At 41.5% G+C, this 65857-nt stretch overlaps 1 protein-coding gene across 1 annotated transcript; it reads right to left on the bottom strand.

Annotated features, from left to right (window-relative positions):
• Positions 1-11391: 11391 nt before the first annotated feature.
• On the bottom strand, positions 11392-18180 carry lrrc4.2 (leucine rich repeat containing 4.2). The gene is made up of 2 exons (XM_069711094.1): positions 17041-18180; positions 11392-16887 (listed from the first exon to the last, which is right to left on the bottom strand). Exon 2 carries the CDS (start codon positions 16764-16766, stop codon positions 14766-14768), a length of 2001 nt encoding a protein of 666 aa, XP_069567195.1. The 5' UTR covers positions 16767-16887; positions 17041-18180; the 3' UTR covers positions 11392-14765.
• Positions 18181-65857: the final 47677 nt, after the last annotated feature.

Below are 65857 nucleotides of genomic sequence, written 5' to 3'. Positions count from 1 at the left end.
AGAGTTGGCCTCTGTGGCATACTCTTGTGATTCACGGCTAAAGAATCCAGCTTTGCTCATGCACAGTATCTTGTGTATATATTTACACTTGACATGTTTTCAGCTTTATTACAAATTTCCATTTAGCAGTGAGGGGAAGACGAGTGCTTCGGTGAATCGGGGGTCTTAAAATATTGACAACGATTTTTAGAACATTAAAAAACATGTTTTGGGGGGTAAATTTGACACAGTGAACAGCTTTTCAAAAAAAATCCAGGCAGATTTTCAAAACACTGATTTATTGAAACAGCTTTTTAGACAAAAAATATTACAAGGGATTTGAAAAAAATCCCACAAAAAAATGACATTTTGAAAAACCGAAAGTGTTTTTAAGAATATTGACACTATTTTAACAAATTTACTATATTACACATCATATATTAGTTCTGCAGTACAGTGTTTTTTTTCCCCTCAATCTGTTTGTTTGTTGTAAACTACATCAATATTGTAATATCATATCAATAATTAGGTCTCTCTTGGATTACCGTGCTGAAAAATACATGGCGCTAATGAAATAGTTATGCTGTGTGGCAGAAAAAAAAAATGCTGTACTACTCTTACTGAGTTGTAACATTGTAGGACTTACACCAACCCTAGGGGTATTCAGCTGTTGAGTTATGTTGTAACTTCTGCCGTGTCTCCAGTCTTACCTTTTGAAACCCAGCTTCCAGTTGATTGGCTATTACTCATGAGGTGTAGCCAGTCAGATAAAGTTGTGGGCGGGACATTGCCCAACACCACTGAGTGGTGATGACAGATTGAGAGATGTTACATCAGAGCCAAAACAGCGTATTTTTTTTTATAAAACAATTCATTCAAAATATACCCATAATCGGAAAAACGTGCTAAATATCGGCTCCGATAATCAGCCAGGCCGATAATCGGTCGACCCCTAGTCCCTGTAATAAATGTAGTTTGTTTTTGTTTTTTGCTGTGCTAAAGGTGAGGCTCAGCACCATGAAAACCAAATCCTTCGCTGCTGTAGTTAACCAGGCCTTAGAAGCCGGTGCAGGCCGACCCTTCGTAGGTACTACTCTCCCTTCGGCTGCTCCTGAGCAGCAGAGAAGCCCGGGTGGCCCGGGTGGCCCGGGTGACTGTCTGAAGGACGCATAGCCCCAAGCAGACGCCCACAGTTCACCGCTAAACAGTCGATGTGTAACAGGTTCTCCCCACTCAGAGATACACCCGCTGAGAAACTCACTCTGAGTCATACCTTAAAAGGATTCCCAGATGCTCAGACCCGGCAGGTCACCGGGCTGGTAATACACTGGTAGAAACAAACTGACGGTTCATAACACGCCTCTGGAAGTTATATTTGACATTTTGATAACATTCGCCAAGCGGTTGCTTACCTGTGCAATAGAACACATGCAGAATCCGTGTTCTCTTTGCAGACCAAGCTTGTCACGAAGTTCTCTCCATCTTGGAAATGCCATACCAATATTTTCCCCGATTTAGATTTCTTCTTGTCCATTAATCTTCTTGAGTTGTTTGGTTCACCCGTATGTTTGTGCTCTGCAGTGACAGCTCCGGTGACAGAATGCACGGGACATGACAATGAGTCGTGCTCCGTCACAAGGGGGCAACACAAACAATAGCACCGTATAATAGTTTAATTAGCCACCGTTAGCTAGTGGCTAACCCGCTTATGTATCATCATGTTTAGTTAGTAGTCATAGCAAGTGGAGCAGGAGAAGTGGATATGACACGTTAAGGTTTGACGGGCAAAATTATGGCTTTCTCTGGGATTAAAAATTGTAGGAAACCTTCTAAATATGTACACAGCTCAACAAAATATATATCAAAGGTCTAGTCTTTTTTTTATTTTTATTTTTTAGACATTGTACTGTGTAGAAGTTATATATCGTACCTTTTAATATACAGGTGACATAGTATGGAAAAGTCCAAGAAGTGACAATTTTTGCAAAGTTTCCTAATTGGACCGTCAAAGAAAGTCCAGGATACTGAGACTGTTCTGTCAATGAAGCCCAGCCATCCTCCCACACATACACATATACACACTCACACATATACACACTCACACACACACTGCTATATATATATATATACACACACACACACACACACACACACACACACACACACACACACACACACACACACACACACACACACACACACACACACACACACACACACACACACACTTAATTCTCACTCTCTCCCTGCTCCGTGTTAGACAGATGCGTCAGTGGGACAATAATGGAGCGCAGAGGCATATGAGTGAGTCCTGAGATGACAGAGAGCCTGGCGTCCCCAAATCCCCCTCTACTGCACCATGGCTCTTTGTCACGGTATAATCCTTCCTCACTCGCTGAGAGGCCAAGATGGAAATTCAGAGAGAGTGAGAGGCAAGAAAAAGACAAGGCATATGAAAACATATTCAACAGATCTGTGGCTATACCTGATCAACAAATGGCAAAGTTAGCAAAACAGGAATAGATTTTAAAAGAGGTGAGCTATGCTGAGAGGGGAGCTTCTTAAAGAGAACAGCTTGAAGGGAGGACTATGACTCAGCTGCATCGGCAATTAGGACAAGGTGCAATTCTTAGACAGAAACCAAATTAAAAGAGAGGCATTTAGAGACTGTGCAAGAGAGCGAGAGCGAGGGACAATGAGAACAGAGAGAGAGAGAGAGAGAGTCAGTGGCCGTGGTGCGTGGGCAGAAGAGTGAAAGAAAGAGAGGGAGGGAGCCAAAATGAAAATAAGTAAGAGTGGAAGGCTAAAGCAATTAGCTCATTTGAGTTGACAGAGCACAGCCAGAGTGTTTGGAAGTGATAAGCTAGAGAATGTGCAGCACAGGCAGAAGGCGAGACAACTGCATCTTCTCATCCTCCTATTAATACCACTGACACATCGTTGAACACTTGTTTCCAACATAGTAATTTCTAAACAAACACACACGCACACGCACGCACACACACACACGCACACACAGACAGGCCTGGAGCACATTTGCTGGTGCTAATGGTCTGCGTAATTCAAACACAACAGAATTAGTGTTGAAATAAAAAAAAAAAAACATAAACATTTATGCCCCCCACCACCCCCATGTTTGTCAGCAGGTTATTTCCAAGCTGATAGTTTAAATTTGTGAGAGTTATTTGGAGGGTAATCTTCTGCGTATTAAGATAAATGCTTCTCTTAAGAACACATAATTATCCCCCATACAGTATGCAACCTGTGCTCGTAACCGCTCATTCATATTTTGTCTGTGCCGTGAACAAATTGGACCTCGATGTGTAGTCAGTTATGCAACGTGCGTAATTGCCGTTTATCGTGCTTTCAGTTCATTAAACGACTGTGTGATTGGGTTCACTGTGGGGAAACAGGCCACCGCATACAAAACAAACACATGTAGCGCCCAATGCCGCCGCCGGACATTCATTCCGCTGCCACGCACGAAGACGTTTTAGTGTCGGTGTTGCGAGTCACGTCGTCGGCGTGAAGAACACGTCACTGTGATCGAAAACGGATGACACTGTACCTGTGCTGCCCTGTGCTTCGTCCACGTACTGCACATTGCATCATATTTAGAGCGTCAAGCCTCTCGGAGAACTATTCAGCACAATAGACCCAATGCCGTCACAGTAACACGTTTTCTGTAACACGGCGGTTGAGATATCAGCTAGTTTATTGAAATGGGTTAGTAGAAGGTTAGAGACGCACAATGCTTCGCTGCTGCACTCAACAGCGCTGCTGAAAGTAACAAAATACAGCCATAACAAAGCCAAGAATTATCAGCTGTTATTTTTTTTCCTTTGAAAAAACTTTCGGCAGCTTTATCTCGCTGATGGAAAAAAAAAATATGAAGGAATGCAGGTCGTACAGTTAGTTTGCGTCCTGTGATTCATGTTTTAATAGACTTTAATAGAATAGAGGTAGAAAAGAGCCTCAGAACTTTAGGACAGGCATGTCTATCAACAGCTTGTCTTGGCAGACAACAAAAGTTGTGGGTTTGACAGCTCAACAATGAGAAACTCGCAGTTAAGGTCCCTAAAGCTTTTGATGAAAACAAAATCTGTAGGTTTATTATGATGAGCAATCACTTTCACGTTGCACTTCAATTGTTATTATTATAGAGATATCAACAAAAACATATGTGCTCATATAAAATGTTTTTTTTTTTCTTCTTTTCTGTCCCAGCATTATTTTCAGCTACAGCAAACTTAAACAGTTCCGTAACCAGCTGGTGAACATAGTGGAGCATTTAGCAGCTCAGCAGCCAGGTATCATAAGAACTGGTACAGACCAAAAGCAGAGCAGGGAAGTGAATATTGAACTTGCATTTGCCCGGTGGCCAGAAACACAACTCCAAACAAATGTTAATGTTGCGCTTTAAGTGCTGGATGTGTTTGCCAGGTTGTTTAGTGGTGTTCAACGTGTTTCTGCTGACTCCAGTCATAATTCGACTTAGCCTATCAAATGTTACCATGGCCATTAATTATGAGTGCTTTCAATAGTATAATGACAAAACACCTGAACCAACTTAATAAGAGTGCTAATTCTGTTAAAGAGGATTCTTATCTTTATTGTTACCCAAGTTGAAACTGAAAAATTATTATTGTGATGTGAAAACAGAGACGCCTCCCTGTATTCCTGTCTGAGGTGTAATGGTCTACAGTTCACATGATCAGCTTGTGTTTGCATTACACAATTGTGTCTGCGTAATAAGCGCTATTGCTGCAAGTCAGTTGCATTATACAAGTCCAGCAAACAACCTTCTGATGCTGAATCCTGAATGCTTCCTTTCATGACTTCACAGATGTTTCGGGCTCGTGGCGTTCAGCATGGCTTGATAGTAGGTGTGCGTAGACCTCGGCTTAATTTTGAAACTACTAGAGGAGCCTGTAACCAATCGACATTGACTAACCCTAACCTCTACCACCGCCGCTATTGTTGGAACTACATCATTGCATTTAGCCAACCCGACTGGTCTCTAATCAGTCTACGCTTCAGTGTGCTTGAGCAAATCTTAATGAGAACAGGATCGCAGACTACACTGTGTGCACAATTATTTATTTTCCAACTTTTGGGTGTGGCTTAAGGAGATCAACACCCTATATCAAGGTGTGCATAATTATTAGGCAGCCCCTTTTCCTCCAAAAAAGAGATTTAACTGATTTGAGAAGAATCAAAAGTGAAGCCGTTATCTTCCAGTGCTGTCATATTCCAGAACTGGAACCTACCTGGAGTGCCCAGAAGTACAAGGTGTTCAGTACTCAGAGACATGGCCATGGTAAGGAAGGCTGAAACTCGACCACCACTGAACAAGACACATAAGTTAAAATGTCAAGACTGGGTAAAGAAATATCTGAAGACAGATTTTTCAAAGGTTTTATGGACTGATGAGATGAGAGTGACTCTTGACAGACCAGATGGACGGGCCCGTGGCCGGATCAGTAACGGGCACACAGCTCCACTTCGACTCAGACGCCAGCAAGGTGGAGGTGGGGTACTGGTATGGGCTGGTGTTATGAGATGAGCTAGTTGGACCTTAAAGATAAAAGAATAATGACATGGCCTCCTTCCTCATCTGACCTAAACCCTATTGAGAACTTGTGGGGCCTTCTTAAACGGGAGATTTACGACGAAGGAAAACAGTCCACCTCTCTGAACAGTGTCTGGGAGGCTGTGGTTGCTGCTGCACAAAAAGTTGATCGTCAACAGATCAAGAAACTGACAAAATCCATAAATGGAAGGCTTATTACTGTTATTGAAAAGAAGGGTGGCAATATTGGTCCCTGTTTTGTTTTTTTTTTTTTAAATGTCAGAAATGTTTATTTGTAAATTTTGAGTTGTTTGTTAATTATTCTCACTTTAACAGATGGAAATAAACAAGTGAGATGGGAAAATTTTCTTTTTTCATTTAGTTGCATAATAATTCTGCACACTAATACTTGCCCAATAATTGTGCACACATTGATATTCTCCTGAGAAAGCCAAAACCTCACTTTTACTTTCTTAAATATTCAGGTTTGAGGTTTATTAACATTTTGGATTGACCAAGAGCACTGTAGTTGTTCAATAATAAAGTGAATCCTCAAAAATACAACTTGCCTAATAATTGTGCACACAGTGTATAATCACAGCAAAGAGTGATAGTCAGGAGGAGCCAGGCTACAAATATATACTACTGATATCGGTATTATTCAGACTGACATTTGACAGCTTTGACAAAAAAACATGGTACAGTTTGTTGTTGCATTCAATTAATGATTGTGTTGTTTTCTTCTTTAACCTACAGTTTACCAAGAAATACTCATGAACTGAGACAGAAAAATCTCATGTTTGCTGCTAAATGTTAGAATTTATTCATGCGACAGCTGTGGCTGGAGGCATTATTTCTTATGGTTGCGTGTCTTTCTGTCTGTTCCATTCTCATGAACACAAGATCTGGGTAATGAAAAGAGCTTTTGCAGAAATGTTCACTTGCACTAAACTATGACTTGATTAGAATTTGCTGTTTGAAGGTCAAAGGTCACCTTGACAGCCTTGTGGCTACACCTCAAGAATTGATACGCTTATTATGAAAAAATACGCACCAATGTCTAATAGGACAAAATGAAGTGCTGACATTTTGTATCTGAGAGGTCAAAGGTCAACTACATTGTGACATCATAATGTTCTGCAAGAGCACGTCTCCAGGGGAGATTGTGACCATATTTCACATTCGGTCAGATACTGAATTGGTGAAACTAATCTTGGGTGTCCACCTGGAAACTGTGGTGAGTGTATAGATCTTCTGTGCTGTTTGTTTGAAGATATGAGTGTGTGAAGCATCCCAGTTAAAGAATTTGTAGCTTCTTTGGAGCAACATCCATATTTGAAGTATTGTCTACTGTCATGTCCACGACTTTGAATACGAATCGACTACAAATCGGCTTTGATGGCCATATTTCTTCACAGTCCTCATATAAATCTGGACAGATATGGCTGCAGCTTGACTGGTTGCAGGGCCAGCAAATTATACCACGGCGATTGGAGGTTGTTTCGTGTTTTGTTTGGTTCAGATAGAACAAAATAAAAACAGACATGGAATAGTTATTGTTACATTTGTACCATATTGTACGTTTTTATAATGGATTTCTATTCCAAGTGATATTACCTCATGAAACTCTGAAACATGAAAAACTTGGTAAATTGCTTCAAATTATCACGTAACAATAAATTGTCATTAGAGCTCTGCTTTGTGTTATTTGTGAAGCAGCACAAATGATGACTTTGTTCCTATTTCACATCACTCTCTTCTATCTGCCACAGCATGAACTCAACACATACCAGTCAGTGAATAGGCCCATTGAGCTTTATTTGGAGTGGCTGTCGAACCAAGGTCCTCAAAGTAAATATGAATACAGTACATTCTGTCAGGGTCACAGTAAGCTCCCTATTCACACAGTTCCATGTCTACCACAATTTCCTCCACAGCCAATCACCATTGCACTGGAATCCAGGGAAACCATAGCAACCCTGAGGCCTTGGATGTTATTGGCAGGGTCGATGGAACTAAAGAGAAAAGAGACGGAAGTCAAGTTTAAAGAAAAATAACTGAATCTATGCAACTGCCAGAACTGTCGCTGAGCGGTGGAGATTTGACAGTGAGTCTCTTGATGAAACCTATGAGCTCAAATTGATGCTGTGTCAGTGGCACGTTGGCTTGATGCAGCTCACAAAATATCTTTGTACCATTTGAAATTTCACCCAACTCTCTTTTTCTTTTTCTCTCACTCGCTTCCTCGCACACCACCTCAATATGTCTGGGTTAGTTCGTGGCGAATAACTCATCTTGCTCTATGTGAGAGAAGGAGAAAGGTGGCAGGTATGAGTGTGAGATGTGCTTGTGATACTTGAAGATCTACAGTATTCGTAGTCACTATAGTTTTGTTTCTTTGTGTAATATAGTCTGTGATAAACTTATGTAAAGTACAAGTTCATCGTTTGAACTGTAGACCATGTAGTTTTCAGGGGCTAGAGGCAAAACACTCAGCAAATCCATTTTGATCAAGACTGTAGGGGAGGAGTTTGATCATGTTTGATTGACACAACAGTCAACATCAGGTAACTCACCTCCCACCCCCACACCCCCCCAAAAAAAAAAAAAACTACAACAACAAACAAAAAACAGACCCCCACCCAATAAGTAGAATATATTAAAAAAAAAAATCTGATTCATTGATCACCGTTTTTCCAACAAACACTATCCACAATACATAGGGCCTTGAAAAGATCCATATATAAAAAAACAGTTGTGTTCCTGGCATGTGCACTACTTCCTGGTAACAATGCCACAATGCAGTGCCACATAGTTTTATAGACATGAAAACTCTCCCAAATGAAATAAGCAGAATGGTTGCGACTTAGGCAGATAATGATTTGGTCATCGAGGACAACACCACTTCTATTCAAAGGGTGTTTAAGCAGGAGAATTTTTCAGGGCTTTTAAAAACTAAACGTGAAAATCTATGGAACTAGATTAAAAAGATGCTGCTGTTCCTGTGTGAACCCCTACACAGGGGCATGTTCATCACTATACATAAAGAAGTACATCCACTAACAGTTTAACTAAAGCCACGTTACCTCTCGTCTGCCTCCTCATTGTAGCAAACAGAATGTGCCATCCAGTGTCGTCCGTCCATAACGTGCATTCGTGTTTCTTTTTGGCTTATTCCTTCCGTTTTGTTTATTTGTTTCCTGGTCAATATTTGGTCATGCATGCATTTTGACATTACACACACACACGCACACACGCACACACACACACACACACACACACACACACACACACACACACACACACACACACACACACACACACACACGCGTGTTCACACACATACACACGTGTTCACACACATACACAATTAAAGATAAGAGAAGATGAAAGAGTAAGAGTAACTGACTGTCAGAGTAAGAAACCTCCAGGAACAAAGATGCCGCTCCTCATCCTGAGCTGCAGTGATTCACAGAGAGCACAGTGGCCTACATTGCAATGACACTGACACACACTGTATGTACAGTTTCATCTACACTGTGCGCCTGCTTTAAAGCAACATAATTGTGGTGATATATTTTCACAACCTAAGACAAAGGATTTTACACAATGCTTCTAATTTTTTTAATGTGCAATATGTTATGCGGGCATGCATTCTGTACGTGTGGGGGCTTCGTATGTTAACGTTTTAACCTTCAGTGAATCAGGACAGGGGGAAGTAAACATCCCTCCCTATTTCAGTTAAGTGAGGTCTGTCTTATACCTTCTCCAGTATTTGACAGAAAGCTGTCAAAGAAAGAATGTCTTGTCAGTATTTTGAGAAGAAGGCAACTCACCTGGTGCACAGCCATGTTGAGGAATTAGAAACGTATAAAGTCCTATCATGTAGCTCTGTGTATGTGTTTGTGTGAGACTGTGTGTGTGTGTGTGTAGCCTTTTTCTCTTTCCTTCCATATTTTGCTACGGAATTAATTTCTTGGCAGTGTAATCACACAAACTTTCTCTGTTTTCTAGCTTAATGTGCATGCAATATTCAGCTAATTATGAAAAAGAAGTCTTGGGGAAATTGCATCTACAGAAAAAAAGTACAAAACTATGAACACTGAAGACTGAAAATCAAAGTTGTTTGGACTGGCAGTTGTTCTTAAAAAAAGATTTGTAGATTTTATGGTGGTTTATGTTGTATTTTGATGTAGATGAGACTAGCTGTTACCTTCTTTTCACCCGTTTTTTCACCCGTTTTCTTTGTTTTGTTTTGCCTTGACCCAAAACCAATAGCCAGTGCAATTGGAAAATGCCACACACATTTTATTTTTATTTTCTTTGATTCAAGCTTATTAATGTCTTCAAAATTGTTTTTCTCTTCAATGTTGTCACATCCCATTGTTTCTGTTGTTTAAAATTTTACATTGTAGTTGTTGTAGACATTTAAATAGCTGTGACGGCAGACTTGGGTCCTGACAAGGTAGAGCAGAATGGTAAAACAGTGCTGTCAGGTGTAGCTTGACTAATCAAGTGTTGAGAGAGGGATGTGAATTGAGTCTAGGTCATTTCTCACTTCTAAGAGTACCATGAATCATTTCTTGCAATCCCTTTGTGGGCTTAAAAAGGCATCAGTCAGTGGAGAAACTGTGACAGAATTTCTGCCACCTGACCAACACCTCTTACTGCGAGAGACTTCATTAACAGATATGGATCTAGAGGCTCAAGGACTTGTTCCCAACAAACCCTTAACCTCGTAGAACGGCAGCCGTAGAGCCTTATCCCAGTCCTTTTCCTGTTGTTTCTCTGCAGATCTTATCAAGCTGAAGTGAGACAAACTATATGGTGGCAGCTTAGCCATTCTTTTCACCTCTTCCATCCCCTGCCAATAGGGATACCGTGAGCCTCTGACACACTGCTTACTTCAGAAAGATGAATCACGTCTTTGGCTGAAGCTTTATCAGTAACCCATTGGCTGAAAATCAATAGGAGGGGGAAAAACAGGTGGGCATTAGCGAGCGTGCTCCAAAGGGCCATGCAAAGCTGTGTGTCAAACAGATAACAAGAGAAATAGAGGTGGGGGAAGACGCCGCCTTAAAACACAACCTGTCCGTGCTGTAATGAGGGGGTTTCAGTGAGTGGTTTCAAGTCAATTAGCGTGCGGTAGAGGGTGAGGACGAAGAAAGGGAGACGGCAGCAGTTATGATAAGACATCTTCACAGCTCATCTGCAGCAAGGCAACATACAGCCAAAGCATACGACTGACTCAGCTGCAAGAGATAAGAATGCAGCCACCCCAGAGAAAAGATTCATATTAACCCGACTGATGTTGTCAGGGCCGGTCTATTGTCTGGGTCCTTGTTTTCAGCGGTTAACACATTGGACGGTCCACCCCTCGGCCTCTCACCCTCGACACTGGTGAATTGACTGAATGGTTGACAGTATGTTAATTCCAGACTTTCTTCCCCTTTTGCTGCTACCAATGAAGAGGAGGAGGAGGAGGAAGAAAGGAAGTGGTTGTCAGTGTTTGTATGTGGCTGGTTATCAAGCACATTAAAGGCTTTATAAACAGCCAGTAGCCTCTTATGAAGCCGCTTGCACGGCCAGAGCCACGCTGTGCTGGGGAAATAATAAGAGTCTGTTCTTTTCCAACCCACACATACTGTAACAACCAAGAACATTCTGTTTTGCCAAAGCAAAGAGCAGCCATCACATTCTGTTGGTGGCTGAATATTCAGTAGTGTGTCGCTCTCACATTTTCTTAAGGAAAACGAGGAAACACTTGAGTTCCATCTGCTTGTGAGGCCTACCTGTACTCACACAGTGGTGTGCTGCCAGAAAACACTCTCAGCCACCCATTTAAAGCTTCGGAAACCGCCAAAATAATTGGAGGTATTTAATTTATGCTTGCAATATGTTCTGTACCTTAATGTATTCACAGTATTTAAACAATACATTTTTTTTTTTTTTAAATGGACACAAACTCCTGAGAAAATGGACTCTCTCTCACTCAACCTCTATTCAAGAGTGACATAGTTGCTGTTCCTGTTTTGTTTTACTGCTCTGGAAGTGTATCTATTGTAATGCAGTTCATTGTGGTGTGGATTTTGGAGAAAAGAAACATGTAGGCTATACGTAAAGTAGCATTTCAGTCAGTAACTCACAACACATTACTGTCTCTTGATGTTACAGTCTGTCCAGCTTGGAGGTTTTAAATGAAGCCTTGGTGTTCCTGTCAACTCATCAGGCTCCATAATTATCACTTTAATTTCCTCTTTATCCACAAATAGCCTCAGCAGGAGCACTGTTGTCGTGCAAAATTAAACTTTTTAAAGGACCAGTAACCTGCAGGTTGGAATAGTATATGTCAAAATCAGTACAAAATAAGAAGGACTAATGAGTGGTTGTATGAAGGGAGACAGTATAATTATATAATTAATAATAATAATAATAATGCGTAAGACATTTCAGTCACTACAGACACTTAATTATGGCAGGGGGCCTTTTAGCTGCTTGATGTTAAGATCATTCAGATTGCTCAGAAATGCACTGACACATACAGCAACTGCACAAAATAAATAATACAAATCTGTGTGCTTTCCCATTGTTAGGTGGTATACAATCCCTCCAGGAAATCGAGATCTTGCGATTGTAATAATTAACACAAGTTCAAGCAAACTGCGACATTTTTTAAAATTTCTGTGATTTTTTTTTTTTCTGCGAAAAATGTAGTCAGCAGAAGCTGCGCTGAAAGTATTAGGGTATAAAGTAAGTCTTTTCAGACAAAACTCGCTTTATTCACACAAATAACTCCTCATTTACAATCATTACGGCTCTCCTCCTCTCATCTCCTCACCAAAACAAACTGTGCACGGGAGGAAACCAGAACAGCAGAAGAAATGGAAGTGGCAGGGTTTGCGGAGATGTGGCCTTCACAATAAATGTTTCTAATGAAATGCTTATTATCAATGGAAGTGATTACATATTACTGTATGCTACAGGAAATTTATACACGCGTCAAGCTGTAAGAGACCACACTTTGTTTATGTGTTTTTGAATTAACATGAATTAAACGGCATCTAAAGCTCTTATTTTGACAGCTGATGTAGTCATATTCTATATTACAGTCACAGCCTATCTGTTCTGTATAGTTGCGTCACTTTTATGATTTTTTTTTTTTTTGTGTGTGTAACTTTTAGCCCCATGGTTCTCTAAGTTCAATAAATAAATAAATAAAAAAAGATTAGAACGAAAATATTTCTGTGATGTGCAGCATGATTATTATCACAGGAAGTGATTATTATTATATTATTTATTCCTTTATCAGGGAGTGTTATAAAAATATCATTTTTCTTTCTGAACTTGCAATTTTTTCAAATTGCCGCAATTTTACACAGACAACTCACTTGCGCAATTTTTGAGAAAATCCCCCGCAAAATCAAGTATTTTTGATCGCAACAATCACAAAAAAAAATTTGGCGAAATCCTGGAGGGACTGGGTATATTAAGATTGGATTCTAGTACTTGCTTTTTTTGAAGTAGGTTTGTGTTGTACCTCATGTGTTGAATCCCAGTTTTTTGTCTTCTGTTACAAACACAACATATGCTTTTTTTCCCCCTTGATAAATGTCAGATTCAGATAAAAACTACAACCTGCAAATGAATGCGGAAGGAAAAGAAACCCACAAACTGTAGAACTGTGGGATACATGTATTTTTCCCCTTCACAGTCACTGAGAAATCAATGTTGAAAACTAAGCTGAGGCATCAAAGACCAACAGCCTGTCTGACCTGCATAGAGCCCCACTGTGGGGTATAATGCAGCATTGTACACCAGTTACTTAAAGACCCATTCATGCAGACACTAAGTAAATGCATAGGACCGTAAGATGGGGGTTTGGGGTAGGATACGATTTACAATACTGCCTCCAGCCTTTACGATTAAACAACTTACACACACAAATGGAAATATATTCAGGGAGAAGAAAAAACATTAGATGAAAGTTTTTCTGATTAGAGAAATACAAACCAAAGGTTTTTATTTTTTATAGCCTCCTTTGTCTCTCCATAAAAATAGTGTTGCTAAAAATAAAATGTTAAAAGAAAAAAGAAACACAAAGTAATGTTTCAATGTAGTCCATGGAAAAGCCCCGGTGTCGGACATTCATTTTGTTTCAATCCTGTGTTTTTCTCCAAAAGCAGAACGGTCAGCAAAGCTCTGTATCACTGCACCACATGTCTGTTCCCTTGAAAAATTAGCATCGGAATGAGCCCTTGCAGAGACAAGTCAGGCAACTGCTGTAATGCATTACTAAATTAGCCCTAAACACTACACAAGCCATTAAGAAGCATGTCAAAACCTAAGGGAACAAAAAAACAAAACAATACAAATGCAACCAATAACAGAACAACCTATTTGCAACAACTGTTATTAGCCTGCATTCCACCTTTGCCAGTTGAACCAATGGGGAATCATGTGCACACTAAATAAACATGTTTAGATACGCTACAACTAAGAAGCACTGGCACTGTCAAATAAACGCAGTTTAGCTCCAGCAAACAGAGGGTTAAACCTTAGCTGCAGAAATTCACTGCAGTCCAAAAGCATTTGGCTGATAGCTACTGAACAGCACAATCTATCTGTGCCATTATGCTGCTTATTGGACAAATGTTTGTATCTATCTAGATTTTGCTTCTGTGTCTTTTTGTGTTCCTTAGTCTGGAAATACCATTTTATTGCATATAATATTTGGCACAGTAAAAACTGTAGCTTACATTTGGGGTTGTATTTAGAAACTGGTGCCTTTTTATAAAGAGTTTTTTTTACTGCCTCTTAAATATGGTCAAAAAACAAACTAAATTCCTTTTATCCTACAGTAGACAGTATCACCTTCTATTTTCAGTCAAAAAAGCAATTCATTATCTTTGTCTTTTTTAAATAGAAGTCACCAGTTATTAGAAAATAGTTTGAAATTGCTTTCTTTTCTAATATAATCTGTATGTCTCACCACTGCCTGACGGTATTTTCATTTATATATATATTTGTATTTTTTTCATATTTATATACTTATGTATAGGCATGTACAATAAACAAAAAACTGTCTCTGTTTTGCACTTCTGTACAAAAGAAAGTTACCGTTTTGTTCTTTGTGCATTCTATTGCATGGACTGATGAGCAGTGAGGAGAGGAGAGGTTTGGGCAGAGTCAGAGATAGATCCATAGGGAGCATTACTCAGATTTGGGTCTCTTGAACCTTCTCCTTGCCGTGAGTAGTCTTAATGACGTAGGGATCAGCAATGGTGCTGATGTGGCTGTGATGCTGTCTGACAGAGCGATGAAGAGAGTTGTTCTGGGTCCAGTGGGCTCCGTAGCCCCCTGAGCGAGATGCGGAGGAGGAGGACACGTACCCAGGCTTAAAGGTGTTGCTGTTGTGTTCCACTAGTGTAGGCAGTACCAACCCTGTGTCATCAGAGCCACTAGATCCGGATGTGGGCGGCGGAACAGGAGGAACTTCTTCCTCCATCTGTATGATTTCTATGGTCCTGGCTGCTGCCACCGTGCTCCTCTGTTGATGCCTCTTGCGCAACTTATAGAAAGCTATCAACATGGCAGCTGCCAGCAAGGTGACAGCAACAAAACAGCCAATGATGATTTTGGTGGTTTTCATCACTTCGTCCAGGCTGGCAGCTGGCCCACTAGGGACTCTGGCAGTGGGAATTGACACCTGCCTTGGAGTCTGAGTGTTTTGGAACAGGACAGTAGGGGTGGAGATAAAGACAGGTTGAAAGACGGAGGGCGAGGCAGGGACGGTAGGCTTGGGTTTCGGGGTCTCCTCCACTGTGGGCTCCAAAACTTCCACTGTAACGGTGGTGAAGTAGGACAGATTAGATGTGTTGAGTTCAGCATTGCTGACGTTTAGGTAGGCCGAGGCATTGGAATTTCCTGCCATGTTGCTCACCATGCAGGTGTAGACCCCCGTGTCTGATGGGAGAACATTGGAGAAGTTGAGCGTGCCGTCGTTGAGGACAGATATCCTCGGGTGAGTTGAGCCGTGGGTCAACACAGTCCCATTCGGGAGAAGCCATCGGACCGAGCTCATGGCAGCGGTGCGGCACTTCAGTTCTGCCACCCTCGCTGCCGAAATGTTCAGATCTCTCGGAGCATCAAGTATGAATGGTGCCGAACACTGAAAGGTGGTCTGATCAACCTCCACCAGGTATCGTCCTCTCATGTGGAGTGGGGTGTGGCAGCGTCCACAGCAGGTGGAATTTGTGGGAATGTATTCTCTGAGCCACCAGGAGAGCCACACTACATCACAGTCGCATCGCCAAGGGTTGTGGTGTAGGTGTAGCTCCACCAGGTACTGCAGAGGGGTGAAGAGGTTATGGGGCAGGGACGACAGGTTATTATGGGCTAAATTGAGCTCCACCAAGGCTGTGATGTCATCAAACGCATTCCTCTCTATGGTAGTGATGGCTGAGTTCATAATCCACAGTTTACGTAAATTCTTGAGCCCACGGAAGGAAACGGGCTTCAGTTCAGGGAAAACATTCTCGGATATCTCTAACTCCTCCAATCCCACCAGAGGCAGAAGATGAGGAAATTCCCTCAGGTTGCACATCCCCAAGTTCAGGTACTTAAGGTTATGAAGGCCCTCGAACGCCCCATCAGAGATGTACTCCAATTTCCTCAGCTCTCCCAGGTCCAGTCTCATGAGTGAGGGGACACGGTTGAAGGCGTAAGAGGGGATGCTCTCAATGGGATTGTTTCGGAGCCACAATTCTCTCAACTTTGACAGGTATTCAAAAGCTCCACTGGGTATGACTGTTAGTCGGTTGTCAAACAGCTCCAGGGTGTTGAGACTGGTCAGGCCATTGAAGGCCCCCACTTCAATCTGCCTGATAGCATTCCTGCCCAACTGTAGCACCTCCAGGTGATGCAGGTGTCTGAAGGTGTCTGCCTGTATAGTCTCTATGCTGTTTTCCATAAGGTTCAAGTACCTGGTGTTGGTTGGGATGTTCGGAGGAACCCTGATCAGACCTCTGCGGGTACACACCACCTTGCTGAGCTGGTTAGTGCAGGAGCACACACCTGGACAGCTCTGGGGGTTAGCTGAGCCCATCTCAGGGCCCGTGGACTGGCACATACTGAGAGCAGGCACCATGAGAGAGAGCACGGCGAGCAGGGCTGCGTTCCAGGTAGGCTGCACACTAACCTGGCCCAGAGGACTCATGGTGTGGAGGGCTCATTATTCTGCATGGTGGGGGGAGATGGCACACACCAAAGGACAGACCACCCTAGCCTGGCTGGAGCAACTCAAGGCTCCCAACTTCCATCGACAGTGCAGGGAGATGCTACATCAAAATTGTAGTGTAAGCGAAGGAAGGGGAAAAAAGAGGGACAGACAGGGAGACAGAGTGAGAGAGATTAATACAAGAAGTAGCAGAGAGGAAGCAGTGAAGCAAGCAGTTTAAGAAAACGGTTGAGTAAGAGTGTCAGTGACGTACCTCATTAGTTTGAAAGTGCTCCTTTTTGCCTCTTTCCAAACGTTAAAAGCAACAGTCAAGCATCGCACTCATTTATAACTCCTCTCCGTGGACTGACATGAGACAGACGTTTTCTTGTTTTCCCTTTTTGGAAAAAGTGATGTGGCCCTCTGTGAGCCAAAGGTACAAAATGGCTCCTGATATTAAAGACCGAGAGCAGCATGAAAAACACTCACAGGCAGAGGTAAGGCCATGAAGGCTTAGCAGGTGCCTGGATCCCTCCTGCCCTCACTAACTGCCCCCCTGCCAGGCTGCAGACTCCAAAATGCAGCTCCACTGTGGATAAATCACAACGCTCCATAACACAGTTCAACACGACAGAGGAGGAGAGAAGAAGTGACCAACTGAAACAAGTCAAAAAAAAAAAATCCCCTGTTCTGTCGGCTCCTGATGCATGTGTTGGCTCGTCGACTGGTCGCCTGTTTGGGTGAGAGACCTCCCTCACTGTGACTTTGCCAAGGGCTTGTCGGTCGCTGATTAGCCCTGTTGTGACAGAGACTGAGAGACAGAAAAAGGCTAAAGAACTCCCGGCACAGTCATCCCCTCCTCTCCTCTCCTCTCCTCCTCTGTGCTCCTCTCGCTTCCTCCCAAACGTTGGGCTGGCCCTGGTCAGAGCAGCTGCAGGCTGCCGTGTGCACAGTTAGCAGTAATCCATCTATTCCTCCTGGGGGGGGGGGGGGAGTTAGGGGTGGTGGGAGAGATGGTGGCGCTGTGTGGGGGGTGGAGGAGGGGATGCGCTGCGCTGTTGGAGCTTCGCAAAAGGCTGTCGGGAAGGGAGAGGGAGAGCGCGCACTCCTGTCCTCTTCTGCAATGAGAGAAAAAAGAGAGAGGATGACGCTGGGAGGATGTGTGTGGAAGTGAGCTCCGTATCTGTATCCATAAGCAGAGCAAGACGTTGGAGATTTCTTCTCTCCGCTCGCTGTCTGTTTGTCCCCCGGGCTGTCTCCTGCAGTGTCCTCCTGCTCCCTTGTTTGTTAGTTTTCTCTCCAGGGCTGAGGTAGTAAGTTGTGGCAGTTAGCCATGTGTGTGGCTGTCAGACTTGCGGCTGGCTGGTGGACTACTGCAGTAGCCAGAGAAAGAGAGAGAGCGAGAGAGAGAGAGAGAGAGAGAGAGAGAGAGAGAGGCGAGGGAGGGAGGGAAAGAGAGACCGTGAAAGAGAGAGAGAGAGAGAGAGAGAGAGAGAGAGAAGAACCACTGACAGATCGAGAGCAAGAGAAAGACAGAGTGTGTGAGAGAGCGATGGAGAGGCACGCAAGCAGTCTAACAGGCAGCCCACCGTCACCGAAACAGCAGGAGCGGCATTCTAATCCACATCTCCTCTTCTTGTTTATTCTCCAATCTCTCTCTTTTTTCTCTATTACCCCCCCCCCCCCCCTCCGATGTGTGTCGGTGTTGCAGGCGGCTAAGATGCTCGCTCTGCCCCCTCCCTTTGTCCTTCAGTGGGAACGTGAATGTACTGCTGACGCACTCCTCTCAGCTGCTCAGCCAGCCTCAGAGCAGTGCATTGGTTTGATGCAGTGTTCCTGTGTATTAACACATTCAACCTACCCCCCTCCTCCCCCCGACCCCTCCTCCTCCCTCCCTCCACTGTAACTATCTTCTCCTCTACCCTCTCTCGCTCTCTTTCTCCGTCTCTCGCGTGCCGTCCCCCCCCCCCCACCTCGCCGCCTTCCTTCACTCTTCACTCTGTGGATCACTTTACCTGCGCCGATCCTCCCCTCTCTCCTGCTTGCCCCTCTAGATGCCACCTCTCCACAACCCACCGTTCAAACAAAAAAAAAAACAACCTCCCATTCCAATGTATCATACACAGACAAAAGGTCAGACTTTTACACTCCAGCTCCAGTAGTGGTTTTGTGTTCTCTCTCTCTCTCTCTCTCTCTCTCTCTCTCTCTCTCTCTCTCTCTCTCTCTCTCTCTCTCTCTCTCTTTTCTCATGAGCGCAGCAGTGCGCCAGAGTTTTCCAGTGGAGATGCAGCTTGCTGCTATTCCTCACCTCTTGTAAGCCTCAGTTTGGTGAGTGTTTCCCTCGTGCATTAGTTCTGTAAGGGACAGGCAGACAGAGCTGTTTGTTGTGTTTGATTTCTCTTATTTTGTTAGTTATGTGGGATTTCTCATGTGGTGCCAGTTATTTGGAAGTGGTGGTGGAGGTGGTGGCCGGGGAGAAGGGGGAGGGAGGGGAGGAGGGGGTTTGGGTCGGGGGTCCGTGACATCATAGAGGACGGAAATGCTGACTCTGCTTCTCTGTGTCTGCTGGGCAGTCTTCTCTTCAGGGAGGAGGAAGATGAAAGAGCTCGCACACAGTTATCTCTTGGAAAGATGAGAGAAAGACAGAGAGATAGAGGGGAAAGAGACTTACTTACGGAGAGAGTGGAGGGAGGGGGTGGGGGGGGTAGTAGGAGGAGATATATCCAAGTCCTTGGTGAAATAGGGGAGAGGAGCCTATAGAAAGGAGAGAGGAATGAGATAAATAGGGATAGAGAAGAAGAATGAGGGAGACAGGGGAGGGAACGTACTGCATGGTGCTCCCTACTCCTCGGTGAAATGGCACAGAAAAATAGAGAAAAAGAAGGATGAGGATTAGGGTGAGGAGTAGGAGGGACGAGAGGAGTGTTGATAGTGTTGGATTAAGCATCATTTGAATGCAGGAGAAGGAGTCTCCCTAATGACCACGTTCTCTCTCCCTCTCTTCCTCCATCCTGCCCCATACATATTGCTGTTGGGGTCTATCATGGAAAAAAAACAATACAGCAAACAGTAATATATGTCAATTCCACTCTTAATTCCAATTTATAAAAATAAGAAGCACATTACTGGGATTTTGCGTTTCACCACGAAGATGTTGTTGAGAAATTCATGTGCTGGGTCTGTGTTGGGCCACAAAGAGGACGAAGTGATAAAGAAGCTATTTTAAATAGATGCAAAGTACAGTTTACAGAAGAAGAGCATCAGGACTGATGTATGCGTGTTTCTGAATGTGATCCCTCGTTTGTGCTAACATATACAAACATAAATAAAATATAAGAATGAATAAATGATAATGCTTATTATTATATTCCGAATACTTATAAATAAAATAGTGAAGGCTGTTGCCTTTCTGAATGCAACACATTCATTTTCATTCTGCTGCTTTCATTTCAGAAAGTTCGTCCTTGTCAGGAAACTGAAGGGACATGGATATAATGTGCTTGGGCATGACATATATTTCTTCTCTTCTCTCCACACTGATTGACAGATTGCATTCCCTAATATGCTTTCTTCTTGTATTGTGTGGATTTTAAAGCAATTCAGTGCTGTGCATATATCGGTGACAACTGTGTGCACATATTTACATTCTATTTCCCCGTGGGCTTGTGTTCCATGCCTGTATTGTGTAGCCTTAATAATATCATTTACTTAAAGCTGCAAAAGAAGGACATGATAAACATTGTGTCCAGATTATTTGATATCTTATGTTTCAACAAAAAAAGGAGTGACCAGGTAAGACCAATGCTATTATCAAAAACCACCACGTCTGTCCTTCGTTGCCCTACAATATTTGGGAGTAAAACCTCAGTGTGAGCAACAAAGAGAATAAATGAAACTTATATCTCAGTTTGTTTAATGCATCAAAGAATTTTTTTTTTTTTTTATCTGTTATTTCAGCCTCCTCAAAGTCAAAGACTGAATGAAAGAGTAAAAAAAAAAAAAAAACGAAAAAAAAAAACCCCTCTCACATCTGGCTGTCTGGAGGTAGTATCCCGGATAGGCTGGACAAGAATTTTCAAAAACGTGCCAAGTGCAGCTCATGTACCTATTCTATTCCCATTAGATGTGGTGCTTTAAAGGGAAGATTCGAGATGAGGAAGAAATAGTGAGAGGTGATGCATAATGGGGGGAGACGAAGGAGGAGGGGGGGGGGGGATAACTATTAGTTAAGGTGGGGCAGGCAGCGTTGGTCAGATAATTGATGGCCATGGTGGTAGCTGCTGTGTTAATGCGATTACAGGGGGCATGAGCATGGAAAGGTCAGTTAGCACATTGAATATATATCGTTTCGTCCCGCTGTCTTTACGTCTCTGTCTCCCTGTGCCTCTCTGTCCCTCTGGGATTGTTTCCATGTTTCCATGGGGTTATTGGAGGAAGAAATATCAGCCACAGCTGCTGAAGGCCAGTTCTTCCTATAAATATGTGAAGTGAGGTTCGGGGTGACGATTTACTGCCATCTGAAAATAAATGTATAGTGTGCAGTAAATCATAGTCTGTTGTGTAAGAGTGTCAAATACACAACATTAATCAATTTAAAAAAAAAAAAAATCTGTCTTGTTTAAAAATGCCAGAAATTATGAACGAGATGGGTTAGCTGTTTAGTCAATATATCAGTTTTTGGTCATTCAAATTACATTTTGTGATTTGTTGATTTATAGATATTTTGCTCCTTGAAGAGTGATGTTGTTATAATGACATCCGGTCCTGTTCTGGAGGAGCCATGTGAAAGGCCTCTTGTTTTGTTGGTTCTTTGTAAGAATATTAGTTTGTAGCTGGATTTAATTTTACATTTTCTATTTAATCTTTTTTTTTTTTTTAATATACATCATGCAAAAAAAAACAATTGTTCCCTGATGAGCAAAAACAGTATGACCACCCCTGCCTAATATGCTGTTGGTCCTTTGTGTGCCACCAAAACAGCTCCAAGCCACTATGGCATGGGAACTTCAAGACCTGTGAAACAGCCCTGTGGCATCCGGTACCGTGAGTTTAGCAGCAGATCCTTTAAGTCCTGTAAGTTTCCAGTTTGAGCCGCTGTGGTCAAACTTGTTCCAGCAGAACATTTCCCAGCACCATGTCACCGGTTCGTGGCTTGTCCCTTCTCGGACCACTGTTGACTGGAATTACCCCACAGGCTGTGCTGCTTCAGAGATGCTCTGACCCAGTCCTCTGGCCAGAACGATTTGTCCCTTATCAAAGTGTCCCAGGTCTTTGCACCTGCCCATTTCTGCCGCATCCAACACATTCACTGTGGGGACTGACTCGTCATTTGGACCCCAGCCCTTTTACATGCACCATTGTTATAAGATAATTGGCTTCAACTGTGTGTGGTAATAATATTTTGGCTCATTTTGGTAAATGACAGCAGTAGATAATCAGGCAAATTAGTTGGCAAACCAGAAAGCCCCCCCCCCCACCCCACAGATCAATAATGCAGCGCAGCATTGCATTCATTTCCATTTCCTTACAACAGCAGTACGAAAATATAACATTGTCCGTTAATAGACAACCTCTTTTACTCGACAATCATGTGGAGCAGTCAGCAACATTACATTTTATACAAACCGCGCAGTTTGCTGTTGAACATTTTTTATTCACTTAAGCATTTGTCATTTATAAAACCACTCCTAGTAAAGGCTTATAATAACTTATTGTGCTGCATGCTTAGGTTTCCTATTTAGCATGCATCATTATTTTTTTCAATACATATTTCAGATGAACGAGCATCCTTAAGTGCTAAAAGTGTTGCATAAATCACAGCTCTACATGCCTTGAAGGCAGAAACACTGAAGAAGCTTCAGAATCCCCAAGTATTGATGGAAGCTAGGCATCTATGGCCAGTTCAATAAGAGACACAAAAACTGATGATCTTTTTGTTACTGGGCCGGCAATGATAGGATCACAGGGTCAGGAATAGGTCATTTGAAAAAAAAAAAGTTTGTATTCCCTGAAAACGGACAAAATAGTAATTGTTTCCAAATAGAGAAATACAACACAGAAAATACAGATGGCATATATGGCACATGATTACCTTCGCCACCGTCAGTACATAAGATTTAATCAGAGCATCACAAATGTGGATCCGTGCCCTGATGTGTTCAGTCACAGCTGGTCATTCAGTACATGTATGGTTTCTGAAGCTGTGTCTCAAATCTATTTGCACCTGTTATTTTGTATTTGGTCGATTTTTCACAGAGGCAGTTCCTGAATTACTCACAGTGTGCAGGGCTAATCTCTGTGCTCACGCAGAAGTTGTCAAACTTGAAATATCCCACTGTTACTATATCAGACAGGTCACTGCGTGGAGGAGAGGAAACCTTTTTGGCCAGTATTAAAAACTGACAATTCGAGATATTTAAGGCAGACAAAGCTGCAGAAATATGGAGCGTGTGGTTACTATCTGTGGAAGGTTGGGGTCAACACTACACCGAGATGGTGGGGGTGGTGCTAGATATATTTAGGCCAAAAGCTGTGTTGTGTTAAAAAAAAACCAACAACAACAACAATGTGTCAAGTCAATACTGAGCGAGTGACATCCTGCCCTACAAAACTGACTCAGGGTTGAAGGGGAAATTGAATGTCGTAGGAAGTTGAATCTACGTGCACTTGTGTGTGTGTGTGTCGCCCAATTAGTCTGTGCGGGTTTTGACCTCCACCGAAGGTTCAGGTTATGACACTCGATGGCTCCGGCTCTGCTACGAGTCGTCTGCAGTGACGCTGTCTGCTGCTCTGACCACAGCTGGCCTACAACGTACTGTTTCTGACACCGCTCACTCTTACTGCTGACTGCTGCGGTCTGAAACACGATGACCGGTAGCAGTTGTTCTTCTCGCATGTGTTAAAAGCTGGCGACAGGCATTGCGAGCTGACCCTGCGGTCACGGGCCAAACACGTATGCCAGTAAGGTGTAAAGGTCAAGACTCTCGATGGGCTTCGACTCATCGTTCTACCTCCAGCCGCGGAAGCCAGCACTACCACAGTCGCGTCACGGTCACCCGCTCCTTCGGCTGCAGGGCACGTGACGATGTGCAGGCTACTGCTCAGTTACTGAACGCGATTGTTTGACCAATGCAGCGCCGACGCGTTCTGTAGTTAGAGCCGACGGATCCAATTAGCCGCTAGCATTAGCCACTACCTTGCCTTCGCTCAGGCTCGATGTCCCCCGGCCCCTGTGGATCTCTCGCAACTCGGGCCGTGCTTAGCGTGGCAGGTCAGCAAAGCGCTGGAGCAGCATTTGGCCTGAGAAGAGAGGAGTGGATGGTGTGAGAGAGGAGACCGGCGGAAGCAGATCGATGTGGCCTGTATTCATTAACCCTCGCTCACGGCTCCCTTCCCTCCCCAATCACAACCCCGCCATTTTAGGACAGCAGGAGGTGATTTATTAGCTGTCCTGGCTCAGTCAGCACCATCGACCCACAGTCTGAGGAGAGTTGACTCACACCAGGATATACCGATTCCCACACTGTGGGCTGAACTCACTCCGTAATCCAACACCACCGAAAGAGGGACCATGCTAGAGAAAGTGGGATGATCAACATATATTTATTGCTATTTGTCAGGAGGCAGGAGAATGGGCGTCGAGCCAAACAGATTTGATATTTATTCGGACTGTTCCGTCGTACTGACAACTCGTGTGGTACTACCAGCCCCCCCAAAAACTGAGAATTACTCCTTAACTGAGTGTGAAGGCTGTTGACAGTCTGTGCTAGATGACCATGTGGTCATGAGCCAAGCCCAACAGTGTACTTTGCTGTGAGAATCAGTTTACATTAAATTAGATTGACTTTATTAATCCCACAGTGGGGAAATTCGGTCGTCACAGCAGCAAGAAAAAAATCCAAAAGTGCACACAATATGAAAAAAATTACAAATACATATAAGAAATAAGATGGATAAAAAATATATATTATTTTAGAATAAATACGCACATGCAGACTAAGTACACAAAAAATAAATAAATGATACAAAATATAAATAATAAATAAAGACAGTTTGGGATAAATGGAAAAAAAATGTCCGGTGCAATGAAATGAAATAAGATGAACAGTGCAACGATATCGTAGGGTGGAGTTGTACAGTCTGATAGCCGTCGGAAGAAACGACCTGTGGGAGTGCTCCTTCCTGCACTGAGGGTTAGATATTGAAGCTTCACTGCAGCCCTGCCTTGTGCAGCAGGCCAATTTACACCTACTGCTGTCCAAGATATGAACATGAAACTCTAGCATTTGTAGAAGTATCTGACATATCATTTTCTTTCATTAGGCATCTTGTAAGATGAGTCTACAGACAGAAGCGCAACTAGATAAAAAGCACCCTGTTTCCTCTAAAGCAATGTAATTAAAAGGTGGATCCTGAATACAAGAATTGTCAGAAGTGTTTTTGAATGCCCTTCATGGTGTTGCTGTTAGAGATGAAAAAAAACAATCATCTGTCTCAAACCACAGTGTATAAGGATGTAAAATTAAACTTGTATTTGAATTAAAGATATACGGCAATAATATGATTCAGATGAATTTGTTATTCAACTCTGAGGGTTTCGAAACTGATTTTATTCACATTTTAAGTCCCCACACAGATATACATTTTTACCTGGCCTTTTCATCTGGTAAGTTTGAGGATTCCCTTCATAATTAGTTTGTAAATAGGATGAGATTTCTCCCAGGCCTAGTATCTTGGCTTCAGATGTCAAAGAAGGGCCAATTATTTTGCGATGTCCCATTCACCCACTGGCTATTTGCCAACTCTTTGCTTTTTTTTTAATGAAATGTAAGCAATAAACATAAAATGTAAATATCGCACGTTACACGACCACTCTGCATGTGAGTACGGTCTTTTACAACTAATTTGTATCTGTCTTGGTCTATCGCACGCTATTGTGTGTGTATATTTGCATAAATGATCATTTTTATTGCATGTCAATTTCATTAATCCTTTTAGAATTTCACATTGAAAAAAAAATTTGATTTTATTCAGTGCATCTTTTAAGATTGTCCATTGTTAATATTTATTCTTGTGATGCAAATGTGTAACTTCTGAAAATCCAACATTTAACTAAAACCATTAATGATTTATAGACTGGAAAGTTACTTTAAATTTATATCCCTTTAGTATCTGACAGCCGCTGTATTAAATGAATTAAATAAATTCCTATTTTGTAATCGAACAAAACATGTTATGGACATCTGTGGCGGATCTTATGTAAAAAAATTTGCACGAGTCAGACATAATGAAATTCTGGCAATGCAAATGGATGCATCTGTCAATTAAAGCCCACATTTTGTCACCATATTGTTTCGCTAATCTACATACGGTAACAGCTGACCGGATTGTTTTATAAATCCATCATACAAAAATCACATCTTGTCTGACAAACAGCTCTTAACAGAAACACTGCAGCTAAATGGATTTTATTGATTTCCCTGTGCTGAGAACACAGTAGGTATTTGGTAGTTGGGACACAAACAGCCAGTGAATGGGGTCATATGCTAATCTCATGCGTCTCACACCGAGAGAATGTGCACATTAGGTGAAAAACACAGACAAAGATAAATGAGAAGACGAGCAGTCAGAGTATGATTTTTTTTTTTTTTTGAGAAATCAGTAAACCGGTCAATATATGTTTTTGAGGAATAGCATGTGCTCTGTTTGCACAATTTTGGCTGCTGTGCAAAACATCAACTCGATACACAACTGTGTCACAGCTTTCAATAAATACACTATATGCCGTTGTAAAGAAATGATAAATGGTCTGCACTTATATAAACCCATTATTCCTTAGTGTCCTTCAAAGCACTTTTACAATTTTTACCTCTCATTCGCACTCACACCAATGGTGACAGAGCTGCTGTGCTCACCTGCCATCGGGAGTAACTTGGGGTTCAGGCCGAAGGCCCTTTGGCATGTGGACAAGCGTTGCCAGGGATTGAACCACCAACCTTACAATTAACCCGGCAACCCGCTCTACTATCTGAGCCACAGCCCCGTGATCCCTTTGTTCCAAACGAGGGTCAGGTAATGTTAGGGTTGTGAGGAAGACTGAACACTATGATTATGACAGTAAACACTATAAATCAGAGTGGCACGCTTCTGTGGAATTGAATAAATAATCCCACCCCCGACCCCGCTCGCCAGGAAATTAGCTGTTAACAGGTTTTGGTATTTATCTATTTTTGTTTTCACGTCTGGATGCTCAAACCCAGTTAATTATATTTGTGTATCTCATTAGTGCAGTGATTGATTTTTGTGAGCTTGGAATGAAAGTGACATTCTTACTTCCCATGAGCAAAAAGAGCATTTCTGGACAGAGCTGTCATTGTTTGCAGACTAATGACCTTCATTTATACATGTTCATGTGGGTGATGGTGTGTATTACACCCTTTTAAAAAAAATAAAAATAAAAAATGCTACTTGTTTAGAGCCATCTCAGAAGATCTGGGTAATTAACTGCAGTACTGTGTATTACACAGAACCCACAGGAAGTGCTCATTCAAATTTCAAAAGTCTGGTGAGCCACACAGCTTTAAATACTCACATACTCTGGAGTAAAGTCATGTACACTGGACCACAACCTTGAACCCAAAGCTGTTGCTCCCCATGCTGAGATGGGAAATTCAATTTAGTTGCCATAAAATATTTACCAGCCCTATGTAATCCACTGGAAATATTTGTACTCATTCAAATAGTGAAGTTGGTCTTCATCCATAGTATTTCAAAGGCCATAATAAGAAGAAAGACCACTTTTACAAATGAGTCACTGAGCAAATTTTTGCCAGCACCGTTTTGTGACAAAGGTACACTCAAGCGTGCACACAAAAACACACCCCACTATGCTAGAGATGTATGAAGGCAGTGTGTTGGATGGACTCCCTCACCTCTCATATGCAAATAACTTTCCTCCATGCAGCTCTGTGATTGGCTAGCTGTTATTAATATTCTGCCAGCGTGTGACTTCGTTAGCCCGGAGTTACTGTGCCAACAGGCAGCACTAAAAAGGGACTTTGTCAATGTTTGATGTCTCGTGAAGTGATGCAGTGTGTGTGTGTGTGTGTGTGTGTGTGTGTGTGTGTGTGTGTGTGTGTGTGTGTGTGTGTGTGTGTGTGTGTGTGTGAGAGAGTGTGTGTGTTCTTTAAAGGAGATTCAAATTTGGGCAGTGGGAGACGCTACCGACTTCCCTACTGACATCAGATTGAGGAGGAAGTGGCTAGCTTCCTTTGAAAACGATTGTAATAAAAGTCTCTCTATGAATACGCAGTTTGTGTTGTCTCTGTAGAGTAGCCAGACTCCTTCCTTCTGTCCCTCCAATCACAAGGTCTAACTACAGGTTCGGCTTATGGACGCTGTCAAGTCGTAATATCACCCTATTGCTTTTCATCCATTTAAGTCTGGGCCACTGCCAAGTATGCCTGTGGTTGTAAACAACAAGCATCTTTAGTTGAATCATACAAGCCAGACTAAACCATGTGCAGGTTTGCGATGTGAAGCCTAAACTAGCTGTGACATATTTGCCTGTGGCCAGCCTTCAGTCACCCGTTGTCACACTAAGTCGCTCTGTCACTGCCGTATTTCAACAATGACAGCATGAGCAGTGTGTTCTCCACACAGATCATAGGGTTTGTCATGACAAGGGCCTCTCTGCTCTGTGTGTGTCTGTGTGAGAAAGAGAGAGAGTGTATGTGTGAGAGTGTGAAGGGAGGGTACAGTAAATCCCCTAAACTGGAGCTTGTGACCCTCTGTAATACATTTCCTTTGGCAGAGCACTTCTGGATTTCCCCCCAGGTGCCCCATGGGTTTCACAGAGAGAAAAGTGTAAGGCAGCATTTTCTAAATTGAAGTCAATACCAATTGACCATTTATCTACAAGCACCCCGATGCTAAGGGCATCTAAAGCTGCATGTGTGCACAAACACACTCACACATAGACACATGCAGCTGAGTTTTCATTCCAGAGGCTGAATAAATGATTTACAGCAAGCAATAATCTTAAAATGAAACTCATTTTCTTAATCCTAACTCACTCAAATATTGCCCATTCACCAAAAGAGTCTATTGAATGTGGGTTTGTTTGTATCAAGCTCCCAGGGCCAAGTTTCTTAGGAAGAAGATTGTTTCTTAGGAAGCAAGAGGATTTAACAATACAGAAACTAATTACTCCGCTTCACCCTTGAATTGCACAGACAATTGGCATTACAGCAATAAAAGGGCACATTAAGCATACAGCATCAGTCCGCTTTCATTCATCTTTGAACATCCTGTAGATGTTGAGTCATCATGATGGAGCTCCCTCTCTCTCTCTCTCTCGCTCTGTTTTTCTTCGTCTCAGTTTACCTCGTCTAATTAGACACGACATAGTGACATTAGTGGTCTGCCTTCTTTGTAATCAGACTGACTGGATAACACGACCAATTAGGTCGTTGTTTGCTTTGTATTTAAGTTTACCTTTCTGTAGTTTAGATTTAGAATGAAGGAAAAAAAAAAATCAAATGTCATATTTCTATTCTTTTTTATCAAATCTTCTTTAGCTAAACTCCATTACACTTTGATTATTGAGAAAATAGCAAAGACATTTTTGATACCGATACCAATACCTTGATTTTGATTCCATTTCCCGAACAAATAGTTTTTCTATACTATTTTTTTTTTTTTTTTAAATCTATTGCAAGAAAAAGAAAATTACATCATTACATAACACATTTCGGTACAGTTTAGATTAAACCAGGTTATTTTGTGCAGCTATAACAAACAGACGTCCACTAAACCACTCTGAAAGGTGTTAGTGTGGATGTAGTCGAGGTATCGACAACAACGATTGGTAATGACAAGGCATTTTTCAATAGTCGGTTGTACTAAAGTAGGGATGGGCATTTCAAGCAAAATTACCTTCCAAATTTGCTCTGAACTATTCGATTAAAAATCGATTTTAAAAAGGAGGCTTGAACGTCCATAAAAGCAGCAGTAAAAAAGGGGAAAAGATGGAACAAGAAGAATAGCAAGAATACTGTAAATCTCTTATGAATGTATGTATTGTTGCTTTGACTGCAGTTGAGTTCAGAATATGAGTTGTAGCATTTGTGTTTTGGCAGCGTGTTGTGGGGCTATTTAACAATTAGCCCCACACTGCAGCGAAAGAGGCAGACTGTCATCAGATAACCTAAATGTGGATTAAAGACCTCCACCCGCCTTCCCGGGATATTTGTCACCAACTCCCTGCAGCAGTTTGGTATTTTTTTTTTTATATGAATCATTTAAAATATTGCGTTCTGCTCAACTCATTTCACTGTGGCTTCAAAATTACACCAAGTTCTCTGAGTGTATGTGTTTCTCCCCAGAGGCTGTTTCACAATTTCTGCATGATCTTCACTGTAATGAATAGTAACACAGCTGTCATGCAAGTGACCAGGCTATTTGAGACCAAAGAAACCAGCAAGAAAAGAAGAGGTGCAGGTAAAACCTTAAAATAAAACAAATACAGAATGCAAGCAAGACACTGGTCTTGCTTGCATTCTGCAACTGTCTAACTGTTTTTCACTAGTCAGACCAATGGACTATTGATTGTAGGACTGTATTCTGTAGATTTGTGCTTCTGCATTGTGCAGCTACATTTGTAGTGTAATTTCTTCATGAGCTGTTTCATTACAAGTGCTATATATGCTATACACTGATCTATATTCAGGGCCTAACCCTGCTCTTTGTGATGGGGATTACGCGCTCTTGAGGCAGGGTAATTTGATATCCATTGATTGAGTCAAGAGCCAATCTAAAATTGAGGAATTGTAGTTATTGCTATTGATTTTAATAACTAGGCTGTTACAGTTCATTCAGTGCAGCTCTAGTCAATACAGAAAGTGAACTGTTCCCTCTTCTGAGAGAAGAACAATGCTTGATCCAGTGTGTTATTGTGAGATCTGCCGTGATGCACATCTAACTGTGCCCTTTGCTGCTGTTTATTACAGTATGTTGCGGCACGATAACCGGTGATGGAGATTGTCACGACACCTGCAGACAATGAAACGTTAACACCAACATTAACACCATTCAAAATCCCAGCATATCAAATGGGCTGTGTGTATTATTAATGGATTTGGTGCATGTTGCTCCTTCTGCATGCATACTTTATAGTCCTGTATAACTTCTGTTTCAGGCCTTTCAGTAACCCCACAAAGCGTGTTAATTTGGTTTAGTCTGTGGAGACCCTCACTCAAAGTTTTTACTGATCTATATTTAACTATATTGGATTCATTCTCCCTTGTTAATGAAACTGTCTGTAAAGAACAGACCAGGACTTTTCTAATGCTGAACCACGATGTATTAATTCCTTCAAAAGCCATGCAAAATTATGTTTCCCTGCTTTCACATCATGCAACTTTGCCGTAAATGAACTAGTTTCGCCAACTAATGCAGCCATGAAGACTTCTTCAAATGCATTTCAATGTAAATTATTGTTACTGTCAGCAGAATCCTTGATTTCCAGGAGAAAGAGTATTTTCTAAAGCACCCAGCAGCATTTCCAATATATATTTTCCAGGAGAGAGCAGTGGGAGTCCGAGCCTTAGGCAAGAAGGTTTGGGCAGACAGTGAGGTGTAAGCCAAATACATTTTGGAAATATTGAAGTCAGAGTTGACTTGGTTTTTAATAATTTTCATAAAAGTGCAGAAAACATTTGACAGGGTCAGACAGACAGAGAACCGAAAGAGACAGCAGAGTCAAGACAAAGGTATATCAGGTATGACTGGTGAGGAATCAACTGTTTATAACAGGCTGATGTGCAGTCACAGACAATAACCATCTAACATATTTTGGGAGAATATAGTCAATATTTTATAGCAACTTACTGTCTTATCATACAAATTAGTAGTTAGTCAAGTTTGTGTCGCTGTTCATGAACTTTATATTGGTGAATTGCTTTATCAGTTATAACCAGAATACGGCCGGGCACCAAACTTCGATACTTTTATGGTAAAGACCAAATTGCTTCAGTATTTAGTTTACAAAAATAGCTTGTCATTCTCTACCAAATTTGGATACTTACATAGACTACCTCCATACTGACGTGTTTTCGCTTCAAAGCGCAAAACTTTTGAGCCGTTTACACACAAGTAAGTCTCTTCAGCATCAGTGAGCCGCAGCATTTCCCAAACATCAGGCCTCATTCTCTATCAGTGCGTACACACAAATCTATGCTTGAACCGTACGTATGAAACATTTGATACACAAATCTGGGATTCATCAATATTTTCTTTCCTGAATTTGTTCGTACTCTGCGAACAAATTTATAATGACCTCAGTCCATGCGTACGAACAAATGATGACTGCCTGGCTGTCTTAGAAAATGTGAACACGCACCTTTTAGTGTATTAAAATAAACTGCATTCGTTAATAATGGATTTAATAAACGACAATATTGAAAAGAATTACTTTACTAATGCATTGACCCAATGTATTAAATAGGCTAACCGTTAAATTGACGCCCTTTAATCCATATCAATTATTCTCTTAATTAAAAAATCTTCACATCTTCACAGATAATTGCAAAAACCATATTAATATTGAAATACATTACCTGTGGCTATACTCATGCTGGATTTAATCACTTTCACCCTCATTTTAGGACATATTACGCTTATGTTGGATGTTAATAATTGCTGCCAGTGTCTCATCCTGTCCGTCAGATCAGGTGCTCCTTGTCCTCCACCTGTTTCTTTCTTTTTCTTTTGGTCTGTGATGCGTTTCTTTGCGTCAACTTTAATATCGAACCATTTTTATTCGGGGTCGACCGATTATCGGTGCTGATATTTAGCATTTTTACGAGCATGTGTATTTTTCCTTATTCAATCAAAATTGATTAATAAAAAATGCGCCTACTTTGGCTCTGATGCAGCATCTTTCAGTCTGTAGTCGCCACTCTGTGTTGAGCAATGTCCTGCCCACAACTTTATCTGATTGGTTACACCTCATGAGTAATAGCCAATCAACGCTAAGGCAGAGAAGTCATCAGCAGCTTAGAGGACTGTTTCAAAGGTAAGACGGGAGACACGGCAGAAGTTAAAAACACCACAATCATGTCATATTTACTTTAAGGACACGCGCCGTTTTTCTTAAAAGTTCGTCTCACACCGTAGCGACTCATCTGTGTTTCTTCTACCAATTGTCTGGGGACAGCAGCCCTGAAACGGGACCTCCTGCCCTGCCACAACCAAACAAGATATAATGTTATTTACCGAGTCCCTGTGCTGCCGCTTCATTTCAGCTCATTGTGAGTCGCTGATGCATTTTTCTGTCACTGAAAGTCGCGTTAATTTCTGTGCTGCTGCTCTTCTGTTCGCTCTCTGTGTATCATGAAGGGCGGTGTGTCACTCGGAGAGACAGAGCAGCAGAGCAGGCGGTGGACGAAGGTGAACGTTACTCCAGTTTATAACAACATCATTTGTTACGTGACAGTAATAAAAGCACAATAAAAGCCCAAAGTAAAGCTATCAATGAACAAACCCCAAACACATTTTAACATCATGCATCAAACATTCTGCTGGTGCTTCAATAAAGGATTTCTTTGTTTCTACAAGAAATGCCCCACATTGAAATACACCTTCATAATAAGATAACGACATAAAGGCAGCATTTGCACATTTAAAGTCATTTGAAATAAAAAAAAATGTTGTGTTCGAATTTGTTATTCCAAATTTTAACACAAAGATTTTCTTTTTGACTGCAACTGAATATCTGTTCCAAATATCGGTTTATCGGTCTCCTTGCTTACCAATAATCGGTATCATGCAGAGTGTAACAACGACGGAACTTCAACTTCGATTATCTCCACAACGCTTCGTTACACAGACAAGGCAGCGACATTTTTGGAAAGGTCAAGTCGTGCAGTTTCCAGAGATATCCACTCTGTGATAAATACTCTATTGCGGTCATTGGGTTCGAAGGGTTAACCTGTGCCACAGTGCGCGATTCAGGGGACACAGCAGCCTCAGTAACAGCAGCCTGTTGTTTCAATTTCCATTGTTGTGGAATTTATTTTCTCAATTTTTGTTGCCATCTCTGTCAACTTCTCTTCGCTTCGCCGCTTTCTTCATGTCCTTATATGGAGAAACGGGGGCGTGGCAGTAGGCTAATTGCAGAGTACGGACACACGCCTGTCAATTTGGAATGATACTGATTCACTATCATACGCATGTTGGCGAGAACAAAATTGTCCTGTACGCATGTGTCATGAATGCCACGGTGGTTTTGGGTGCGCACTCATTTTTGTGCGCAAAGTAAGAACATATTAGTGAACGAGGCCCAATGTCTCTACTTGGGTGGCCCACCCACCAAGATGGAGGTCACAGTCACGGAGGTAAAAATGAAACGCTTTCAACACATTTTTGGCCACATACCTGTCTTGAGTTTTTAAATTGGTAAATCGCAGTGTGTAGTGAAAGCTTCCATAAGCGGCATTTAAGGAACGTCGGTAAATTGTTGCATTCAGCATTAGCTTGTATGTGAGGCGCTTAGGGGACTTCCGTAAATCGTAGTGTCTAACCATCGCTAGCACGTATCTGTTAACTGTAGCTGCACAAACCCACCAGGGTTACACTCGCCTCTAAACCACATGAAAACTAAAGATTTGTACTGTTCAGGAGATGGTGTCTGCACCGGTATACTGAAATCAAAATTGTTGTTTTCGCTACACGGATCTAATCAGGAAGAACTAGATGTAAACGTCCAATAGGCTATACACTTTAGATTAAAAAAAAAAAAAAAAAAGCCATTTGGACCAACATATCAAACTTTGACTCTTGTATTCTAAAGCTTGGAATCAATGTGTGTGTGTGTGTGTGTGTGTGTGTGTGTGTGTGTGTGTGTGTGTGTGTGTGTGTGTGTGTGTGTGTGTGTGTGTGTGTGTGTGTGTGTGTGTGTGTGTGTGTGTGTGTGTGTGTTGATTGCCATTCTTGGCTGCTCTGCATGGAGTGATGCATAGCCTGCGAGTGTGCCATACAGGGCCATCCTCGCTGAGGAGCCGAAGCATGGCTATTATAGCCATAACTGGTGAATGAATAGAGGGCTAATTTGTTGGGAGCCACTTTTCTCCCAACCACATTTAAAACCCCATTACACTCACATCCATTGTGAATAGCCCACAGGTCCTTTTGAGATGAGGGAATTGTATAGGTCACACACCCGTATGCATATAGTGTGTATGCTGCAGTGCACCGCAACAAGCAGCGTTTGAGGGAGGGGGCGGAGGGGATGGTGTAGAAATTACTGGCTTAAGTAAATGTGCCATGGCATTATGGTTACTAGACCATGAACGATTCTGAGCTTTTCAAAGGTTATAGCACACACAGTCTCTCTCTCACACACACACACACACACACACACACACACACACACACACACACACACACACACACACACACACACACACACACACACACACACACACACACACACACACACACACATTCACACCCACGCACACCTGTCACTGAGGCCCATTAGCACCCCTGCCGAGGTTCTGTTTGGCTTTCAGACTCCGGCCCAATAGACCTCCCCGCGAGCAGAGGGACTGGCACTGTCTCTCGCTGCTTCCCCTCCTCTCCTGTCAATGGCGCGTGGAATGAAACTCCCAGACGTGCTGCTCTGCCATGAATACAGTCTATTGGACGCATGCACGTGCGAACACACTCGCAAAGAACAGCTGCTAGCAGCCCTGCGGAGTGAGAGCACCTTATCGGGGGGGGGGGGGGGGGAACTGGTTGAACGTAGGTGAATTTTCACCAAGCGCGCACTTGACTCAATTCCACTGTGTTAGGAGTGGCAGAGGTGTGGATGCACAAATGGCTTGCACTCGTGTGTGTGTGTTTTTGCACATGCATGTATGGGGGGGGCATGTGTTTGTATGTGTACATGTGGGTCTGCAGTCTTGTCTGTCTGAGATTTCTTGTGTAGGTGTTCGTGGAGAGGAAAAATATCAATATGTTACAGGATTGTGTCTTTCTCACCACTGTTTTCTTTGCTTTCCCACCTACATTACACCCCCATCGGCCCCGGATGGATTAAATCACCAATAAAGACCTCCATCCATGTCTCTGTAAAAGACATGAGACACATTAACAGCACCACACAATGAGCACTCTTGTACTCGGAGGCGGATTTTACGGCACTTATATTTGTTCTGCTCTCTTTTTTGTTGTTGTTGTTGTTGTGTACATCTTTAGGTGGGCATGTTTGTGTCCTCATACATGCATCCATGCATTTGTGGATGTGAAAAGAGCCGAAATGTTGCAGGAATGACAAGGGACGTGTGTTAGTCACAGCTCCTTAGGCAGTGCATTTTCAGATGCCCGGCAAATGATTAGAAACGTTTTTTATTGACATTGTAAATGTGTTACCCAGGCAATAGGCTGCCAAAGGATAAAAGACTCATGCTATCAAAGCCACGTGTGGCAGGCCTCCCACAATGGAGTACGATGAGTGTGTGCCAGTGTGTGTGTGTGTGTGTGTGTGTGTGTGTGTGTGTGTGTGTGTGTGTGTGTGGGCGCCCCTGTTTAAGTGTTCATAGCTTTTCTTTTAATTACCCCCCTTGCGAATTAACTGAGGAATAGGAGACCGGCTATGCAATGTTAAGTATCTTTGGTTGGGAATTATCTGTTTAGTCTTTTCCTTTTGATCTTCAGGAATAAGTCATTAGTTTGCAAGCAATCTGCTCCCTCTCCATCCCTCCCGTTCACTCCCTGTTCTCTCCCTTTACTCCTCCCCTGTGTGGTGTCTTTATTTAGGGAGCTTCTTCGGAGCAGGGTAACTCAAATTACCCACTTACATAACAAAAAGGGCCGATCGTTTTAAGGAGATGTGAAAAGAGAAGAGCGTTCGGGTAAGGACATGGTTAACTGGAAAAGACAGAGTACAAGTGAAAGACAGAGGATGTGAATCTTGACTTCCAGCTGATAAGGGAAATGAAGGGGTTCATTGTAGAGTGCATTGCACATGGCGAGAGAGGCACGAGCAAAGATTAAAAGTGTACGTGCACGTGGTTGCGTGTGCTTAAGTGTGCTGCCCAGACAGGGCGCAGATAAGAAGATTGTTAGCACTGGATGAAGAGCAACCATTAGATAGTAATTGGCTGGCCAGATGCTCTTTTCACTGTATACAAATTACAGTCTTTAACTTAACCACGGCTCTGGCTTACACTGTGCCATTCCTGGTTAGTATATATATAAAATCAGAGTTTTCACTCACAACTACTCACAATACTGTACCCATTTTTTGAGTCCACAATTCCTGTTTTGATGTTTAACTGTGACACTGCACTTTTATCTGTGATTTTGCTGTCTCTGTATTTTAGGTTTTGTTAAAAAAAAAAAAAAAAAAAAAAAACATTACAAGTGAAAGTCTGATGTTCTGCCTCTTAGTCTGAGCTGTTCGCTTGGTTGTTTCAGGGTTACTCAAAGCACTTTCTAAGTCTTTTTTAGACAGGGTGCCAAACTGTGTCAATGCCAAGAGAAGCATTAGCGGACCCTGCTCAATTCCCCCCCCCCCCCACCCCCCCCCCCCTCAAAAAAAAAAAAAAAAAAAAAGGATATTAATAAACCCTGCTCCGTCTAGCATCTACTCTCCTACAGATCCCACTTCTTCCTCTCCGTCCTCTATGATCCTCTCCTATCTTGGACTCCATCCTCTTTTCTGTCTCCAGTCCTTTTCCCCTTAAGTGTCAATAATTCTTGCTTGCCACATACATACATACGCACGCACGCACGCACACACACACACACACACACACACACACACAAAGCAGTAGTTGCAGTGTCAGGCTTTCCACGGGGGCTGGTATAGTTATATAGTAGACTCTGTGGGTTTAGTAAAATCCTCATTAGGACTCAGTGTAGGTGTGAACATCCCTGCTGCTGTCTCACAACAAACTGCTTACTTCATCAGAATGCTTTTACACACACACACACACACACACACACACACACACACACACACACACACACACACACACACACACACACACACACACACACACACACACACACACACACACACACACACACACACACACACACACACACACACACACAGCTGCACATGGAGCAAACAAAAAGACGAGTCAGACACTAATACAAGGCAGGGAACATTCACATCTACACACACTCACACACTGTATGTTGATTATACTAATGTATGCCCTACTTGTTCTCCAACATTTTAGATATACACCCACTAACAAAGATGAAGTGTTCGTGCCGTGGTGCGCTGACATTTTAATGGAGGATGACGTCTTCCCCTAATTAATGTCAGTCAGGATGGCAAAGTAGTCAAAAATAACTCTTTGAATAAGACCCAGAACACTGTGGTGCCAGCACCCTGTAAACCAAGTATGATTTTCGGAAACTATCAAAACACCCAGCATCATTTTAATGCTGATCCCTATGTGACCTGGATCGTGCTGAGCAGCACACGTGTGGATTTTTGAAATGTAGGAAAATGATATCCAGCAATAGGAAATCTGTCATTTATTTTCAACAGCAAAGGGAACCTTGTTAAATTGATAAGTCTGTTGTCATTTTCCAAAATACAGGATGTGGTGCTTCTATATCATGTGCTATTTTAGGGGACCCACATGGTGCAGTGCAGTATGTACAAATTGAGTGCAAGTGGGGGAGTAAGGCAAAGTACTAGATGCTGCTGGCATTCACCAGTGAGCATCTTCCTCCACCATTTGTACAATTAACTTGAACCAGGAAGGCAGGGCACCTAGAGCCGAGAACGCAGCCAATAATTGTCTGGTTCATCGTCTTAGTGAACAGGAGAGGAGACATTTTCTAACTTCTCAAATCAGCTTTACACAGATCAATAAACAACAGGCCTGTTTTTGGCATTACAGATATCAGAATACAAAAGCAATTTAAAGCCATATCCAGAGAAGTAATAGTATTTAGAGCTCAAGTCACAAAAATGTTTTAACATTTGTAGTCTAACATGATGACAAGGCAAAATGTAAGTGTTTGACGTGTATGATTTCCCAATCTCAGGATTTTGTTTTTGCCCTGCTCAGCATGTTGCTGTGTCGCAGAGTCCCCTGCTGCTCCTGCAACGTGGGAAAGCTACAGCCATTTAAATAATTGTTTAAAGACTCGATGGGTGTTAAAGAGAGGGGGAGTTTTGTGTTTAAAAGGATTCTCTGGAAGAATTATTTCAAGATTAAAAAAAAACAATTCCACTCTATTCTTCATTAGAACTCCAAATTCAACTCTGTATCCTTTTTCTTTTCCTCCTCATTTTTCAGACACCTTGGAAATAGAAAACAGTTTGAATACCATTGCATGCACATATTTTTAAATGTTAACAGTCGATTGGTTGAGTAAAACCATTTTCGTTTTGCCATCTTCCAAATACTATTAGGGATTAAAAAGTCGATTAATAAATCAACATAGACTCTGCAGTATAGACATTTCACAAACGCAGCATCCAGCCTGCAGTAGAAAATCATCATAGCTTCTATTAAAAAAAAAAAAAAAAAAAAATAATAAAAATCTCTGCAATCTTCACCATCCAAACACAAGAGCTGCCAAATTATGTTGATGCTTAAATTCTTGCTCAAATAATGGGCCGTATCCCATCTACCTGATTGCAGCTGATACCTCGACATAAGAGCATGAATCCAGCATGTTTGCGGGGTGCTGTGACTAATGATGTCTCCATCTATTCAAGAGAATAGCTGCAGCTGTTTAGTTACATTTGACAAGTTAAACATTTTGATTCTATATTCATGAGCATAACATATGTAAGGCTGAGTAACTGTGACACAACACCTGTGCTGGCTGCACGTTATGAAAGACACCGACATGACAAGCATGTGCACACACACACACACGTAGTAAAATTAGCATGCACTTTAAATGCACTTGTGTGAGCTCTCTCCTCTGCGTCTCTCTCATACTTTTCCACTCGCACATGCACTTACACTTGAAGGGCTGCTCATTTGGCTAACAGACCTCATTACACGGGTGGATGGACCATCGACCCCTTAGTAGAGGAATTGAAGAAATCTCCCTTTTCTTCTCTTTTATCCAGAATGTGTGACATTATGTCCTGGAGTTATTTACCTGCTCTCTGTGGCATGACAGCTAATCTCACCTGCAGCCCCAAAACCTTGCGCCTGAAGAGTAAAATGTCTTCTGCAAAATTAGCAGGACGGATGAATGTTTCAGAAAGGTACACATTTCACGATTTTGCAAGAGGACAGTGAGTGTTTGATGATTACTGTCACTGCCAGGAAATGACCAAATACTGCATATGTAAATGTCTGTTTGACAAAACACAAAAGATTTTCAGTAGGGCCATCGCTTTAATATGTTAGTATGAGCTTTGAGACTTCACAGTTTTGACATAAAGCTTCATGGGGAGAGCTTTGTCTGTATTAACCATAGTGACAAAAAGATGTGGGAGTTTTAATGCGAGTTACGTTATAAGAGGTGGAGGTGCAGTGTGACATGATTTCTCCAGCTTTAAGGAGATACATCACTGACTCACCAGAGAGTCCCGTTCATTTTGTCTCTTCAAAAATGTGATGATAATGCATTCAGTTTTCATCGTCACGCTTGATTTCAGTGTCACCTCAAATACAATTATTTGCGAACATACTGCTGCAGGGCCGGGTATTGCACCTACTGTAGATAGTTATATGGCACCGCCCTAATTGCCTCGTCATTCAGTACCAAATTTCGATACTTGGATCTTTTCATTTTAAAACACCGACCTCTCATGAACTCTAATAAATAAAATACATATGGCTGTACGCCCACAAAGATAAAAGTCACTCCGTTTCAACCTTTTTGAGTAAAACTTAAACTACAAAGCCAGCGTCTAGGTAACATCAGTAAATTGTATTAACGTGTGATCACTTCCATGTGAGTCATTTGTGGAACATCAGTAAATTATAGTGTCTTGCACCTGAGGCGTTCAGGGGTAGTTACAGAAAATGACCTCGGTTATACTTTCGGCTTCTAAACTGTATAAAGACCAAATATTTGAACTGTAATGTTGAATTTTCTTTTTCTTAAAATGCATTTTAAAATACTGGTTTTAAAAAAAGTTGCGTTTAGGAACCGATGTCAAAGTCAAGGTATCTGTACTGGCATTGGACATTTTTGATACTGGAGACCAACACTGTCCTCCTTGCCCTTGGAAAAAAAATGAACAGGTTAACACCATCCCCCATACCCATACCACCCTCTATTCAAAATTGCAGGCTGTATGCTACACATACAGCTACACACATACACGCACCTTAACCGTCTGTGGCACATGTGATATGGTATGCTAATTTGTCCTCAAATCTCAAAGCGACAGAATAGATGTTATTTATATTTGGCAATTCAATTTTGATGGCAGTGTTACTCCTACTTATTCTAATTGTAAGGCAATCAGGGGTTCCAGATGTGTCCTGAAGACTGCAGGCCTGTTATGCAATCTGTGACCACAGCAACGAAGACTTAAATTATCATGACAACATTAATTAACATGATGGCAACCAGTTAAATCCCCACCACAGCTGGGCTCTGGTCAACATGGTAACACATCACAGTCAAGTGTTCTTGACATCCTTTCCAGAACATTGGGCATAGTGTCCCACACAAATGCTCTGTCTCACACACCCAAAACCCACAAACACACACCACTCATTGCACTGCGCAAATATGCCACACACACACGAGACACACAATTACAGGCTTTAGGTGGTGTATATGTGTGACTGGAATTTGGAGCAGCTTGAAGCAATGTCTCATTTTTGTGACCTCTCAGCTGCAGGCCAGTGGGGAAAAAACTATTAAACCAATGAAGCTTGGCGGGGCGAGTGTGCGTTTGTGTGTGTGTGTGTGTGTGTGTGTGTGTGTGTGTGTGTGTGTGTGTGTGTGTGTGTGTGTGTGTGTGTGTGTGTGTGTGTGTGTGTGTGTGTGTGTGTGTGTGTGTGTGTGTGTATCACAGCTGCACATGTGGCCATCAAATGCTTTGTGTGAAAAATACATCCAGTTAGATTGGGCCTTATTACGCACAGTTCCTCCCTTTAGTCATTCTCTCAGCTTCATTGAGAAATCTCCAGGACTTTTAGGTCACTTCTGGTGACTACCATCTCTCATCTCCCCTTCCTTCTTCACTCCCATCTACTTCTGCTCGTATATTCCATCCCTCAACCTCCCGCCCCGAAGCCCCCATCTCCACTAAAGATGTCAGACAAGGGTTTCACGTTGATCAAATGAGACAGTGTGTCAGTTCCATCACAGGCCACAGGGAACAGTAGGAGCAAGTGAAATTGTTTGTGAGCGCACTAGAGAGCGAGAGCCTGCGCATGCATGTGCGGTAATATATGAGTGTGCATTGGCATATGAAATTGTCAAGGTCCAGATGTGTGTGCATGTGTGTCTCTCTGTAATGTGATGTCAAGATTTTGCCTGAGAGGGCGTGCAGGGGAAATGAAGGCAGGACTTGAAGGGGTGTACTGGGAGGAGGAGGAGAGGCACATCAAGCAGAATGGGAACTGTCCATGCCACAGAATAGCCGTTATGACGTATATGATTCACACACACTCTTTCTGTTGATGTGATATTATTTTTTTTTTTATTTCACTTTATTAATCCCCGAGGGGAAATTTCTTTGCTACAGCAGGGGGGCTCTCAGGGGGAGCTGCTGCAACAGGCTGCCACTAGCGTGGCGCCAGGTAACCTGACCTGAGGTGCATGTTTTTGGATGATGGGAGGAAGCCGGAGAACCCGGAGAGAACCCACGCAAGCACAGGGAGAACATGCAAACTCCGCACAGAAAGGCCCAGGACCGGATTCAAACCCGGAACCTTTTTTGCTGTGAGGCGACAATGCTAACCACTGCACCACCGTGCCGCCCGATGTATCTGTCCTTCAAAATTAGACACTATTCAATCTAGTCTAGCTTTTTCTTGAGAAGTCACTTATTTTCCACAGGGGCTTTAGAAGGTACAACAGCTACCATAACATACCCTGCATTGTCCCCACAATGAAGTCTGACCTTTTCCACCAGTGGTTGTTAAAACCTGTGTAAACAATTATTTTATTTATGTAAGTTAATTATATTTCTCCATTTACTGCCCCTATTAAATCCCAGGAGACAGCATCTCTGCTTTCTTTGTGTTTTTTTCATGTTGTTTTTTTCCCCTGTAGAGAGCATGCACTGAATGAGAAACCACTGCTGACGTGGGTTTGTAAAGTCTACTGAGATCTATGTGATACACAAATAGACCTGACTTGACTTGATTTTGCGTGAGCTGTAGACTAAGTTCCTTTAGTAAAAGGTAAATTATACAGAATAACAGTGGCAAAATGTATTTATTTTTAGCTGCTTCATTTCAGTGTTGAACTTCTACCTATTTGTAGTCATGCCTCCTTTACTTGATCTTTTCAAGGTGGGAAAATGTACTACTGGTGAAGGGAGCAAAATATAATTATCCTGTTGAAAGAATCTGCACATCAGCCCTGCACAGCATCCAGCCCTGTTTTACATAATGTATCCGTACTATTAACATTTAATACAATATATTTTGCAAAACTTTTTTTTATTTATTTATTTTTTTTACTGTGTCTCTGTCTCTCATCTTTCATCTTTCTCTGATGATTGAAAGTTAATTCTGGTCTCACTAAAAAAAAAATTGAAATATAATTACGGGTTTTATAGTTAAAAAGGTTTTATTCCTCCGCATAGTGTGAACATAACTTTGTCAGCTCTTAGAGTTTGTGAATATTAAGAAAAGAAAAAAAGTTACCAAGGTTAGGACTGCAGTGGTCGTATATGTAAAAAGGATAGATCACGGTATGAGTTCTAACACTAAAGCATGTTGCACAGCAAGGGCCAATTCAAGAAAATACAGCAAACTGCACATTACCTGGATAGGAAACCATTCCACAGAAAGATCAACAACTGTGTGGAAAATATACTAAACAATGAAAGGTTGCTTGTTGTAGTGTCTTGTGCTTTCCTTGGTCAAAATGTATCTTGTGTATCGCTCACTATTGGAATGCTGAGACGAAGCCAAGTCTTAACTTCAGAACCTGTCCCAAATTATCCTCTTATTTAATTTGATTGTGACTGAAGACAGATAAAGATAAAAGGTGACGATAAAGAGGAGAATATATAAAATGATCTATCCCATCCTCATTGTTTTATCAAAGACCAACAATTTTGAGAGAAAAGAAACTCCACTGTCTGAACTGGCAGATTTAGGCCTGATTCATTTTCATTCAATTTTACATTATAATGAATCCCATCTTTTATTTTTTCTCCAACTGAGAGTGAGTGTAAAATTTAATAAGTTTGTAATTATACTGGAAGTCGTGACAAATCTGAATGTTAACATAAGGTGTATTGTAAGATGGAAAAATGATATTCATGTTGCTACCGTCACGCAACGCCTTCTTCACATGTAACTTGATTAATTCCAAATTCATTTGCATGACGCATGGTTGATACATTTTTGCCATCATTGCTGCATATGATTGTTTACATTCTTTGTAAATATGAGCCTTAAGACTCTCTTGCACTAATAGAATAATTGATTTTATGAAATACACACAATTCTATGAGATTTTCTTTCCTTTGTGTGCGTTCACAATTATTATTTTTATTATTGCAGTCTTTCTACACAATTGATAATCTCAGGGAATTTCATGATCATCTTTAGAAAGCGCACAAAAACTCAAGCGCAAAAGTCCTTACATACTGGAGATATGTTTTCATGCAATTAATTCATACGACAATCAATTGTTTTGTTATTATTGTCAAGAGTACTTTCACACCACACCGCAAAAAATTTTACATTTCTTTTTCTGGAGTTAGAACTTCCTGAGCTTTTGAAATGCGAGTAAAGGAGTCAACCAATTACGTTGTGCAGGAATAAAATGGATGCCACGTCACAACTCCTGCCATGACACAAAAATGACAAACACAATAGTCTGTAGAACAACATATGGATAGCATCACGTAACATCCGGGCTGTGGGGATAGTGAATAGTTTATGTAGTTTACATTTGGATGTACTAGAGTTGATAGTAAGCAGGCAACAGCGTCATAGCAGGCTTGGCTAACATGAGCTCTCTAGCAAAGGTAACTTCACATTAATCAAATAAAGGAGGCACACTGTGTAGCTTTTTACCTGGGTACTGCACATAGGCAAACCAGAGTACCCTGAGACACAGATGCACACTTTCTTTTATAAGTGGTGCAACTGTCACAAATTTGCATCGGCGCAGGTGTAAATTGTCCTGATGCAAAGTATTTGCAGGTAAGTATTTTTGATTATTTTGGTCATTTAGTCAGCATGTAATGGCCTTCAGGCGTTTAACACGTCTCCCTTCTCTGGTGTACCTGCAGTGATCGTTTCTCGGTGTTTCTATTTGTTTCAGTCATCTTAACTGTTGTAGCATCACTTGTTATCTGAATTTGCCCACAGTTCTGAACATTTTCCAGCTGTCTGGTAGAAGTTTGATGTGTGTTAAAGCATATTATGTAAAATCTCAGAGTACATTTAAGTCCAACACTTTGTCCCTCAGTTCAGTATACTCAGCTTTTATCTCAGTATTTGGATGTTCTTACTGTCACTCCCTTTAAAATACAGTCCATCAGTTTTTAAACTTTGACACCAACCATCAGCGAAACAAACACACGCATGCAGCTTCAGCCTTTTCCTCTTGGTATTGCTGATGTAACGGTGCAAACCTGATTTGATGTAGCAGGGCGAGGATTACAATTGCAAGCTTTTACATATGCACACGTGCATGCACACTCACAGACACTCTTACGAACACGTACACACTCTGCACAGGCCTTGAGCAGATGGATAAAGTAGTGAGGATTTGACCGGAGGAATGATGCATGGCAGGGACAGCTGTGCTAAGCTCAATTCATTCAGAATATACATGCTCAGCCAGGAGAAAAGTATCAAAGTGAGACACAAGTGCAAGCACAAAGGATGCCTGCGATGCAGACACTCGGAGGAGACACATTGTATTGCATATTTCAGAGGAGTCTCTGTTTCAGTAAATGGAGACACGTGGCACTAAAAGATGCATCTCTCCTGTATATTTCAATTTGACACGAGTTTCATTTGAGCCCCACACCAAGGTCATAATGACTGTGCAAACCACATACTAATGTGCTGGGGTCAAACTCAGGGACAGATCTAGAAATTTGGAATAAATTTGTAATACATTATATATATTTTAACCAACCCACTTTTGAGACAGGATTGTGTTTCAAACGCAGCTGTGAAAGATGTGGCTGCATTTCGCCTCTTTAAAACTGCATTATCAGACTGAACATTTCATGTGTTTATTTCTTTCCTTCTTTTTTTGTATCTTCGGCTACGCTTAATAAAATGTGGCTGTAGATCATGTTAAACTCGCGTAATAAAGTACTAATCACTGGAAAACATACCAGCTCAAAACATGGTAGGAATAACCCTGCATTAAAAGTCATCTGTTGAAGCCTTCATTGAGTTTGCTGCACACTTATGTTACTCATAATTCCCATCTGTTTTATTTGATAATAAATTAACACACATGTGCTTTGAATTATACAGTGGATTTAATGTTTTACAGTAAACTAAACAACAGTGCCCTGTAAATGAACTGTCATCAATTGTAATCTGTGGCAGTCTGTTTAATCAATTTGATCAACACCGACTGCCGCAAGCTGCAGACTAACATAGCACTTCATGCCACTGCTCTACTTACACAATAACCTCATGACGTTCATTCATCTTTCCCAGTCTCAGAGAAATAAGAAAGTAATGTGCTTCATGTGTAAATGGTCATAAGTCGTGTACATGCAAGCAATGTGCTAAACACTACTGTATGTATCAACCAACGACAATTTGTCCTTTCGTTTCATGCATATCCCATCTGAGCAGCAGCTAGAGGGAAACTAAAGTGCCACAACATACAAGTTAAAAGGTCACTTTAATCCACTGCTGCTCAGATCAAATGAGACTAGACTGCAAACATATGGAGCTGTGGACTTATTTCAACATGCATGTATAAATCAATGTAAATATGTATATATATTTTATGTGTTGAATCTCAGATTCCATTTTGAGGTATAAATCAAAACAATCTAAGCACAGATTTGCAGCTGTGATAAATCCCCATGAAGACTGACTTTCTGTAAGGCCAGTGAAACATCCCTCTGATCTTAATATTTCATGCAGAACAGCGGAGGAACAGAAGAGTTTTCCATTTTTAATGACCTAAGGGGGATTTACTACCAAACCTTGAGCGGGGATAGTAAAAACAAAGTTTTGCATTTCATGACTATTTATGTTGTTGTCTTTGTGTTGATTTGGAGTACTGTGTATATTTTAAGGCATCTGGGAGGAGAAGAGAGAGAATGAGAAACTAAGATTCAGCTACAGTATCCTGTTAGTGATCTTTGGAGTTATTTCTGCTTTTGTCACTTCACAGTAACAAACCATGAAGGCCTGTCAAGCATTTCAAAATACTTTTCATGTTAGTTTGTGGACAAAATGTGTTATGCAAGCCGAGTTCACCCCAGTTTAAGCTGTAGTGAGACAGTTTAAAGAGACATCATCACAGATGGTTTGATGATGCACTGGCCAGTCTGTTAGATTTCTGTTTCTTGTATGATCTGTAATGCATATGAATGTAATCTGAGGCTGACTATGCACACTCTATTTATTTTATAACAAATGGCATTGTTGCTTATGTGGTGTTTTTTTTTTTTTTTTTTTTTTTTGACTGGGTGAGTGATTCTTGGTTTATTTATTATGCTGTGGTATGTGTAAAAGTAAACAGTGTTTGCAAATCAGTGCCTTCAAAAAGGAAGTCTAGTATGTTGTTATGTCAGGCACAAAGCCTCTTCCCTGGGGAACCTAAAGAGCAATAGAAGGCCATTCAGTGTGCGCTGTCATCATCTACAGTTACCGAGGTGAACCTAGGAGTCAATACAGGGCAAATTGTGTTGCAAGTGTTCCCAAAAGAATGAGGAAGAGTGCACAAACAATCCTCTTTGAGATGATTGCTGTGTCTTCATGTTTCAGTGTGAAGCAAATTCAAAAAAATTTTTTTAGAAACTAGCAGTCCACCATAAACAGAGTACGGAACACCCGTGTAGTATCAAGGCTGTCAGCAAGGGGTGGTACACTTTAAAGGAATAAAAGATGCCGCAAAGATAATGAGAAGGCTAGGAACTCTACATTCTAGCCATTAAATATCTTCTTACCAAAGCGTGGGTTTTCACACAGAACAACCAGACACACAGCGGTGAGCAATAGTTTGTAAACCAAACAAAGTGTTTCCCACAGGTCGAGAGTCCACTTGTGTTGGTGGAAGGCGCGCCATGTGACCGAAGCGCATGCGGAGACTCATGCAGTTTTGAGGGGGAGAGTGTGTTATTTTATGTAGCTACAATTTACAAATGTCCCATAAGTGCCCCACATGCCAGTTATCGGTCGATGCATACTAAGCGACTGTGCTGCAAGAAGCCCCTAGTCCCCACTCAGTTACTGCAGCATATGCAGTTTGTGTGTGGCTGAAATAGTTTGAAAAGAAGTAAGGCGTTCCAAGGTAAGATTAAACTGAGTTGAAACCTTGTGTTTCCCTCTTCCCCGCCCTGTGGAAGAATCTCAAGAGTAGGTCAAAGCCAAAAATTTGTCTGAAGGCTACAGGACTTTTATTTTGAAACTAATACACAAAGTCCTGGCATTTGACCAATTAATGCTGTGACTTTGATCCCTCACTCGTATGTTTTGCTGTCACTCACAATCGCGTGAGATTGTTTCCTGATGGGCGGGGCTCAGCCTTACAACAACTGAGTTGACAACAACTAGCCAACTTGTTACGTTAAAGTAATTGCAATAAAAGCAAACAACATTAGTTTATTAATGGACAGATGTCGACCCCAAGCTAGACAGGTTGAAAAAAGAAAATTAAAAAAAAAAAGCCAAAATGGGTAGTTAATATATTGGGCGGCTGCCCTGGTTAAGTCTACATGGAAGAAACACTGCACTATTAATTAAATAATGATGAATTACATTTACATAGAATAGTCTTCTAATGCATCACACTCTGTGTCTATTTTGATCATGGATATTGATGAGACTCCTGTGTACCTGTTTAGATATTGCAATAGAACTGAGGTACTCCACTGTTTTCCAGCTAAATGATTAATTCCTCATTCAACTCTGCAGAAAAAAACCCAGCTGTTAACATCCTTCTCAGGCTCCTCCGTTTACTGGTCTTGTATCGTGTCGTTTGCCCTTCATCAGCACAGCTGCGCTTGTCTAAATTTTCTCTCAAGGTTAATTATGAAATGAGTACCGCAATTTAGAACTGATGAATTACCCTTTGTTAATGTAAAGTACATGGACAGAGGGTTGATCATTTCTAGCACAATATAAAGAACATTGCAGTGTATAGCACAAAACACAAAACCAAAATCATTGCTTTTACGAAAAACCCACTTACTACCTCTGAATTTTTTCACAATTCTTTGGTTTCTTAAAGTAGACCCTAAATCTGTACTTATCAGTCATTCACTCATCCCTGATGAACTGCCACTAATAGACTGTACAAACAGCTTTTGGATCGCTGTGTTGAAATGTTATTCTGTGAATCAAAGACAGTCACCACCGTAGTTTTCTCAGAGGTGTGAATATCACGCACGGAGAAGTCATGAACTGACGACATAGCGACGAGCACCACTGTGGTGATCGTCCTGTCGCACAGGTAGCGAGGTAGTGCGAGATGAAAGATGATTTTCACTGAATGTGGAAATTATATGGGTGAATCAGTTCCCCTGTGTTTTTAACTGATGTGCACGCAGGCTTCATGTGGCTCAGCATGTCGAGGGGGCTCTTTTATTCAAAGAGTAGTTGGTTCGATCTCTGATTTTTGCATAGTGAGGCCAGTGCTGCCACCATCGCAGGGGTGCGTGAGTGATTGAAAGGCTAATTGTGCAGTGCTTTGTTTGTACAAAAACACCGGGTATGTACAGTCCCTCTTTTACGCCTACTGACAGTAGAATGGCAATTTCTTAACACTTTTAACTGAAGTTACTACGTTGTATACCTGTCAGCTGGGCACTCAGACCCTCGCATGCGTTATCCATCTAACACTTGAGATGGCAACTTGTCACTTTTCCGAAGAGATTTACATCAGGGAACAGCCAAGCCTTTTACACAGCGGCATGTCATAGGAGAAGAAGTACAGGTGTTACCATTCACATTAACAATGGCTTTGTTCTATTCCAGGATCCCAGTGTACCATGACAGTGTCATGCACCTAAATGGAAATCAGTCATCGTTCTTCTTATTATTTACGTCGGTGCTTATTTTTACAAGGACGTGTCATCTCGTCTTTTGGAGCTTTTGAATCAGACTCCTATGGACCCGATTAGGGGTTTGTAATGATTTTTGAAATTTGTAATAGTCATTGAAAAATAAATAAAATAACGTATTTCAATTTTCAATTCACTTTTATTTATACAATGCCAAATTACAACACAAGGCATCACAGAGCACTTGACATGGTAAAGTCCTTACTACATAACCTACAACATTACCGAGGTTAAACCAACAATTTAACACTTTCTACATGAGTGATAGCTGGAAGGCAAATCTGTCTGCTAATAGAATGAAACTTCCAACAGAACCAGGCGCAGAGATGAGCGACCATCTGCCTCGACCAGTTGGGGAGAAGGGAAAGCGGAGAGAGAAATGAAAAGCATAGAGATACACGAGACAAAAACCATTGGGTTTGATGGTGGGGCCAGTAATCGCACATCCGGAACATGTAGCTTCAGGACTATGGGATTGAGCGACATATAGAGATAATGCAATGCAATTGCTGAAATTTTTACAACTATCATCCTATCTCCTTTCCCTGGGTTTTAGTGGCGCCTGGTAGTAATGCACCTTTACTGCCAGAAGGTGGCGATAAGGCACCTAAAAGCTCTTTGCCATCCACCATTATAAAACAACAGCAGGAAAAGAAGAACACGTTTCTACCCAGGCCTGGGTAAAACCTGTCTGCTGTTGTGAGGTTAGATGCCACAAACAGGGCTTTGACTATCAGTGGAATGACTCCCAAAATTAATGAACTGTGATGTAAAGTCAGCCATCATCATCATTGTTGTTGTTTTCATTCAACTGGAAACAAAGGCCAATGACAGCCGGAGGAGTGGTGTGTTCAAACACTGACGCCTGTGTTGGATTCATGTTGATGTGTTGATGTGCTAACACAGGACCAGGAATAAGATAAAGGAATGCCACCGCTTTGCACCACGTCCAGAGATACACATTTGCTGCAATGAAAAGTCAAACAATCAGCAAGAAGCAATTTGACTGGGAGATGGAGGGGATCCCCTCTCCCCCACCCCCCTTTGGGTTTCTATTCACGCCTCCAGCAATTTATTTTCACCTCCAGTGAGAACGAAAATTATCCCACTAATATGTTTATGCTTAGATTGAACCATTGGCTGAAACTATAGCCGAGCTTTTAAAATTTAGGAAGAAATCACGATAATAGCCGAAGGAGCAAAAGGGTCTGCTTTTCCAATTGCTCAGTTATGAACAGAAACACATTAATGCCTTGAATTATCATACCTGCCACACAGTCAAGTCCACGAGCCAGACATTGATTTTGAGATTCACATTAAATTGCCCTCACCAATTCATCATGATTTGTAATACAATCAGTATTTGCACCAATTCATGATTCTGCATAGTTGAACAAAGTGCCACCAAATCAACAAAAGAGTCGCTTTTTTTTAACTTTCACTGAACACGATTTGTAAATGTGTCTCTGTCAACGAGAGCTCAAACTCTTGTGATCATTTTAAAGCTTGAACGTGGAGAGTTGTGGTCTACAGCTGCCAGCCAAAGTGTTTTTGCACTACGACAATATGAGAGCATGCATAGTGAGTAAGCTCAAGCATTACTTTTCTGTCTGATTCACACCATAATTAAACCTATTTAAGTATAGAAATTCTAACAGACAGTGAGTGCAACTCACCTCACTGACATCTTGCTACTGCCAAAAAATGTTCCGATGTGTAATGTGAAATACTAAGGGAGGGAGGCGCATTAGCTGTCTCGGGGCAGGGTGAAGAGGCTTCCGCTTATGTGGCCGTCGTTCTGTGTAAGTGCAAGTTCCCTGATCATTACAGAAATATCTCTTGATCATCCATTCCCTATAAAATGTCAGACCTCCTCCGACTCTCTGATGAGTGGAACCACTTCCTCTTTTATAATGAATGTAAAATGTGTGTGAGCTGTTTCTTAGAAGGTTCTTCCTTACCGTTCTGTTATTATTTCTTTTCTTCTTTTTTTTCATCCTACAGTGCTCTCATCTTGGGCCATTTACCCTCCTCCCTCTCAGCTTTTTGTAGCCTTGGGCAAAAGTGTGAGTATTGCAGTGATTTAGAGGCACATATAAAAGTCTGTCATGCGCAGACAGACCAAGTCAGGGAGACGGAGACAGTGGCAGGGAAGTGCTTGTGGATGGAAGAAGTGCGCGTGGATGTGTGTGTCCATACATTATCCTATATCCCTTATCCACCAATGGAGCCTCATTTTCATTTCATTTCAACAAGAATTCTCATTATTATCATCCACCGAACTGAAAAAAGAAAAATCAATTTCCTGAATGCAACCTATATGACTTTATGAATCCATACCAGAGAAGACCTCTTTTTACAACTCTGACACATTTCAGTGCAGCCACCAGTTTACCCAACACTCACTTTCCCATTGGAGACCTCAAGGAAAAAAGAGGGGGGGGGGGGTCATATATGTAGCCATGCTGATTACATGTCATGGGCGAAAGGCTTTCAGGAAAGGGTCAAACGTGGTGTATAGAAATGAAGGTGGTGCAGCGAGCAGAGCATGTTGTGGAGGTAGAGATGGAACTATGGGATGCAGAAAAACAGCAAAGACAGTGGGTGAGGTGAGGTACTGAAGAGAGAGATGACGAGGAAGATTTTCAGTGTAAGCCAACAGTCAGTCTAAAAATAGTCTTGATGGTATATGTCTGAGAGCATTCAAATGAGTGTGCGTGCGTATATCTGTGTATATCTGTGTATATCTGTGTATGTGTGGGTGGGTGGGTGGGCGTGTGTGGGCGTGAGTGAGTGACTGTGCCCAACAGTAGACAGAGTGAATTTATTACATTTTATTTACAACAGTGCAGAATCTCAAGTCCTACAGACGAGTGAGTGAGTGAGTGAGTGAGTGAGTATGTGAATGAGTGAGTGTTTGTGTATTTGTGTGAATGAGTGAATGAGCTAACGTGTATGTGAGAGTGAGCCTTTGTGTATTTGTGTGAGTGTGTGAGTCTTTGTGTATCTGACTGAGTCAGTGAGGGAGTGACTCTGCCCAACAGTAAACAGTGAATTTGCTCCATTTTATTTATAAAAGTTCACAGCATTTTGTTCTACTTTGTTTTGTTTCTCTTTCCTCGGTCAGCACCTCTGTCGCAACATTCATGTTTAAAATCTGTCATTTTTGCATTTTCCCACCTATTTGTATGTATTAGAGCCTGGTGACACAGAGTGATGCATCTGTATTGGTGTACACATATTTTCCGATATGAGCCAATATGATTTTTTTCTTTACAGAAAATAATGTAGCAAAACATAATAAGGGGAATTTCTCTTTGATTTAGAGTTATATAATGTGATTACATCCCCAGGGAAGTTTACATTTTCAATGCACCGGTGAAATGAAATACTCTGCCTCCATTCCATATGGTTGACAACCACATTTTTGTACTTCCTGATACCATTATGGGCTCCATCCGTTTGGGCTTCAGTGTGCATGCATGTGCTACCTTATTTCAGGCACGTGTAGCCTGTCAGAGAAGCATCTTTCTGCATGCGCACTAGCAGCAGAGCGAGCAAATGAGAAGGATTGACATGCAGAGCAGCTATCTTTGCTGACAGGCCACGTGTGTAAGTGACATGATAAGGGTTTTCTCAGGTGGCACTCTAAATTCAGGTTACACATTATTATTATTGTATTATAGACTTAGAGGTGGCAGGAGAAGAGAGAGGAAAATAGAAATCAGGGGGAGGCAGGTCTAGAGAAAAACAGAACTGAGTTTTGGAAAAGGATGCCACAGAGACCACAATAAAGCTCATAGATACTGTAGGTTGCATATTTATTTTCTATGGGTTCTACACAGGAACGCTAAATTCATTCCCATATAAAAAGTCTGTCGTTCTGATTGCCAGGGCATCCAATACTGTTGTTTTGTCAAAGCCACCGGCGTCACAGAGGTACACACAAGGGGCTCTTTGGCACCAGTGCCAGGACCCTCCGATTTAAAGAAGCAACTCGGGAGACGGAGTATAAAGAGCGCTAAATTCTGAAAAGGGAGGATGTTGGGAGAGTTTGATAGATAAAACATGGTACTTTCACCCAGGAGAAAGTTGTTTGACTCTGAGATTGTACAAATTTAACTTGGATAACGTACCTTAACTTAGGTACTTACACAAGTACCATATTTATTTTAACCCAAACCATGATCTTTTCCTGAACCTAACTAAGTATTTTTGGTGCCTAAACCTAAAGCACCTTGTGCTTTTCTCTGTGGTGCTAGCAGGCTTTGACAAAGCGGCAGTGTTTGACGTCCTGGGATGAGAACGGGTAGCTCAGCAATGAGTTTAAAAGTAGTTAAGCCTACCAATGGTATAATGGATAGTGTTTACTTTCAGTAACGATGGTACAGTATACCCTAAGTAAAGTCCTTGATTGTCTGCTAGCAGAAGTGCATATTCACAAACACAATTATAATTCGTAGAAACATAACTTATTTATATATGCAGCCTCATATTGAACTGAAGTCCTTCAGTGGGTTTTGTAATGACTGTATTCATAATGCTTAAATGGCAGAAAATAAGAAAGAAGGGAAAATAGGTGTTGGAGAAAGAGATAGAACAATTTTGACCCGCAGAATAAACTTAAAGTGGTGCGTTTTTGTGTGTTTGGGACACAGCCTGAATTACAGGTCAGAACTGTATGTTGGTGCTATATGAAGCAGACAGGACACACGTGTCCCATCGTCCACCAACACTCATTAACACTGCGTGGCCCTTTGGACGGCAGTGTTTAGCATTCTATAATGAGTTTCCCTCTGGAGCAGCAGGCTTGAATGTCACTCACAGTCAAATGCAGTTTGAGTTGGGAGGTGGTGATACGTGTAGTTGGAGCAGTGGGCGCCGCGTTTGTGTCTGTTTTCTACTGACAGAAGACAAAGTAAACAAACATTAGACGGCTCTTGTAAAAAAAAAAAAAAAAAAAAGGGGCGCAAACAAACAGAGAAGAGGAGAAGGCAGAGAGCATTTATAAAGTCTTACAGCTATGTGTTGGGGGATATGTTCTCAGCAGGCCCTCTGAACGGACCAAATGCCAAAATAAATGCCACAGACTGTGTGTTTCTGTGGGCTTGGCCTTTTAGGCTAGACAAAGTATATTATTCAATTAAGAGCCTTAAATGAAACCCTAAATTGGATCCAAGTTTGCGAGCCATGCATTGCACAATGAGTGAAAATGACATTTTTATTGTTTAAGTTAGAGCTGATGAGGTTGTGAGATATGAAGGCCCAATGTTGACGTGTCCATTGCTGGCGTAAACAAACAGGTTACAAAACCACAGAAATGCCTGAGAGCCAGTCCATACGCTTCTGTAACCTCTTAGATGGGAACAACACAGAAAAATACATCTCTGGGTTGATTTGAATATTATATATTATTTAATTGCATAATACTAGTAGAATAATAGTCTTATTTAAAGACACCACCGTTTGTCCACAACTGTCCTCACTAAACAAACAGCAGTATTTGTTTTCCTGATAAGGGACCTCTTGTGGTCGTGTAAATAGGAGTTGTTTTTTTCTTAGAGGCAAAAACATAAGTACAACAGAACAACATTGTTAGAGCACCACAAAACCCTGCAATGGAGCAGGTGTGTGGCCACTTGGATGTCCAAAAGGGATATAAAGTATACAGACTTTAACACTTGAGACTGCAGCTTGTTTCCATTTTTGTTGGCACGAACACAAAACAGTAACGAGTCTTTCTTGAACCTTTCTCACCCTTAATGTTAGCAGTGGCAGATAAGAAATCATTCATATTTTTTTCAAAGAGTCAGTAAAGAAAAGGAAATCATGTTTAATTTGATGATTGGTTGGCTTGTGCAGAATAAAATCACCAGTGTATATTTAAGTCTTTGCGGTGTCTTTAGCATATACTTTGCTTGCAGACTTAATGTCCGTAGCTTCACTTTGCATTTGATAAAGTACAGTTTAGGTGGAGTTCTATTGGTCTGTGGGCTGTATCTGAGTGTTGTATCCCTGCTGACCTCTAATAAAAGGGAAAACAATGGCTGCAGAAATGGAAAACAAGCCTAGAAATCCCTTCTTTTAACCTCTGAGTGCTTTGGTGCTCTCTGGGCTGGAAGGATCAAGGCAAAAGTCTCAGATGAAAGAGAAAAACGTTTGTGTTTTCCATGTGTGCATCTTTCTTTGTCTTTGATCTGATCTCCTGTGTGTTGTGGACTATGTGTGTGTGTGTGTGTGTGTGTGTGTGAGCTTGTGTACTCCGTGTGCTCGTGGCTGTGTTCCACCTCATTGTACATAAAGTGTGGTCAAGAGTGTGTGTCTGCATTCTCGTTAGTGCATGTGGTCAAGCGTGGATTAATTAGCAGTGATGTAATTCACACCGTCACCTCTTATTACTTTCAAAGTGCACAATCCCCGCCCCACTCCCTTCTCCCCCCCCATTTTCTTCCGCTCTCACTTTTTGTTCCCCCCTTTTGCCCCTTTTTATGTCATCCCCTCCTGCCTTCCTCCCTCCCTTTCTCCTCATCTTGATTTTATTTTACACTGTTACCACTCACCCTCATAATCGCCTTCATCACATCAGCTTTTCTATCTCTCAGCACATTGAGCATTAACCTTCCCCATGGTGGACATTCTTGATTCTCTTGTTTTTACCCTAAGGGCTCTGGCCACAGCAGCAAAAAGAATTTAAGATTTATATCAGCAAAATTTCATTTTATTTCTGCAACAGCACAGAGCTGCAACAAACACCATTTCTCACAAACAAGACCTTGGCAGAGCTAAACATCACCAGCTTGAGAGAGTGAATACATGCAAGTCCCAGCTAATCCATATGTAACATGTGGCTATAACATAGTAAGACAGGGAGGGGTCAGCAACACAGACATTTTTGTGCCGCGATTAGAACTAAAAACTTGAAAGGAGACAATAGCAGAGATGGCAACAGCAAGTAAAAGAAAACCACTGTTACAATGACAAGTTTATTGAATACTAAAAAATTAATCACTGATGAACTTTGTCAACTGAAACTACTTGAAAGTTAGCAAGCCAGCTGGCTTGTGGGATACCGTGCACCAATTCCATGTTAATGGCCAACTGAGAAGTTATTGTTCAGCTTGCCAGCTAAGTTGCCAACTTTCAAATGATCAGCTTCCAGCCGCACCTGTTCAATAAGGACATGTGAATGAATGTTGTTTTGGTATTTTTCTCATGTGACCACACACTAAGGACAGCTAAAACATTTGATCAGTCTGAACAGTGAAACCAATGCTGGAGTGCCTGAAAGTGCAATATCTCTGAGGGCTGCTAGAGGCTGGCTCTAAAAAAAAAACAGTGACTCCAATAGACTACTATTTAAAAAGCATGAACTTCTCTCATGAAAAAAACTCAATAGATTTTTTTCCACAAGCCATTATGATGTCATCAGCTAAAGTCAATACTTCTGGTCAGTGTTCTTGTGGTCCTTCTGAAAATAATTCCATAATTAATGTGATATTCAACCTCAAAGAGGGGTATGTTTGGGGGCATGCCTGGTTAGACTGACATGCCTGGGGTACAGTCAGGTTTGCGGTATAAGTGGGCGGGGGTCGAGTCCTCAGGTTCTCAGTGACCCCTCGCTTTCTCCCCAGCTCCTTAAAATATGGTCATTTCTGCCTCCAAAAAAACAAGATGGCGACATCTAAAATGCCAAACTCCAGGTTTCAAAATGTCAGTTCACAAACCAATGGGTGATGTCACAGTGGGGTGCCACTTGGCTAAAACCTTTTGGCTTAACCTTTTACAGCCCCATCCTTTCTCACGCGGTTTCCTTATCATTTTCACTACTTATGACATCCAATACAAGTCATCTGTGTGTGTGTGTGTGTGTGTGTGTGTGTGTGTGTGTGTGTGTGTGTGTGTGTGTGTGTGTGTGTGTGTGTGTGTGTGTGTGTGTGTGTGTGTGTGTGTGTGTGTGTGTGTGTGAAGGAGAGAAAGAGCGAGAGGGTGAAAGGCATGCCAGGGTTGTGTATAAGCAATCTGTTTCTATTATCTGTTACTCATCAGAGAAAAATTTCTGGCTCATAATAAATGCATAATACATGATTAATGTGATATTACGTAATGAATCCATAGGTCACGTGCAGACGACCAATGCTTTGCAGAAAGTTAGATGCGCGTTTGCTTTGAGGAGCCACAGATATGCAGCCCTTGTTCAGGACCTTGGCTTCATCCCCGTTGTCTGGTCTGATCCAACCCATTCCTGTGCGGCATTCAAGAGAATTGTAATTGGCCCATGTGAAAACCTCCTGTCAATTACAAGGACATCAGTAAAATGAGAGTGATACATAGAGAAAAATCTCCCGTCGTGCTTCGTGTCTCTTAATGTTGTATAATGAGACAAGGAGAGAATCCCCCTCTACCCGTCTCATGCATTATTTCACCTTCATTAGGATGTCAGTCGGAGAGAGGTATCAGGCCGAAGAGAGGTATCACAGAGAACTGGGATGAATTAGCGGATAAGAAAGAGAGATCTAAAAGATGGCACAAATTAGGAGTGACACACTGTAATTTTTCTTGTCAATGTCTCATAAGATTTTTGAACAAAGGGAAGCCATTCAAATGAGTGGCCCACTCAAAAGACAAACAATAGCTTTCAAAATGTTCCACTAGACAGATCGATGGTTTGCCAAACATCAGTCACTGCTCTTTTTTTTGGCGCAGCGTTGCTGTGTGTTCGTCCTTCCTGACGGCTGAGGTAGACTGAGGACATGTACGTGAGAGACACTGTGAAGGCAAGTCCGACAATAAGTCATGATTGATTTTGTCCCCTGCCAGTTGGAGGAAGAGACAAACACATTCCCCACAGGGCCCAGTGAGATAGATTGTGTACCAAGCATGCCATTGTTACTGAAAAGCACATTTTCCCTGACAAGGCAGCGCTCTTTCTCCTCCTCCTCTCCTCCTTACTCATGATGGCAAATACTCTTAGCCTGATATATGGTATTGTTTCCAATCACACATCTCTCTTCCTCTTTGTTTCTCCTAGCCCATACCCAGCACACACAAACACATACAGTAAGCAGGAGAGAGTTTTACAAGTGAGTCAGTCCACACATGTCCCATAATGTTTATCAAAGTCAGCAGGAATGAAATTTAAGCTCAGCTGGGCCGAACCAGATACACCCACAGACGCTTTGTATTAAAATTAGGACGGATTTTAAGTCCTCTGTTTATAAAATAGAGGTGGATGTAAAATACATGACAGTTTTGATACAAGAAAAATGGAAAAACACAGTTACACAATAGGCTCTTTGTTGTGGGTAAAGTACTGCTAGAAAATATAACTTAAAAGCTGATATTCAAGCGAGTACATCATTCGCTCGGGGACATTTCATCAAGTTGCAAGTGTGTTATATTGAACATTCATTACTACAAAAAAAGACATCGTAAAATACGCTTGTAACAAAACAAAGACTTTGGTAGTTGGTCCAGCTGAAATTCACAATTCATGATAAAGTTCTACACCACGGCAAAAACATTAACCGATGAAGTGAGTGTGTTTCAATCTGTGCCGTTTTATTTGAGAGGATGGAGCCTTCACGGAATTAAGAGACTGTGCAAAAAAACTAAATAAGGATCAACTTTTTTTTTATGGTGATATAGCTATTCTACAGTGCTGCAGTGCACTGCTGCCTGAAATATGAAATAAAAATGCAAATGATGAACAGCTTTGGTGCAAAAAAAATAAATAACGAGAAAAACAATTTACATCACAAAAACAGTGAGATGCAGCCTTCAAGTGTTTAAAACAAATACAGTGTTGAAACTCCCTCAACTTGTTATGGCATCATTTCAACGGTGTCACTCAGCCAGGATATTACACCCAGTTAAACATGTCTATTCGAGCAAAAGATCACGTACATAGTTCTAGTATCAACTTCAAGTTCTGCATTGGCATGTAACCTTTATATAAAAATGCACAACACCCAAGTACAAAGAGATGAACGGCAATGTCGGTATGGTAGGTAGCTCTAAATATCTCCCAGGATAAAAACATTGTGACTGACGACATGTTCATATAAAGGGAACAACTGAAACTCTTTCTTCTTGAATTCTGTGTGCAGACGTTGGAAGCGTTTCTTCTTTTCATCCAAAACGCTGAGACACTTTTTTGCATTTTGGATTTTGGCCGTCTATAACTCGTCCCTGATCATCCACTCAAACACTTTTATCAAACAAACACTTTTCTTATGCTGTGTTCAGACAAAATGCGAAACTCAGGCCCATACGGACACTCAAGTTAAGCATTTACAATTTTTCTTGGGCGCGAATGCGCGTCCTTTAGCGTCGCCCGCACAAACTCGCAGACATTTGCGTCATTGCATTGACTTTGAACGTAATCGTGCTGCGGGAATAATTCGCTTTCGGTGTGAACACAGCATTACACAATTTGCAGCGGACCTGTTACTATGCTGCATTTATCAACATTCTTCCACATGTTGTTACCTTCCATTCCTTTGCTACTTTTGGGAACATATAAAAACAAGTACCGTCACCTTTTCAGAGTTTTGGTATCGACTTCATACCGAGGAATCGGTTCCCTTGACACCGCTATTATAAAAAACCTTCCTAAGTACCTAACCTAACTAACCCTAATCCGTACATGTGTTTGGGGTTTACACAGGTCCCAGCAACCCGCTGCTCTACTGCTCTTGCCGACATCCTTCCACATGTTGGTGTCACCTTCCGTTCTGCCGCTACCATAGACGACAACTACCATCACCTTTTCAGAATTTGGGTGCAGACTTCGAAACCAAAGTATCGGTCCTAAACTGAGGAACACCTTCAAATATCCACTGACATTTCAAAGTGAATCTCTTTTCTTATAACAGAAATCGGAACATTCTGTGAGCCCAACACATTGTTGTGTTGCGCTCACAGAATGTTCAGATTTGTGACACGCACAAAAAAAACCAACAAGAAAGTGAACCATGCAGTATAAGCTGCAAGGTATTTAGTTCTCGAGTTTTCCAGTCATCGGGCTGGTGTGTTCAGAACAAAAGCCGAGTGGGTCGACGGAGGCACATTGTCACTATGCAGGACGCTTGCTGTGTTTTCTCATCTGCCAGTCAGCTCCTGTTGATTACAGCTGGCTGCCAGGAAGAGGAAAATTAATCAGTGGTGTCACATTGCTATGCAGATCATCTGATCAGGCGCGGGAACACATTCAGTGACACACAATTTATGCAGAATATGCAAAGAAAATCCATCTATTACATTGCCAGACATGCCTCTTCGTAAAGTTGCTAACCCTTACAAAGTTGCCGTCTGTTGCCAAATGCTGTGTTGACTGCAGCCAAATAAGAGCAGAGCTATCTTTGTCGAGGAAGAACGAAACCATGTTTGGAGCAAAGAGTCCTTCTGGGATGAGGTTTCTTGTAAGTTAATTTCACATCATTGCCTTCTGGATTCTTTTTTCTGCTCCTCCTCACAATATTCACTAGTTTACGCCTACTTATAAAACTCTTCTTTGATACTCAACCACCTTTTGAAGTCAGGTGGATAAATTTATCTCAATGACTGCTTTTAAGAGCCTACTTTACATCTATTTTGAATAATTTGTCCTTCTTCTGTCGTTTGTTTGTCTTGTGGGTCCTTTTTTCCATATGAATAAGTCATTATGTTTTTCTACTGCACAGAAGATGTATTAAGATGGTCAGGGTCGATGCAGGAAGCACAGGAGTTTGACACATGAGCCTGGCGCTCACACCCTGAGTCCCGTGCCGTGGTCAGGTTTGGGCATGTAACACTGTAGAGACTGATTTCACTTAAACGTTCTTAAAGTCAAAGTATTGTGTCTTGTCCTTTAAGACATTTTGGCTTTTTAAATATTTGATGAAGATCTTTCAATGACTCTAACCAAGTGCTTTCTCTGCCTATAAAAAAACATGAATCATTCTCTAAATGCTCCAGGCATATTATATTATATTATATTGAGAAAGCAGATCATGTAGAGTAAACAAATTGTCAGTGAACATTTTGCTGATGTTTTTTTTTTTATTTCCAAATGTACCTTATTCATCATAAAGTTTCCCACAAAATGTTTGTGCTGTTGTGAATTAGTAATATGTAAAGGATATTTCTTGGAGACTGGGATGACATAACAAAAAACTGTAGTCTAAGGAGTTGTTTAACAGGGTTAATTTTGGCACCACATATTAATTTAGTTTTAATGTTCATGATTTGAAAATAAATGTGCAAATTCATTTGATTTCTGATATTTTTTTAGTCGACAAAAACTATGAACATTCAGTCTCCTTGCAAGTGAAGTTTCATTTTTGTCATGCATTTTTGGTTTTCTGTCCTCTAACCATTTTGAAGCTGCAGCTGTCACGGTCTGTGTTGTGTACAGTCATGGTTGTGGGTGGTGTGTTGTTAGTGGAAAAGGCTCAGTTCACTTGTTGTGTTCATGACACTTTCCTTTCGCAGTGATACAAACTGACTGACACTCTCTACTAGATCCAGCTATCATTTCCAAACGCAGGTTGTTTGATCACTGCAGAGGCTGATTCACTCACTCGTTCACTAATACACTGTTCATTGTCTAAACTTTAGTTTCAGAAGAACAACTAAAACACATAAAAACAGTGATAATTCTTTAGTGGAAATCTAGAGGGAGTTTCACGTGGTTGCCTGATGACATTAATACTGAAATTTACTCATTCTGTCCTGTAATAACATGAAAAACCTCAAAACCAAAAGAAACATTATCATTATATCTGCAGCCCTTGATAATGTTACGTTATCGTACCGTATCACAACTATGTATTGTAAATACCAGAAAGCCTGCTGAATGCCTCTTAAACATAATTGTATACAAATTCAGTAAACACATTCAACAATGCATCAAAGCATCCACATTTTGCACAAAAGCTTATGATTCTAAACAGGTGCGGACTGAAGCAGTCATTCAGGTAGGGAATTTGACTTCATCCAAGGACACCCTGCTCACAAACTGCAACACTGCTGATTATGAGGTTGACCTGTTGATTTAACAAGTAGCATACTAGTTCTGAATTTGGCCACAATTTTATCAAGTTCATCTAAGAGAAAAGTTAATCGGATCAAGGTATACTATGTCTATGGGCACTCTGCGACTGGAGTCACGCCTGATATGTGGATTCTGAGTGGTCCGTCAACTCATTCCTGCTTGCTGTGCTATCGCTGGTCAAGTTGACCATTCACACCAGGCCACAACAACCCTCGGGCCACCGGGAAATGTCTCTGTGCTCCTGGCGGGCAGTGCGTGTCTGATCCAAAATGAGAAAAAGTGAAAGAATTTCAGGGAGGAAAAGAGAAGATAACAAATATTTCACACTACCTAAAAGTTTAACTGGATCAAATTGACCCACAAGATCAGAGAAGGGTGCTGCGGGTCAGAAAAAAAAAAAAGAGAAAAAAAAAGAGTGTTTTACTCACTTAAAACTCATTTAATTAATCTTTTTAATCTCTTTCCAAACCGGAACGATGGTCTATGAAAGGTAATGGTTGTTATTGCCTCTTAGAAGACAACTTTGAAAGCTGTGTAAAGTAGCTAAGAACATGTAGGAACTCCACGTTGTGCTGACAGAATGACACTCGCTCGTTACTGTCCCTCCTGTTTTCCCTGCTCTGTCTCACCTGCCATCTTCTGCAGGTGCCTGCAGGCAGGAAGGGGTTGTTAGTCCAAATTGGTGGAAGCCGTTCAGCCCTTCAGTAAGGCTGCAAATACCAGGTTTTGGTTTCAACGTTTTGCTGAATGCAACACATTCACATCACTCACACACCGCTGATTCATCCGATCTCACACTTCCTGTTTATCTTTTATAATTAGCTATGTTAGTTTATTGCTCTTTATTGGCATGTTGAGCTGACTGGTCCCACCTCTTTGATGCATTCAATTAGCTGGTTTGTGACGCTTCGTTGATGGACGTTTTGGAGGTCCCTTTAATGAAATCATTTTAATGCATGCTGGCAAATTCATTATGACCAAGCTATATGATTTCCTCGAGTATTTAGATCAATGTTGTTGCAGTGCCCCTTTATGATCGAAAAGAGGATTTTTCTTCATGTGTTGCAGTGGTCACACAAAATTAAGTGTAGTATTTATCAGAGGATGCCAACGCGAGGATCTCAGCCCCTCCAAACCACCATATCCATTATCCTGCCACATTTTCTCCAAACCCCAGCCTAAATATGGAATATCATTTTTCTTGTTGAAGAAATGTCATGGGAGCATGCCTTTCCCATTTTCTGCCACTCCTGGCTTAATTAGAGTTCTGTAATTATTGGGACTGTAATTTCTGGGTTGAGGAGATGGGATGTGGAGTGTGGGTTGCAGAGGAAATCCGCAGAGCTTTCATGCAAAGCATTGGTAGATACGTTCTCTCCAATGCAATCATGTAGAAAGGTTCCCAACAGTCTAATCTCTAAGTGAAGATAAATTGGGGATGGTTTGTCCCATTATCTCGACTTACTCTACAGGTTTGAATTCATTTTAATCAATAAGGGTCCTGATGTTTCTAAGTCAACAGTTCGACCCACACCCTAATCATAAAGTGACACTTGACTTGAATCCAGCCAGAGATGAGAACAGGTCGAACTATTTCTGATGCTTTATTTTAAGTGCCGAGAGAGAGGCACAGCCCAACCCTGGGAAGATAAGCCGATTGTTTATTATGCTGTTGGGCTGACAATGATGCAATCTCAAGCAGTAAACTCTCCCTCTTTTTTTTTTTTTTTTTTTTTTTTTTTTTAAAGGTTTCCCTCAAGCATCTGTTTCTCTAAATAGGGGTTTTATCCTTTAAGGCTGAGGCACGTTGTAACCTTCAGCTGTTTTGTTCTTTTCTAAGCATTAAGCAGGATAGCCTGAGGGAACAAATTGCTGCCAGGACACTGTACACTCTTCAATACGGATAATTACAGCTACAATCAGTTCAGTCCATTACTAACTCTTAAGGAGAGGAGGGAACTTCAATGGAAACAAGAGATTCACTCAGTCAAATGTCAGCTATTGGAAAACACACACATGCTGTACATGCATTTACAAATATATGCCAAGATACAGTGCATGCATATCATAATTACTGTTGGCACAGTATACGGTAGACTCCATTTCAATTTAAATTATTCAAATCCAGCATTTTTGTTTTTCTTATGTGACTCGAATGCCTTCAACTAAGCTCTTTTCTCACATCCCTTCTGCTGATTTAGAGAGCCTTTGCACAACTTGTCAATTTATGGTCAGATGTTTGATTCATCTTTCTCCCTCTCTGTCTTGCTCTAAGTGCATTGTGTGTTGACAGCTCTTTGAACTATAGGATTTCATATTTGTGAGCTATTCAAGCAAGCTAAAGTGATGTGGATCTACTTCAGAGAGAGAAAGAAAATGTACTCCACTGACTATAAACTGACAGATTTTTTTTTTCAATCACTATTAACTTGTTTTTTTCCTTTTCTTGTCTATTAGTCTTTCGGAAATGGGTCTAGATCCAGTTGAAACAACTTTGTGCATACCTGGCAGAAAATGTCTCTGATGTGTCTCAGGAAATCAACTTTGCCATTTGCCAGTTTTTATCTTTTTCTGTGAGAACACTGCAATCACTTCCAAACAGAAAACACATTTACATGCAGCCCTGCATTCAGAAAG

Source organism: Brachyistius frenatus, unplaced genomic scaffold (assembly GCF_029030835.1).
Source record: "Brachyistius frenatus isolate BFR_SWC_R1_liver_20210118 unplaced genomic scaffold, ASM2903083v1 Contig_97, whole genome shotgun sequence".
Lineage (NCBI taxonomy): Eukaryota > Metazoa > Chordata > Actinopteri > Embiotocidae > Brachyistius > Brachyistius frenatus.
Note: the sequence above shows the minus strand (reverse complement) of the source record. Positions and strands in the feature narration are given on the sequence as shown.

Coding starts and splice junctions, on each gene's coding strand:
- lrrc4.2 (XM_069711094.1), bottom strand. CDS start 16,766: ATGAGTCCTCTGGGCCAGGTTAGTGTGCAGCCTACCTGGAACGCAGCC.